Source organism: Leuciscus leuciscus (genome assembly GCF_965113295.1).
Source record: "Leuciscus leuciscus genome assembly, chromosome: 3".
Taxonomy (NCBI): Eukaryota; Metazoa; Chordata; class Actinopteri; order Cypriniformes; family Leuciscidae; genus Leuciscus; species Leuciscus leuciscus.
In genome coordinates, this window is record NC_138727.1 from 31,984,344 (window position 1) to 32,056,432 (window position 72,089).

The 72,089-nt window shown below is 38.4% G+C and overlaps 2 protein-coding genes and 1 long non-coding RNA gene across 3 annotated transcripts; 2 read left to right on the forward strand and 1 right to left on the reverse strand.

The window, feature by feature from the left end:
- Positions 1–19,340: 19,340 nt before the first annotated feature.
- On the forward strand, positions 19,341–53,175 carry pudp (pseudouridine 5'-phosphatase). Its single transcript, XM_082164063.1, has 4 exons — positions 19,341–19,594; positions 19,956–20,174; positions 20,671–20,900; positions 52,951–53,175. Exons 1-4 carry the CDS (start codon positions 19,540–19,542, stop codon positions 53,125–53,127), a joined length of 681 nt encoding a protein of 226 aa, XP_082020189.1. The 5' UTR covers positions 19,341–19,539; the 3' UTR covers positions 53,128–53,175.
- Positions 20,914–33,921, forward strand: LOC309494633 (uncharacterized protein). The gene is made up of 2 exons (XM_082164066.1): positions 20,914–21,435; positions 28,691–33,921. Exon 2 carries the CDS (start codon positions 29,033–29,035, stop codon positions 29,687–29,689), a length of 657 nt encoding a protein of 218 aa, XP_082020192.1. The 5' UTR covers positions 20,914–21,435; positions 28,691–29,032; the 3' UTR covers positions 29,690–33,921.
- A 1,441-nt stretch (positions 53,176–54,616) lies between the features above and the next one.
- LOC309494659 lies at positions 54,617–58,345 on the reverse strand. Its single transcript, XR_014204433.1, has 2 exons — positions 57,102–58,345; positions 54,617–57,008 (listed from the first exon to the last, which is right to left on the reverse strand). It is a non-coding gene; the product is annotated as an uncharacterized lncRNA (long non-coding RNA).
- Between the last annotated feature and the right edge of the window lie 13,744 nt (positions 58,346–72,089).

A 72,089-nucleotide genomic window follows, 5' to 3' on the forward strand; every position in this document is an offset into this window, starting at 1 on the left:
TTCAGTCCTTTCAATATAACAGTCTTCTCTACTGACTGACTCACTCATAAAGACAGTCTTTGCCTCCATCTGATGGCGAAATAATGTAACTTCTGTTTCTGTTCATGGTCAGGGGCTATTTTTTTTTCCAGCGGAAGGAAGGCTTTTAGTGATTTTACTTAATGAAAGTCGCATTGATACATATTTTTGGGCTTTAATATTTGTATTGTGTGGTAACCGCTTTACCGGTTAAAAGGTACTCAAGGCTAGTGTTGTATCGTGACACTAGTGACTAGAGCCGTGACTTATTCACGATACAGCACAGCCTCTCACACCTTATTGCTTACATATTCCAGATCTTATTGTAGAAATGGGCCAATAAGAACACTTAGCCATTTTTTTTCTTTTTTTTCTGTTAACTAATGTGGTGATCAAAATGGTGGCTCCATGTAAAATTAAGTAGCTTGTATTAGGCTACATTATATTATAAATATAATACTCATTTTATATTAGTACAAATTTATTTTTTAAAAGCCGATTGAAATTTACTACTCATAGTACTCAGTTTTGTATGGGTAAACTTATCATTTCTACAGCAAAATACCATGACACTCAATGTATAATTGGAGATCTGGTAGAAATTAGCCAACATTTTGGTGTAAATATTCATGACTCAAAAAAAAAAAAAAAAAAAATGATCTATGCTATTGTAGAAATGGCCCAGTATAAGAACACTTAGCAATGATTAATTTATTCTGTTAACTAACATAGTGATTAACAAAATAAACCAATTATCATTGAGCTGGTCATGTGATTTCAAAATGGTGGCTGGAATCTTCATTTCATATAAGTCCTGATTATAAACATACTAATATTTTTTGGGAACAATTTTTACTGTTGAAAAAAGTGAATGTACCTTATGTATTGTCGCTTGTGTGCTTTCCTCTACTAACATCAGTGGTGTGAGTGCACTTGTTTTCATGTGAGTTCATGTCCTATAACATGCCCTCCGAGATCCCAGCACCTCATACTCCTCCCCAGTGCTGTTTAACATGGCTCACACTCTGCCTCATTCCCTTCCATGTTGTTTAATCGGGAAGAGAGTCTGTAATTAAAAATCAAGAGAAGCCACAGTCGAGAGTCATAATCACCATTATTATCATTAGTGTAGAGAAAGTACTCTTAAATTTCAAGTGCCACAGACCTCCGTCTGTTCAATTAGTTTGAAGGAGTGTGTGTGCATGTACGTGCAGTGTGTGTATTCATGTGTGTTTGCAAATGTTTGGCATGTGTAAGATTTGGAAGACACAGACATGCCTTTTAAAATCCAACCTCATCTTTGTAATCAGTGTGTTTATGGGTTTAAAGGCACACAATGCAGTTTCCGTTTGTCTCAAACAGCGACCCCTAGAGTCGCTGTGGAGTAGGCTACTTGTATTTAAAGTTACTGTTGTAAATACCACTCACGCAGAGCCGTCTCTGCACTCTTCCGATGCGCTTTCTTCGTTTTCTTCGTCGACTCTTCCATGATTCACGTCTGAAATTCATGCTAGTGTCTTCCATAGAGGCTGCTTCATATGTTGTTGATGTAGAAGCCACCTATCAAATCTGCTTTGCTATCGGGATGACTCGCCCTACTACGAGTTACCATCGAAATTATTTCGAAGCTGTTATATTAAGGTACAAATCTTGCATAGTGTGCCTTTAAGTCAGTATACGTGTGTGTACAAACTACGCAAAAACATGAAAATCTTACTGCATCTCCAATTTGTCGCAGTGAGAGATGATTGTTAAATGCACCAGCAGTTTTTAATATGTGTAGGTCACGTGTCATTTGCCCTCTGTGTTCTCTCATACACTGAATTAAGGCCTAACTCCACACATCTTTATGATTTCACTCTCTTCTGGATGTGGTATGAGGCGTATCTGACATGCCTGTGATTTCCCATGTGCCCAATGACTGTTTGTTTCCTGTCACACTTCCATTCTGCTTATCGGCCCATGTGAAATTGTGGCTTCTTGAACAGCTGTATTAAAGCAAGTGTTTATGCGTGTAAAAAATCAGATAATAACTATTTCATTTTCTCAAAATGAAATGCACTGTCAGTGAATGAAACATCAAGTTATAACACATTTAAATTGTAAGTCATTCTTACTTTTATGTTTACCCATATGCCTGGGAAATGTATGTCTTCTGCCAGGGGATATCAGGTAAAATAGGCCAGATAAGGTTTGGAATGTTGTTATTGTTCTTTCAGACAGTCGTGGCACACCTGTAAGGGTGGGTGTGTATACCAAAATATTCATCCAGAAATAGACCTCTATATACAATTAATTAATAATAAATTATAAATGTGTTCAGCATTCTGCATCAAATATTTTTCGGACTTTCTAGACTATTTTAAGTTGTAAAGTGAGCAGGATATATTAAAATGAAGCGCATGGATTCGGCAAACCTAAACCCAGACCAAGGCTGCGTTCCACTCCAAATTTGTATGCCCTTTACTCGCAAACTTCCCTTCATCTCATGGACTCGGATGTGCGCCATTGCTTATGTTGCACAAGTGCCCACTACTGGCGGAACGTGTGCAAAAAGTTTAAATGGAATGCACTAAGCCCTTGATCACTTGGAATTCACAATGGAGCTAATTTATATTGACCCCCCTTTTTTACTTAGGAATTTGTTTCATGCACCATTCTATATGCATACAAGTTGCTGGAGAATATATAAAATTCTATACGGTGTTGGAGAAAAAAATGTATTACAAAAAACAGTGAAAATGATTCTCCTCTCTCATGGGGATCAGTCCCTCGATAGCCATACACATAGGTATTTAGACCTGGTCCCCTTTGTTTACTATGACGATGATAGCTTCTGCATATTTTTCTGGGCGTGTTTGAATCATCAAACCCGTGCACGCCTGCCCGTAGAGGAACCTCAAGGGAACTTCCAGAAATACATGGGTGTTTTTGCAGTGTGGATCCCCCTACACCATCGAGGAGAGTGAGAAGAGAAACAGTGACCCAGCCGCAACCACCAGCCCAGCTACAGACCAGTCCACCGCAGACGCAGAGCCGGAGCCCATCACGATAACAGTGTCAGTGAGCAAAGATCATCTCGGAGCTGAAACCCAAGAAATCCTCTGATCAGGTGTGTGAGCCGACAACAAAGTCTGTTTCTGATGGAATTTTGGAGGAGTTTGAGGCGATGACATGGAGCCCCACCCCCCCAACAGCGGCAGAAGAAGAAGTGTTGATCGACTGAGAGAGAGTGAGTGTTTCCTGCCTGTTTTGTTTCAAAGCACTGAGCGTGTTTCTGCACCCAGCACCAATTTGTTTTTAATTTGTGTTCCAGCCCTGCCTCCCACTCCCGCCTACTCTGCATGGGTTGTTCCTGAAACTTATGTCTGTCCTGTATCATCCAAGAAAACTTTTTGTGAACCCCTGCCTGCACTGCCCAGTCCTTCAGCCCTACCTGCACTGTCACTCTAGCCCTTTGTCTCTACCTAATCTACCCATCGTGGATCCGCCTCAGACTGTTAGCTCGCCAGTCCAGCCCTGGAGTGTTGACCTACTAGCTCTGCCTAGAACCTCCAGACCCATAACTCCACCTCGGCCTGTCGAGCAGTTGGCTCTGCCTTGACTATCAAACTTTAAACTACTTCAAACTACTTTAAACTTCTTCAAACTTTCTGTTTTGTTTTTTTTCTAAACTCATAAACTCGTACACTTATAAACTCTGAACTCTTATGTCTGGTTCAGATGACACGATTTTAGCCCGATTTTGGCACGATCCGTTTGATGTAGGGTGTCGTGGGGATTCGTAAACGTCAACGGGCGTCGGGACGCAAGATTCGATCATTTCATCTCGTATAGTGTGTCATAATGGGCGACAACCCTAACAACCGCCTAGCAACACCATAGCAACCACCCAGAACACCCTAGCAACCACCCAAAATACCTTAGCAACCGCCTAGCAACCGCCCAGAACACCATAGCAACCGCCTAGTAACACTATCAAACATAAAACTACTTCAAACTATACTTTAAACTTCTAACTACTTTAAACTTTACTTTGAACTAATTTAAACTTCAAACTAATCTAAACTAGGGCTGAACGATTAATTGTAATAAAACCGCACGCAATTTGGAAAAGGCGTGCATGTTATTAAATGTTGTTGGACAAGAGGTTCATAAATGCTTTTCATGTTTTGGAAAGATGTTTGACGCGTGTTGTTTTTTCAAATGCACGTTATAAGTGACTCAAACTCAGAGTACTTTCAGATGGAGCAGCGTTTACAGAGCCGTACATCAATGACAAGCTGCCCATAAAAAATTATCGCAGCCTTTGCGATTTTAAAATTGCGATAAGCCATCTCGATTTAAGTGCGATTACATGTAAAGTGCAATTAATCGTTCAGCCCTAATTCAAACTTCAAACTAATTTAAACTTTAATTTAGACTTCAAACTAATTTAAATTTCAAACTACTTTCTGGTCTAAACTTTCTCGACAAACTTTTGAATCTAGTTTTTTGTTGTTTGTTGTTATAATGGCAGTTTGGGAGGGTTTTCACTAATTTAGTTGTTTCCTGTTTTTCTTTTGTTTTTTTTCAGTTAGTTTCTTTGGTTATTCATAGTCTGATTATTATTTGCACCTGATGTTTGTTTGGTTAATTCATTTTAATCCACTGCCTGCTCCGCCCTGGCTGCCTGCACTGCCTGCTCCACCCTGGCCGCCTGCACTGCCGGCACTACCTGCTCCGCCCTGGCCTCCCGTCCTACCGCAGTCTCCAGGGTCCTCTTCCGCTCCATGGGCCCACCTCCGCTCCACCACCCTCCTGGACTGTTATCCTGAGAAGCGTCTGGAATCCGCTCCTTTAGTGGGGGGCTATGTCACGATTCAGTCTCCTTAGGTGTTTTTCATTAGCCACGCCCCCTTGTTATCTTGTTTAGCTTGTCTGTCTGTGTATTTAAGCCCTGTGTCTTGTTTCAGTCTTTGTGAGTTCTTGGCGTTGTATGTTGGCTGTTCCTGTTCCCGAATCTCTGAGTTTGTTATCTTTTAAGTTTATTTAATAAAACCTGCTGCACTTGGATCCTGCTTCTGCATCTGCTTCAGCCGTCTTCGTTACAGAAGAACTCACCACATAATGAATCCAGCAGCGAAAATCATGCGTCTCCGTCAAAGGGATCGACCCATTGAAAGCTTTGTGATTGACTTTTTAGACCTGGCTCACCTGACTGGTATGGACGAGGTATGTCTTATGATCTTTTTTCGTGGAGGACTTTCCGAGCCGCTCAGCTCCGTAAAGCCATTACATAACCCTAGCTGGACTCTTGAGCATTATATTGACCTTGCCCTTTCCTTGAGCGGTTCAACTTTTACTGTGGGTTTGGCGGACTAGGAGCCCCGCAACCCTACAGTACCTGCCAAATCTGAACTTCTTCACGTCACGTCTGCCGAGCCAGAGACTGTTCACGTCACGTCTGCCGAGCCAGAGACTGTTCACGTCACGCCTGCCGAGCCAGAGACTGTTCACGTCACGTCTGCCGAGCCAGAGACTGTTCACGTCACGTCCGCGAGCCAGAGACTATTCACGTCACGTCTGCCGAGCCAGAGACTGTTCACGTCACGTCCGCGAGCCAGAGACTGTTCACGTCACGTCTGCCGAGCCAGAGACTGTTCACGTCACGTCCGCGAGCCAGAGACTGTTCACGTCACGTCTGCCGCTATGTCACGATTCATGTCTGTGTTCCCCTGTCTCATCCAATGTTTAGCAGTTCCCCGTTATGTTGATTAGTCTCCCCAGGTGTTTTTCGTTAGCCACGCCCCCTTGTTATCTTGTTTGCATTGTCTGTGTATTTAAGCCCTGTGTCTTGTTTCAGTCTTTGTGAGTTCTTGGCGTTGTATGTTGTTGCACTGCATTTCTGAGTGTTTTCCCTGGTTTCATGTCTCTTGGTTTTTGGATTTGTTTGCCTGTTCCGTGGATTACTCTTTTGCCTCTGACCCCTGCCTGTTTTGTTTGTTTGTTTGTTTGGACGGCCCACCTGTGTTTTGACCTATTGCCTGTATATTGGATTACATATCTGGATTGCCCCTAAATTAAAGCTGCATTTGGATCTCAACCTTCGTGTCTCGGAGCAGTTCGTAACAATTATGTTCTTTGTCAGTTCTCGCAGTGTGTACAGCATTTGTTCTGTTTCTAGTGTTTTGAGTATGTTGAGTTCTGTTAAAAATATATCCGTTCCCTCTCCTTTACTGAAACTGTTCGTAACATAAATAGCCCTTTGTTATATATATATATATATATATATATATATATATATATATATATATATATATATTTTTTTTTTTTTTTTTTTTTTTTTTTTTTTTTTCAACATAAAATTATAAAATGGGCATGAATGGAAACACAAAGAGCAATCTGGGAAATGTGCTAAACAAATTATATAAATAAAGCAAAATTTGCCTTAATTTTCCCTATGTATACTAGAAATGACACAGTGTTTTTCTTCATTTGAGAGTTCTCTTTTCACCCTCCAGGCTGTATTATGCAGTAAAGGTTGAGTGTAAAAAAAAAAAGGGTTAAAAGGCCTCCACAAGAACAAATATAAATCAATAAATTGTGTGAAATTTTATGTAAGAAGTATTGACACTGCTTTATTAAATATGTTTTGGCACAATCATGGATTTGAATTTTGAGGATTTTTGTTGCCCTGCTCTTGCCAATTAATGAAAAAGAAGACCTTAACCAACCCACATTCTATAATTGAGAATCCTCTCATTCCATTCCAATGTACTCGAAGGGTATCAAAGGGTCTTATGCATTTCAGGCTCTTACTTTGCACAGAGACTAGAGAAGACTCCTGATCAGGTCAAATTTGTAGCAGTGATAAGACACAGACGTTGAAAATCTGAACTAATTTAAAGATTTGGATGAAGTTTTATGAACTGTCTAACCTGTCTTGCCCAGTTTAGCACACTCCATTTTAGAGACTGTGTGTTCACAATGACATTTTCACAGTGTTTGTATACACACTCACATATGGATATCCCCTTCACAAAGGACTCATAGGCTGGCGTTGGCAATGTTCTCTCCTGACTTTGGTTCTTCATATTGATTGTATCTGCTGAATTAGCATTTCACCTCACTTTTTCCTCCACAGAGTGTATGATTGCCAATACCTCTCACAGGTCTAAATACAAACTGAAGTAGCGATACAAATCAGCTACTCAAATTAATGAGCACATTTGCATTATGTAAATAGTTCAGATGTTGATTGCCTTCTGTTTTATGGAAAGGTATGCAAGAGAGATATTCTCTGTGTACTATTGAATCAGAAATGAATTTATTCGTGTAGGCTATGTCTGTTATAAAGACTGGAATAATGATGCTTAAAATGCAGCCTTGTCATCACAGTAATAAATTACATTTAACGCATTAAGATTAAAAAAAAAAATATTACAATAATTTTAATTTAAAATTAAAATATTAATTAAACTAATTAAAAATATTACTGTTTTTACTGTATTTAAATAAAGAGAACAAATGCAGCCTTGGTGAGCATAAAATACTTTTCAAAAACATATTTTTTAATAATTTTCCAAACTTTTGACAGTGTTACAGAACACAGACTCGGAAACAGGGAAATGCAATCACAGGTTATTTATTCGGCAGCACGGAGCATAATGGTGGAAAACAGGTGAGTGAACTGGACAATGAGAGTTATCATTGACTTGAGATGGATGGTAATGGAAAGTATTTGTCTTTTTGTATTTGGTGCAGGAGACAGTGGATGACATACGGGATATCTGATGGAAGCACGAACCTCGCTGGATGGGATGGTAGGTGAGAACACCAGGAAACACAAATGGATGAGACGCTGGAGAAACTCTGAGATGAATGACAGTCCTAGGGGAATAATCACTGGAGTATAACATTAATCTATACACAAACAATATCTATGAACAAGACCAGACCCTGAACTGGTGAGAGGTGTGTGCATAGTGAGCTGGAGTTAAATGGCTTTTTGGAGTTAAACACTTAAATTACATGAAATCATAACTGAGAAGTTACAACATTTTTATATTCTAATAAATATAAATATTTAGTGGATGCAATGCTTTTGAACACTTTTCATGTGGCATGCTGTGTTTTAATGTTTTAACTACAGAGAGGATTGCTTACCATGATAATAGCAGATTGTCTGAGAAAATATTTGCGTGCAAATAATGCACAATAAGGCCTATCTGTTTCCATTAAAAACATAAATCAATTAAAAATATTTGGCCAGTGGACTTTCTCTGAAATATATTTTATACTATTTGTTTCATTAATCAAAAACAAGGAAAGGCTAGGCTACTAAATGATTTTTAGCAATCTAATGTGACGCACATCCGTATCTCATATTTTCCTAATGTCTTGTACCATTAAACATGGTATCAAGTGGATGAATATGCATATGCAAATGATATGCAGATGAGGATATGCATAGTAAAACTAGGCGTTGTAAGCTCCATATATAGTTATTTTGGGTAGGAAACACGGTGGAGACGCATGTGCGCACAATCTTCCACTGACTGGGATTTATGAAGGGAATTTAGCGCAGGTTCTGGCATACACACGGTTTTATAAGTCTGAATATTTTTTGGTGTATGCCATTTTTGGCTTTTGGGCGCACGTACACTTTTAGTAAGGGGTCCGAAAACCAGTCAGTATCTGGTGTGACCACCATTTGCCTCACGCAGTGCAACACATCTCCTTCGCATAGATTTGATCAGGTTGTTGATTGTGGCCTGTGGAATGTTGGTCCACTCCTCTTCAATGGATGTGCGAAGTTGCTGGATATTGGCAGGACCTGGAAAACGCTGTCGTATACGCCGATCCAGAGCATCCCAAACATGCTCAACGGGTGACATGTCTGGTGAGTATGCTGGCCATGCAAGAACTGGGATGTTTTCAGCTTCCAGGAATTGTGTACAGATCCTTGCAACATGGGGCCGTGCATTATCATGCTGCAACATAAGGTGATGGTCGTGGATGAATGGCACAACAATGGGCCTCAGGATCTCGTCATCTCTGTGCATTCAAAATGCCATCAATAAAATGCACCGGTGTTCGTTGTCCATAACATACGCCTGCCCATAACATAACCCCACCGCCACCGTGGGCCACTCAATCCACAACGTTGACATCAGCAAACCGCTCACCCACACGACGCCATACACGCTGTCTGCCATCTGCCCTGTACAGTGAAAACCGGGATTCATCCGTGAAGAGAACACCTCTCCAAAGTGCCAGACGCCATCAAATGTGAGTATTTGCCCACTCAAGTCGGTTACGACGACGAACTGCAGTCAGGTTGAGACCCCGATGAGGACGCGGAGCATGCAGATGAGCTTCCCTGAGACTGTTTCTGACAGTTTGTGCAGAAATTCTTTGGTTATGCAAACCGATTGTTGCAGCAGCTGTCCGGGTGGCTGGTCTCAGACCATATTGGAAGTGAAGATGCTGGATGTGGAGGTCCTGGGCTGGTGTGGTTACACGTGGTCTGCGGTTGTGAGGCCGGTTGGATGTACTGCCAAATTCTCTGAAACGCCTTTGGAGACGGCTTATGGTAGAGAAATGAACATTCAATTCACGGCCAACAGCTCTGGTGGACATTCCTGCAGTCAGCATGCCAATTACATGCTCCCTCAAAACTTGCGACATCTGTGGCATTGTGCTGTGTGATAAAACATTTTAGAGTGGCCTTTTATTGTGGCCAGCCTAAGGCACTGCAATAATCATTCTGTCTAATCAACATCTTGATATGCCACACCTGTGAGGTGGATGAATTATCTCGGCAAAGGAGAAGTGCTCACTAACACAGATTTGTGAACAATATTTGAGAGAAATAGGCCTTTTGTGTACATAGAAAAAGTCTTAGATCTTTGAGTTCAGCTCATGAAAAATGGGGGCAAAAACAAAAGTGTTGCATTTATAATTTTGTTCAGTGTAGTATAGCAAGGTCAAGGTCAGCTCAGGAGGTGTAATCTATGTAAACCAGGTTGGTAAATTCATCAAACCAACCCAAATAATTTGTGCTTAATCTGTTTGCTGTAGACCATAGTCTTTAATTAATCCCTCTCCAAGAACATCCACACCTTCATACATGATTTGACTCACTCCTGATCGCTCTTCAAACATTACACTGAACCGGTCAAACTGACCTGGCAGTTTTAATGAATGGATTTACTCAATTTTTTGACACAGAGGCAGGATGCATTTTGCGAGTTATAAATGTGAGAAGGCTGAGAAAAACTGACTGCTCTGAGATCAGTATAATAGGGGCACAGCCTCTGGTGCTCTAGAAACATAGCATGGCAGAGTCAAGTTTCTATAGGTAATTTGAGAATGTGACAGTTTCAGCTGTAGGAGTAGCAGTTTATAAATAGCATGTGTGCAATTGGTGTCAAAACAATACTACATAATGTGGAATGGTTCTTACAGCAATTTATTTTATTACAGTCAGGTTATGCATATATTGATAATTATTAAGATAAATATCTTAAACAAAGACAACAACTCTGCTTTGTTATTTTACAGATGGCTACTGAATCCTAATGCATACTGGCAATTGTTTATTGAAAACTAACATTGTTATACATATAACATAATAGAACTGAGTGACAGCAATATGACATCAGCTAGTGGTTTATGTTGTAATACACTGGAGACAGCCCATGTTATTTCCAGCTTTAGATACATTCACTTAGCTGCCATGACTGGTCCATAGCATACTCCTTCTGTTAAAGTTTTCAGGTTTCAGGCTATTTCCAATAAATTGCAATAGCAATATCTGTATCTGTTTTGCAAAGGTACTTGCTCTGTGTATATCCATATTCTTTTGAGTGGCCATACACTGTAGTGCCCCTGGAACAGACAAAAGTTAATTGCTACTCTTGACATAATTTGTTGTCAATGGACTGCAGAGAGGAATATGGACAGATGGTCAAGTGCAGGACAGTCCCTGTTAAGTGTTTCAGGATGGCCAACAACATGGACATAAAGTAGACATTTGCTAATTAATTTTAGGCAAGATTCCCAGAGATCGTTATATGATCCATCTATTCTTGTATGTTGTTGGTGTCACGGTTGTAGCAGGCAGGATGCTGAGACGAGGATTCAAGTAATTAAAAAAGAAGTAATTATTTACCAGAACTGAAATATTTTCAGATTTCAAAATCAAAAGGCAAAACTCCAGGAATCAAACCAACCATACATAGACGACGACAGACCAAGACTGAGGAAAAACATTGGGGTTATATACACGGGCAAACAGGATGATTAACAAGACACAGCTGACACATGAACTAATTAAACAGACCGGGGAAAACAGGACTAGACCAAAAATCACAGAAGACAGGGGAAAACGGATCACAGAAACTGAAAACACTGAAACAGATTCAAAAACAGAACTCAAAAACCTCAAAATGTCACAGTTGGATTGATATTAGCACATAACTAGAATACTTTTTCTAAAACAAAACTAGGCCAACAATATTAGTCCAAACTATATATATATTTGAACATTGCAATCTCCACACAGCATATTATGTTGTTTTTAATATTGTTTTTATTACTATAACTTCCTCGTAACACCCTGCAATTTTGTACCTGCTTTTTTTTGCACATATGACTACTCTATTTCTACTATATTTTATCTACTATTTATTTAATGCCCAGTATGTGTAGCTGAGCAGGTTGTATTCTCTATAAATGTAACAAATAAATAAATCTTGAATCTTGAATATGATATTTCTATATTTTTAAAGCAGCAGTTTCAGCAACATGTTAATGAAAAAACTTTGTATTCCTTTATTTCACTAATCCAGTTTGAGCCCCCAAATCTCCACTTGCTCATCTTATTCAAAGGGAAAAACATTGTTGTCTGTTTTCCATATTAGATGACATTAATGTTTTTTGCTCTGTGACTCACATCTGCCTTAACCTCCCATCAGTTCCCCTCATTTGTCTCTCCTGTTAATTTTTCCTACTGTACCAACACAAAACATTAAATTTGATTAACATGAGTCACTACCTGAGAGGTAACTCCCATACAGTGCTTGTTATAATCTTTGTATTTGACTAATGGATGAGGCTATGTCACTTCTGACCTTTACACGCAAATACCCATTAGCAACAAAGACTGATGTGTCAAGCAGAGAGTGTTATAAAAAGTTTACCTTAAAGGTCAATTATTCATATTTCTCACAAGTGTCGAATATGCATGGTATAACAAACAGAACACCAAACTGTGGCAAAGAACAACAGTATATCTCATTCCAGAGGAGTTTATCTAAAAATAGAACTGAGTATAACTGCACAGTCTAGCATGTCTCAGACTGACAGCACAGTTTTTCAACATGATGGAATGCTGTAGATTATGCTGTTTGTTTATCCAAAGACTGATGGCCTTGTAATCATTTAGGGCTATGTCAATATCACACATCATGTCAGTGTAATGTGTATGTTTACCGATATTGATAAGCAGCCAATAAAAAGAAGCTTGAAGGACGTATAATAGCCCACACTATGGGAACAATCTACTGTGCCGTTCCAGAGAAAGAAGTGTAAATGACATGCGAGTGCTAAAAAAATACAAAAATACAAATGAATGTATTATTAACAAATTAACACTCATGTTTTGTGAATATATATTCCATGATATCATAAAATGGTCAAAAATATCTGACATAAAAACATTTTATTATATATATATATATATACAGCGGGGGAAATAAGTATTGAACACGTCATCATTTTTCTCAGTAAATATATTTCCAAAGGTGCTATTGACATGACATGTTCACCAGATGTTGGTAACAACCCAAGTAAGCCATACATACAAAGAAACAAACAAAAATAAGTTCAGAAATTAAGTTATGTGTAATAATGTGAAATGACACAGGGAAAAAGTATTGAACACATGAAGAAAGGGAGGTGCAAGAAGGGATGGAAAGCCAAGACAACTGCTGAAAACTTACAGTAATTAAAAAGCAATCCAGCCCCCTGTCAGTGGAAATTAATAACAGCTGGTTCAGTCCCAAATGATGGCCTACAAAAAGGTCTCATTGCCAAGGTGTCACACAAGACACATCTCATGATGGGTAAAAGCAAAGAGCTGTCTCAAGACCTTTGCAACCTAATTGTTGCAAAACATAATGATGGCATTGGTTATAGGCGCCATTCTAAGCTTCTGAATGGTCCAGTGAGCACTTTTGGGGCCATAATACGGAAGTGGAAAGACAATAATTTCACCATAAATTTGCCTCGACCAGTGCTCCTCACAAGATTTCTGATAGAGGAGTGAAAAGAATAATCAGAAGAGTTGTCCAAGAGCCAACACCAAGTTGTATGGTGTTTTTATGGTAATGTGCACTGCCATTTCTCCTCCAAATATGGTGTGTATTATGGCATCCAAACAGTAAAATTTTGCTCTCATGTGACCACACTATATTCTATATTTCACTGGCTTTTCCAAATGTTGTGCAGAAAACTTAAAATGAGCTTCAACATGCTTTTTTTTCAGTAATGGAGTCTTGCGTGGTGAGCGTGCATACATGCCATGGCGGTGGAGTGCATTACTTACTGTTTTCTTTGAGACAACAGTACCTGCTATCTGCAGGTCTTTTTGAAGCTCTCCACAAGTGAACCTTGGCTCTTGGACAACTCTTCTGATTATTCTTTTCACTCCTCTATCAGAAATCTTGCGAGGAGCACTGGTCGAGGCAAATTTATGGTGAAATTATTGTCTTTCCACTTCCGTATTATGGCCCCAGAAGTGCTCACTGGACCATTCAGAAGCTTAGAATGGCGCCTATAACCAATGCCATCATTATGTTTTGCAACAATTAAGTTGCGAAGGTCTTAAGACAGCTCTTTGCTTTTACCCATCATGAGATGTGTCTTGTGTGACACCTTGGCAATGAGACCTTTTTGTAGGCCATCATTTGGGACTGAACCAGCTGTTATTAATTTCCATTGACAGGGGGCTGGATTGCTTTTTAATTACTGTAAGTTTTCAGCAGTTGTCTTGGCTTTCCATGCCTTTTTGCACCTCCCTTTCTTCATGTGTTCAATACTTTTTCCCTGTGTCATTTCACATTATTACACATAACTTAATTTCTGAACTTATTTTTGTTTGTTTCTTTGTATGTATGGCTTACTTGGGTTGTTACCAACATCTGGTGAAAATTTCATGTCAATAGCACCTTTGGAAATATATTTACTGAGAAAAATGATGACGTGTTCAATACTTATTTCCCCCGCTGTATATATATATACAGGGTTGGGGAGTAACGGAATACATGTAATGGCGTTATGTAATCAGGATACAAAAATCCAGTAACTGTAACCCGTTACAGTTACGTCAAAAAACGTAGTAATCAGATTATAGTTACATTTTGAAAAAAGGGGGAATACTTTCAGGATTACAATGGTTTCATTTAAAACTAAATAAATAAGTATTTTGGCATAATAACACTATATTAAGCGCTGCTTGATTATACAGTAGTTCCTGGTTCTGTTGCCAGTAATGACTCACGTGTGCCACGCGCTGGTGCATGTGCAAATCTGTCTAAAATCTCCTCAGACGCTGAATGAATCACTGCTGCTAGTAGAAACGATGCTGCCTGCGGGTAAAATCGCTTTTAATTCATGGAAATTCCGCTGCTATTTTGTAGAAATTAGGAGAGTAGCTTTTTTAGTACCCAAAATGTCCTTTCTTATTCTTTTCTCACGTAACGGGATGTTCGCTGTCTAGGTAACGTAGGGGAACTCCCACTGCCAACGCCCCGAGTTCAGTCAGGCAAATTAAGAAAGATCACGGCTTTAGTCAACATGTAGGCCTATTTTAAAATAAACTAATATGTAGATTGTGTAAAAATGTTAAATGTTGTGTTTTTATTTTTTTGTTAAAAATTTGTTAAAAATAAAACAAAATAATCTGTAATACTATACATTAGCCACTAGATGTCTGTATAGCCCTTTACATAAATATATATTCCGGCATGTGTGTATATTTTGCAAATATTGTACACTGGACCAAATTTTTAATAAATAAATTTTTTTTTTTATATTTCTTCTTGCTTGACTTTATTTATATACGTGACCTTGAAGTAATCCAAAAGGAATCAGTTAAATTACGTTCATATTATAGTACTTGGATTACGTTACTGAATACTTTTTTTATGAAGTAATTTGTAACAGTAACGGAATACATTTTTAAAGTAACCCTCCCAAGCCTATATATATATATATATATATATATATATATATATATATATATATATATATATATATATATATATTGTATATACTGTGGTACTTTATTTGGTGGACTTAAAAAAAAAAAGAAATAAAATATTCTGTCCAAATAGATAAGTTAGAGAAGAATTCCATTGTTTTAATGTGGATTATTTTCTTTATTACGACATTTACACACTTTTTTTTTTACTTTGTCCTCCAAATATATAAAAAATAATTTTTATTTTTATTTATTCATAGAAGAGGTGCATTCAAGTCATTTTATGTTTGAATTATTTATATTACATTTTAGTGACAAATAAATAGAAAAGTAAATATCAAATAAAAAAATGTGCTGCTCACCCAGTAGTTTCCCCAGGTATATAATATGTAGTAATAGAAAAATAAAATGTGGGTGATTTAATAGTCCTGCCCTACAATAAATACTTGTTTTTAAATAAAAAATCGATGTCAGTGACTGGGTGTGGAATTTTATCTCTTTTATGCGATAGGATCCACCTATAATTGTTAAAGAATATGTGAAAATGTCTTAGACACATTAGAATTTTCACCCCAAAACAATGGTTTTATAAGCCAGTTATTTATATATTTTGCTGTAGTGTGTCAGTAGGAAATATCAGTTTACATTTCCAAACATTCCTTTTGCCATTCATTGTAATAATCCAGTGAGATTATTGACAACAACCGGTATGCTCCACACAGATATCAGATCTCACTATAATCGAGTCCATCTGGGATTACATGAAGAAACTGAAAAATATGAGAGACAGACTAATTCCAGAATAACTGCGGCAACGTCTCCAAGACGCTTGAGGAAACCAACCTGCAAAGCTATGTTGTGAAAAGTTTTAGGCACTTGTCTGAAAATGCTGTAAAGTGAAGATGCTTTAAAAAACAATGTCATAAATAGATTTTATTTATCAATTAACTTTTATTAACCAAATCAAACCAATGTTTGGTGTGACCACACGTAGTGTTAGCGTACACTTGCACATAGTTTTCAGGGAGGAAGTTTTCTTCAAGCATCTTAGAGACGTTGCCACAGTTCTTCTGGATTTAGTCTGTCTCGTTTTTTTTCTGTTTCTCCATGTATCACAGACAGACTCAATGATGGTGAGATCAGATCTTCGTGTGGAGCATACCGGCTGTTTTCAGACTCCTTGATATGCTAACTGATATTTCTTACTGACACACTACAGCAAAAGATATATGGGGGTGAAAATGCTTACATGTTATGTATTACGTGTGTTATGTCATGTGATACGTATGTATTAAAATAAATAAAAATAAAACCCTTAGTCCCGATCACACCTAATGCGTTTTTCAGGTTCGAAAATGCGAGGCGCATAGCACTGCCCTGATCACACAGAAGGAGCAGTGCGCTTTGTTTTTTATGTTGCTAGGCAACCACCGAAACAGCTGTCCTGTCAGTCAAGTAAACGGCAAATCAGCTTTTTATTAACTTTATTTACTTCCTGTTAACATTGTGGTAGTTACGGTTCGTCAAGTTGTTAAGCTCCTGGTAACCTGGAGCACCACAAGTTTACCCTCCATCATCGCACTCTCTGGGCGTTCAAAGCAACTGTAGCTTTCATCATTACAACGGAAGGCCCGCCTCTCCATTCATTCGATTGGACAGTGGGAAAAAACGCGATGACGTCGGGCACTTTTTCCGCTCGGAGTTGCTTTTTTTTCAACTGCAAAAACGCGAGGCGCATAAACAACGCGCAGAATGCTCACTGCCATAGGAAATCAATTGAAAATAGGCGCCTCTCACTGCAAAAAGCACGTCAGATGTGATCGGGGCCTTAGACTGCCATTTCAAAATACAGCCCTCCTGTAGAATAGGGAAAGAACACAATGCACCCCTTTGGATGTGCATTCTCATTCTGTCCATGAAGAGCACACCTTGTCTGGCTGGGCATTTGAAGTGACTGTGACACAACAGGCAGTCAGTACAATAGACAATAGACTACTTTTTGCTACACCCAATTAGATCTGGAATCGATAGCCTCATTAGCTGCCCCATGCTGGAGGAAACCCCACTCCCCAAACATACCTCTGCTCCTAACGAAGCTCTCTCACTTTACATTGCGCTTCCAATTACCTTGTGAAATGTGGATGGAGTGCAGGCCTGGTGTGTGTATCTAGTGTCTGCTTCTGTGATGACCCTCAATGATGCTGTGTGTGGATTTTAGCAAGAGCAAAAACCAGGCTGAAATACAACTAGGCATTTAAATATGTCTAAAAACTCAGAACCTGATTTCACCAAGTGCATCTTTGTTGATCCTGGAACAACATTTCAATCATCTAATCAGGTTTTGCAAACACGAGGAGTCCATGCCAGCTTGAAGAGTGTGCTGCAAAAGCGGAATCGAACACTAAGGAAATTCTTTCTTTATTTTTATAATTAAATTAGGGGAAAAGGCATGTTCACTAGTGATTTTCAAAGAATCCTGATTTTGCTGAGTTATATTATAACATATTTTGTTGATCCTGGACCAACATTCCTGTCTGGAAATTGGATCCTAACCATATCCCTACCTATAAACGTAACCCTACCCATAAGTTATCCCTAAAATCAGAGGGAAATGATAGGTGTATTGCACTGATGTAGAAGCAACTAACCCTGGTTGTAAGCCTACACTTGACTGTAAACTGTCCTTTAAATCTGAGCTTGATTTTCTAAAAAGCATCTTGTTTGCTTCAATAGAAACAAGGAGACTGACCTTTTGCACAAATTAGATTAATATTGCACAGATTTTATTATTTGATTAATGACAATGACATTTTAGATTTTTCTTTTTTTCTTCTTCTTTTCTTTTCTTTTCTTTTCTTTTCTTTTCTTTTCTTTTCTTTTCTTTTCTTTTCTCTTTTAATCAGTGTCACATGGTCTCATCGCCTCTTCAGCTCCACCCTGGTCTCCACCACCTTCCTTCAACTCTGCTGTGGTCTTGGTCCCTGCCTGGCTCCTTCTGCATCCCTCTCCTCTCTGGCTCCTCCCACTGTCATCGCCTCCCTGGCTTGCCGGCATTTCAAGTTTCCTCTAATGTGTCTGTTTAGTTTTTATTGTGTTTGCTCCCGGTTTGCCTTTGTTCTTTGGTCATTAGTTTCTGATTTATCCCGCAACTGTTTCTGTTCTGGTTAATTGTTAACTTTCCTTTCATATAAAAAGAGCATCTGTCACGTTTGGTTGCAGTTATGCGCATGACGCCCGGAGTCTTTAATAATAAGTCTTTAATAATAAATCCAGAGAGAAACTCATGAGAACACAACCATGTAAAACCATAAACAATACCGGAAAAAGAACTAGGGCTAAATGCTCAGGGAAAGTTATTTAATGAGCATAAAAAATAAATAAAAATAAAAAACAAAACAAAAAACAACTATGCAGTTGTTATAGCTGGAGATATTAAGCCATTATTATTTAATGATGTTAATTCCCAGCCTTACACTTTGCTCAAGGTTTCATAAAAAGAAAAAGCCAAATCACCACAAATAACGTAGGAATAAACAATATGACCTACTGATTATAAGATTATAATTCAAATTAGTCAATGTGAACGGCTGTTGTATTGTCACAGGTAGGCTACTTCACACTTCTTATCTGTCTTTATTTTTTACTTGTTTATTTGATTTTTATTTGATAAGAACATTTGTATATAGAAAGTAATAATAAATATAAAGAATTTAAATGCCAAGGATTCATTAAAATATCAAGGCAGCCATACATTTTTATGTCCTAATAGCCTACTCATTATTCTGAAAATAGTGATATCATAAATACAACATCGTTTTCAAATAAATAAATAAATACATAACAATAATAATATAATATGCATATAAATATATATATATATATATATATATATATTTTTTTTCTCTCTAAATACAATTCTATGTAAGCGCTTCCATGTGCGCTTTGAAAAACTACATTTCCCATAAACCTTTGCAACAAGAATGGCGAGTTAAAAAGTTGCCCTGAGTTGTTATTACTCGAAAGTGGATCTTATAAAGAGAAAGGGACTAGATAGAAATATATATATATATATAAATCAAAACACATCAATTTGACTTTCAAATATACCGAGTAAGATTTTAACTGAAGTTCTTCTGAATTTTGAGGTGATGTCGTGTTTTTTTTATTTTATTGTGTAACTTCGATTGTCCAGCAGTTTTCGTGTCTGTGTATCTCCTGGGTCAATGAAGTTTCGTGTGTCCACACAGTAGAGCAAACGTATAGATTAAAACATGTCTTATAAACCAGTAACACACGTGCTTTTTGATATGGACGGATTATTATTAGGTGGGTGAGAATCTTGTTAAAAAAAAAGATTGTTTTAACTAAATCAGCGCTTGTCTTTTTGTTTGCATTGAACAAAATCCGAAAGACAGTACGTATTCATCAAGTATGTTGCTAATAGTTTAAACGATTTTTTATATATTTATGTAATCAAAATGTCCCTTTCAATGTCAGTTGCACGTTTATAATAGTCAACTTACACATTTGATTTGGCAGGTTAACGTTACCACTCTGAAGCAAAGGATAGCGTAGTAATACTCATCAGTTTCTTCATTATAATAAGTCAATAATTGATTGCCCTTTTGTACCGTTCCGTCAACTTGCTCTGCACTATTGCCTGTTTTTATTTGTATATCTCTTGCAGATACAGAGAGGTTGTACTCGGTGTCATACCAGGAGGTCTGTGACAGGTTCAATAAGCAGTATACATGGGAAGTGAAGTCCTCTGTGATGGGGAAAAAGGCTTTGGAGGCTGCCAGGATCATAAGAGACAAAATTGAACTCCCCATAACCCCCGAAGAGCTCCTGGAGGAGACTAGAAAAATCCAGGAGCGATTATTCCACACAGCCTCTCTGTTGCCAGGTAATTTTTATGTAAGATTGGAACTGAAAGTTGATTTTGAAACAAAAGGTGACAGAGAGATGCATCATCTATTTTAGAGCATATTTTCCTCAAGTCACTTAGAATAAAATAAGCTGGTACAAGGTCAGGTCACACGGCTTGGTTATTAATTTTGAGGTGTGTTCATACTTGTAGTTCGATTCTCTTGGCTCCTTTTTTGGTTCACACTGTCATTTTTAATACCGAACCTAAAGATAAAAAAAAAAGAAAAAGAAAAGCTTTTATGATGTATTGTGTGACGGAACTTACCAAAGATGCCTTTGGTCTGTTTTGCGTTCATATTTCAGTTGAACCGCACCAGAGTTTTTTTATTTGGTGCGAATCAGGGTTTGGATAGCAGCTTTCACACTTATTCAAATGAACCACACCAGCAGAGCAACCACAGTTTGTTCTTATCTAACCAATCCTGCCAAGTGTGAACACACCATAAGTGACAATTTTCTGATGTTTTTTTCAGGTGTAGCAAAGATTGTCAATCATCTCCACAAGCATGGCATTCCTATTGCTGTTGGCACGAGCTCAGCAGGTCTGACCTTTGAGATGAAGACTAGTCGTCATAAAGAGTTCTTCAGCCTCTTCAGTCACATTGTCCTTGGAGATGATCCTGAAGTAAAAAATGGCAAGCCACACCCTGACATTTTTGTGGTGTGTGCCAAAAGATTCTCTCCCCCTGCCAACCCTGAACAGGTAGGAGTGAAACTACACTGACACTATTCTATTCTATTCTATTCTATTCTATTCTATTCTATTCTTGTTTGTTGGCTGTCACCTCTTTTTGATCAAGTACAAACAGTGGCGGCTATTGAAAAGGTAATTCCTTAGCAAAAGTGGATTTGTACATGAAGAGCATACCTAAACAGTTTGCTGGCATTCTGAAGTATGATGATATGCGTAATTAAAGTTTCAGGCTTCCCAACAATAGAACACATTTTCTGCCAATATTAAAATGAAAAGGCAAACGTGAAAAATAAACTGCAAATAGAGTTTTTACAAAGATTTGTTTTAATGCTCGTGCAATAATAGTGACACAATTCAGATTAAAATGTAATGTTTATTTTTTATTTTATTTCACAGTTATCGTTTTCATTTTCATTTTCATTTTCAAAGTCAACCTGAATGCAAATTATAGTGGGCGAACACCACAAGCCAGACTGTCCAAGCGTCAAACCCATTTATCAGCCTGAGTCACGGGCATCTTCAGTTGCCAGATAAACTGTTCAGCGTAAGTAGGCCATGTCACTAACTTAGACTTAGACCACAATCGATAAGGTTCATTCATTTATTAGCCTATTTTGTGATGTTAACCCCTTGACCCCTTTTCTTTGATGAAAAAGTTACATTATTTGAAACAGATATTATGCATTACTGTTCAAAAGTTTGGGGTCAGTAAGATTTTCTTTTTGAAAGAAATGAATACCTTTATTGTTTAAATTAAGTGGATAATGCTCCTTCCTTCATCTTTTAATTTGTCCTGCAAGTCAGCAACTAATTCCATATAAGATTTTAAAGTTTAAACCCAACTGTGAGATGAGAGAATAAGCAAACCATTGAACCTCCATTTGTTTCTCTTCTTGGTCAGACATGCACATATGACCTAAAATCAAAATCTTGAGTAATTGAACATTTTACCTCGATTACGATTAATGAACAATTACTTTTTGTTTTGTTTTTTGCCCTTATAGTTCATTGACAAGGTTTTGTACTGTAAATATGCACAGCTATTAAAGGTGGGATATTCTTTCTAATGAAAGAGTGCATTACTTATCTTTGTGATTTAAAAATAATTGAAGGAACAAACTTTGATGTTGGCTTGCGAAAAACTGTAACCTTGAACTGGGCCTCGAACTCAGGTCGCCTTGTGCAGAGCTACTGCAAATGTCATAGCGCTGCTCACAGTGCTATTGCCCCGACAGAACAGCTAATTTTAAGCAGTTATTTTGTCTATGGGTCATAACATTTCTTGATTTCTGCTCAGATACAGATAAATTAGTACAGTACATTTATTTGAATGCATTAATGAGAGAGCGATTGCCAAAGCGATTGCTTTGAATTAGTCATACCATCTCTTTATTAATTGTGAAGTTGTGGGTTGTAGTTACTTCAAAAGTAGAAAAATATACCGGTACTTTAACTGTTGAGTTTCTAAGCTACTTTAGTGATAAATTTGTCAAGTCACATATAGTGCTTTTTACAATACAGATTGTTTCAAAGCAGCTTTACAGAGAGTTCAATTACATGACAGCGTTGACAATAAGTTTCTGCGCTCCTGAATGTTTCTCTGTGCGTGATCTTCACGTGATGTGCGAGCTACTGTCTGTATGAATGTGTGTTTGCCACACTAGTTCAATATAATGATACACATCCAATGGTCTAAATCGCTTGAATGTTCAAACTGGCAAGCCTCAAAACACCTACAACTGACAAACTTTAGTGTGGATGCAAGCGAAAGTAATCTGGCTTCAGGGCTCGCTTGCTGTCTGTATGTGTGTAGCAGCGCATAAGAATGGCGATTAACTTACCTGTACAATTACCTGTGTAAAACATGCAATTACCCTAGCAATACATAGCATTCAGATTATATAAACAAAGATAACTGCTCCTTAATCTATCCGTGTGCCTGCAAACTGCACTTGATGTGCGAGCTACTGTGAGATGACTCTGTGTTTGAGTTCTGCTCCATATTGCTTCCATGCCACTGACCTGTCACATGATGGAGTCACATGAATAGGCGGTAGTATGTTTTTAAGGGAAAGTATATAAAAAACAACGGAATAACTGACATGGAACAGTTACATCAGTTAGAGGTTCTGCATTTAGTTTTCGATTACTTTTCGATTAATCGTTCAGTCCGACATGTATACCAAAGTGCTGGAAATTTGTGAACTACAAAACCGAATGTTTGAGTTCTCTATGTCTTACATGCCTTGTAGATGGTAGTATTAAAATGCAAATGATAGTGTCTTTAATTCATTCGGAAATCTGTATAATGAACAGTTTAAAGCCGCTTGTCTGTTTGTGGCAAGCTGCTCATTTTTGTTCTTTATTTACCTCACATGACGCTTGCTGACAAAGTCTAGGAAATAATAAAACACAAATGGGGATTAACTAGATGCATGTTTCATTTTATTCTGCCATGAAACCCCTCCCTTTAAAATGGTACAAATAAGCATTGAAAGGTGCCAGGATGAAGATACAGGACTATTAATTGACTTGTTTCTTTTGTCCTTGAGGGACTAATATTTGCCTCTTCAGGAAGGAGTTTTTTATTTTTATTTTGTTCTTGGATCAACTTCCTCCTGCACTATAAAGCCCTTAATAAGAGAGTGAATGAGGACCTGAGTTCAAAATGGAAAACACAGAGGGCGTACTAGAAGACCCATCTGCCTGTTTATGTATGCTGCTGAAGTATTCAGTATATGTTTTTCTCTGTGATATTTTTTATAAAAACACAAAAGGACAATTTTTTTAATACAAAATTTGCCAACTATTCAGCAATTTAAACAGCTTTAATATGAGTCTCAATTCTCATATCACTTCACCACCCCAACCACCAATCCTCACAAAATATTAAACACTACAGAAAGTGAATGGGCAATAACATAAACATCAAAAGTAATTGTTATCAAAAAAAAATCACATTTTGTAATTTTTTTTTTTTTTTTTTTTTTTTTTTTTTGTATCTGGCTGCTTTTTGTTGTTTGGTTTGGATTCTTTATTGAATAACTTAAAAAATACATCGAATAATACATAGCTAGGCCTACACCATTGTTTTACTCTGTCATACTACTTTCCATGGTTTTCCAGATATAATTTGTTCACAATTCATGAATTTTCTATGGTGCCCTGCCCTGGCTATTTGAGATGGACACCCAGGTGGATGTGAGTTTGGAAAATACTGATTTAGTACTGAACTTCACATACCATTGTTAGGGGTATAATGATTAATTTGTTGTTGATGCATTGATGAAAAACGTACCGGTTATAGGGCTGGGTGATATGGCCAAAAAAACATATCTCTGTTTTTTTTGTTAAATGGTAACATATCTCGGTACTTTCTAGGTTTTTCTGTTTGGATAAAGAAAATCTGTATTTATAAAGAAATTAAAAAAAATTCACACCCTGCCCAATGATATCATACAAACAATGTTGATATTGAAGTATATGGAAACAAATAATGAATGTAATGTAGGCTATGGAATATATTATGTGCAAAAAGGTGGTTAAAATCACATTACATTCTAACATTGTAACATTACAATCTAAAAACAAAAATAATGCTTTTGTTTTTAAATTGACTAAAGGCTAAACTAAAAAATGAAAATAAAAACAAAAGCACAAACTAATTATATTAGCCTGCATTTGATTACCCCATTATAAATAGTCACTTTCATAAAATATTTATATGTTTACAATTCCACTTCCACATATGGCACATTTACTGTCTTCAACAACAAATATTTTAGCAATATGTATATTTGAGTCAGAATTATTATTCTATTCTATTGTGCTCCGTCTTTTTGGCACCACGCGCCAAAAAGCGGCGGCGCTCATTCACGGAAGCTTGAATTTTAGCGGAGATTCACTTGCAGAAGGCTCGTCCTCTCCTGACAGTGAAATGGACATATTTGTTTGACTCTCTAACATTTACAGATGGAGAATATACCTGTGAAATGTAAGTGAAGCACTGAGGAAGCACCACATCTCAAACGCATTCAACAGTGCAAGTATTTATCTGTCAGTCAGATACAATAATCTGTCTGAGTATCTGACTGGGCAAGCTGCTTTAAACTTGTTAACTATCTTACCAGTTATTTTGAAGCCCTTAATATAAGCTTGTGTCATGTATAGGACAAATTGTACTATGTACTTTCACTGCAGCAGCTCACACTGCGTCCTCGGCTATTTTTCAGATGTGCTCGTATCAAACTACTGTATCGATATAAACGGTATTGCCTCATTCCATATCGTTTAAAACAAAAAAAATCAATATATTGTACAACTCGATATACCGCCCAGCCCTACTCGGTTACCAACGTAACCTCGGTTCCCTGAGAGTAGGGAACGAGTATTGCGTAGCTAAACGCAGTGAGGAAACTCCTTTCCTCAAGAATATTGAAGCCTATATTTAAAATGCAGTGCAGCTGCACAGCAAGCACCGTCAGAGCAACTAGCTCACCGATGGGCTGTGCTGCAGCAACTGCACATCCTATGGTGAAGTGGCTCTGACGCTCAAACCAATGAGACCCGGGTGCGTCAGAGCCCGCCACAATGGGCGTGGCTTATAACTATAAAAGCCCACCATTTGCCATAAAATCAGGTTAAATCGACTGAAGCAAAAGACACCTTGACATATTGGAATAGTGTGGCAGGCTACGCAATACTCGTTCCCTACTCTCAGGGAACCGAGGTTACATTAGTAACCAAGTACGTTCCCTTTCGAGAATGGTCAATTCGTATTGCGTAGCTATAAGCAGTGGGGACGCAATGTAAAAAGCCACACTATGGCAACTGACTCTGCTGTGAACTGGTGCCTATGGCATAAGCCAGAGATTCACAGTACAACATGAGCTACTAGTAAATGTTCCCAAAAAGGGAAAAAAAAACTCAAACGGGGACCAGACCTGAGTAGGGGCCTTATGATATAACACTTACTACAGAACACATTGTGCTTATGACAGTAATTGTGTAAGACTGAAAAAAGGCCAGACTACTGTCAGACCAGTCTGGTTAAACGGAGAGAACCCGAGCTTGTAAGCAGGGTACCTACAAATTATCAAATCTGAAAAACGTGGAGGGCGAGGACCACCCGGCCGATGCACATATGTCTTCAATTGGTACACCACTAGACCAGGCCCACAAAGAGGCCGTTCCCCTTGTGGTGTGTGCTCGGGTGCTCAGGTGCCTATGGGACATTCCTGACCCAGAGAGGCATAAGCCAGAGAGATGGCGTCCACTATCCATCTGGATAATCTCTGCTTTGTGACCGGTAAACCCTTGGTGCGGCCACCGAAGCACACAACTAGCTGTTCTGACTGCCTGAACTGTGCAGAATGCTCTAGGTAGATTTTGAGAGCTCTGCCTGGACAGAGGAAATTGACCTCCCCGTCGTTTCCCAAGGGGGGGGGAGAGCTGATAACGTGATAACCACCTTGGGTATTGCTGGGGGAACTTTCTCTATGGCCCCTTTTGCTAGTAAGCTTATCAATTTGGTGCGAAGCACGTGAGCCACGTCGCTTCTCACCGAAGTCTCGATGACCTCCTGAAAACGTGGGGGTCTGCGATCGAATTGGAGCAAGTAGCCTCGCTTTATAGTGTTTAAAACCCAGTTCGACACTTCGGGGATGGCCTGCCTGGGCCCGTGTGGCTAGGGATTGAATGAAAATTGGTGGTGGGCCGCCTAACATGGGGGACCTGATACCTGTGTGTTGTGTTTTGTGCACACATTCATATCGGGGCTGGCTTACCAGGCCTCGGCCCGAATGGATAGAGATAGAGTTACACCTGGGGATGGGCCGCCTAGTGAAGGGGGACCCAGTTACCCGGGTGTTGTGTGCTTGAAACATACTCTTTTTGTGCTTTATTTGGGTCACTGTAAAAACAGTGTTTGTTTGCAGGGTCGCGTGCAGCGCAACAAGGAGTAGTAGCAAAAAAACGAAATACTTTACTTTTCAAAATGGCCACTACTGTAATGGGCACTACTTAATGTAAGATATTGAATGTAATCAGTATGAAGAGTGGAATCAGGTGTACTAAGTTTAATTTTTCTAAATCAAATGGTTCAAAAGTTATAACCTTTAGAAATTAAATTTTTAAACTGGTGGTGGCACTATAGAGTTGGTCCTAGAGACTCCAAAATTGGTCCAGTTTCATGACTCTACAGTTGTGCCAAATTTCATCATTTTCCCACTTACGGTTCATAGGGCTGCCATTGACTCCCATTTGGGAAAAATAATAATAAAGTAAACTAACAGATACAATAGGGGCTATCCCCTTCGGGGCTTGGCCCCTAATTAATTAATACTAATTAAACCCAATGTAACGCTACTATTGAAATTGATTTCTAGACATCGTAATGTTATTTACATTTTTTTCCTAAAATTGTTATTGTACATATATCTGATTTAGCATTTTATTAGCAACCTCCTTGTGTTTCCTCATATTTAAACTCTTGTGAAACTAGAGGTCACCCTGTTGTGCTAAAACAAGGTAAATATTAATGGGAATATACTTTAGAGATATTTTACTCGTCAAAAAATTCTAGGGGTGCCAATAATTGTGGCCAACGTGTATTGGAGAAAAACATTTATTTCATATAAAAGTAAATTTAATTTATTTACCCCCCCCAAATTTTTTGAATGATAGATCAAAAGGATAAACAATGCAGATTTATTTTTTACAGTCATTTTTGATCATGGATTTCATGTGATTTCTAATTGTAATGGTGATATTATGATAACTAAGTTTCACCCGACAAAGTTTGCATGTGACATGCAATGCAATGCAAATGGTTGATTAATTTGATCAAATTTGATTCAATTTTGTAAGATCATTGTAACGCAGTTCGTTGTTGTGGGAAGAAGGAGGCGGGAACCGGCTAACATTCATACTTTGATAATAAAATAAACAAATACAAAACGAAAGTAAAAGACAGCAGCCCCTCACGGATGACTGCTGTCACATATAATAAAACAATCAAAACACAAGTCCAGGTCAGGTCCTCTCTCGTTCTCCACTGTCTTTGCTCCTCCTTTTATGCTTCTGCTCCTCCGTGAGAGATACGAGACCGGTGCGTCGCGCAGGTGTCACTCATCAGTAATCACGCCACTGGCCTCGCGCCATTCTCTCAAGGCCCTCGGCCTTGTCCTGCTCGCCACTATCCTTTTGACCAAAGTAATTCCAAACTTTGCTGCGCCTAGAGGCAGGCGATGACATTCTTAGGATTTATCATGGATTCACGGCATTTTACAAAGCAACATGTAGCAAAATTCTAATAGTATTTTTATTTGTCTAATAATTATTACATATCTATTAACTATTCATAAACACCCCTAATTTGTTCACCCTCATATTGTTCTTAACCTCTGTGGCTTACTTTCTTCTGTGGAATAAAAAGATGTTTCGAATTATTATTAATATTTTTTTCTTTGTTGTCTACACAATGGCATCCGACGTAGTTTAGGAAACATTCTTCAGAATAGGAGATAATGAAATAGATCTGAGGAAATTATGACAGTGTTTTAATTTATAGATGAACTATGCCTTTAATGATGAAAGGCCTATAGACTGTTTCAAATATCTGCACTACATCTCCCATCATCCTCATTGGCTCCCACCTGCACGTCATTCCATAATCATACACAACTGCACCTCATCATCACCCTCATCACTGCCACTCTTTATACATACACTTCACCACAGCTCATTGTCTGGTCTTGTTTGTATGAAGAGGACGATCTCCCTGTCTCCATTCTCTCCAGTGTTTCTCCTCCAGCGTCTCCGTGTCTATCGTGATCCCTGTGTTCTATGTCCACATCTTCCATCCAGTCTTCTACCGAACTTCACACCTGTAAGTAGAACCATTCTATTCATCACCAGCACTCCGCTCTCCAAAGTATCATTGCACTTACCACTTACCTGAATTCAGTTCATCCGCTCAGTTGACATGATACAGACTGACAGCAATATGGGCATCCTCCTCGTTCCCCTAGACTCTGCCAATCTGCTTCTTTCCATCTCCCAGGACCACTGCCTGATCGAGGCATACACAGAGAAGTTCCTCGACCTCGTTCACCAGGTGTCCATCTTTTGGATTGGTCTGGATGAACATCCTGTGGTTGAGTGGATTGTCCTACACCCTGGAAGAAGCAGATTCAGATTCCCTTTCCATCCCCGCCGCCGTTGCAGAGCCTAGTCCCAAGATGGCCGCTGCTGTTCTAGAGCCCTCTGCCAAGATGGCCGCCACCACGCCAGAGCCCTCTGCCAAGATGGCCGCCACCGCACCTGAGCCCTCGTCTGAGATGGCCACCGCTCTTGAGCCTCCAGCTAAGATGGCCGCCACCCAGCCTGAATCTCCAGTCTCCGTTCTCATCCCGAGTCCTGAGGTGACTCCAGTCTCTGTCCTCGTCCTGAGCCCAGAAGTGACTCCAGTTTCCGTCCTCATCCAGAGTCTAGTGGGGTCTCCAGTCTCTGTCCCTGTCCAGAGTCCATTCCAGCGACGCCTGGAGCTCTCCAATAAAAAATTTTGGGGGGGAGGCATATACCCATACTGCCGGCTCTGCCCTGGTCTCCCGAGCTGCCGGCTCCGCCCTGGCCGCCTGAACCAGCACTGCCCTGGAGGCTTCCTGCACCTCGTCAGCCTCAGGCAACCCCTGGGATGTTACACGACGCAAGGCTGCCAGGAGGGGGGGCTTCTGTCACAGATCTGCACTACATCTCCCATCACCCTCCTTGGCTCCCACCTGCACGTCATTCCATAATCACACACACCTGCACCTCATCACTTCCACTATTTATACACACACTTCACCACAGCTCATTGTCCGGTCTCGTTTGTATGAAGAGGACTATCTCCCTGTCTCCAGCGATCCTTCTCCACTCCAGCCTCTTGTCTCCATTCTCTCCAGTGTTTCTCCTCCAGCGTCTCCGTGTCTACTGTGATCCATCCAGTCTTCCACCGAACTCCACTCCTGTAAGGAGAACCATTCTATTCATCACCAGCACTCCGCTCTCCAAAGTATCATTGCACTTACCACTTACCTGTATTCAGTTCATCCGCTCAGTTGTTGTCTCAATAAACTCCCTGTTAACGTCAAACTTCTTCTCTTGAGTTTGACTCCGTAACAGGCTGCTGGCATTCCAGCATTAATGGGTTTATTTACTCTAGCACAAATTACCTGAGAACTCAAGTATGCTTAAGTGACACCAGTGATTGATCATAAAAACAATGATCAGTCATTATCATGCATGACGTAACTTTGAACCTAATTCAAAGTTCAGTAATAGGGAACTGCTATAAGCAAATGTGTCAAAGGGAAGTTCATTTTTAGCTTTGTTTGTGATTGGTTATGGAGTAATTATTTCTTGTGAAAATAAATTCTTCATGCCTTAAAATAGCTTGACTAACTCTACACCCTTGTTTCATTTCGTATACACCGATATATGAATATGCAAATTAGCCCCGCCTCCACTCAATCACACGAGCTCAGAGATCCACTTGGTCAACTTTACTGAAGTAAACACTGCACAATGCTATTGCTCTTTACAACATCGGGCATGTTGTGAATTCTTTCCCTTTAAGTATTAAGTTGGCTACGTGTGTGAAGTTTTAAGTTGCGTTGTATGCAAATAACGTAGTGCAGCGTTTTCAGCACGTATGGACTAAGTGTAATTGCCTATTCAATAAGCTACTCCAGTTGAGCGATCATATCATGTGCACACTCCTTCTATGTATATTGTTAATAACACAGATTGTCACACTGTATCCCAACTGCGCTAAGTTAGACCATGTTTGTAATGTAGTTGATGTTTAGCTATTTTTCTAAGTGTAATTTGATCCTGCTGCACAGTGTAGAGTGGCACATTCTGGTTAGGTCACTAAACAAGATGTTGTCTCTAAAAGCAGTTCATCTCCCAGGGAGTTTGAATCCTGAAGCGAACCATCTTGTGAGGCACAGGCTGAGGTCTGGAGGTTGCACCCTTGAGTTGTCAACTTGTTTCTTGACTTGTTTGCATACAGTGAGATGACACAGTATCCCCTCTCATTTGCTCTGTCTCCCTCAGTGCCTCTGGAAATAGGTGCTTTGGCACAGGTGTGGTCTAAGGCCAGTATATGCCGTTCTACAGGTGAGCTTACTTCTGGCTATTCTTTGGAGAGTTTGAGGGGGGAAGGTCTCGCTTGTGGTTTTCGGATCTGGTCTCTCTTCTGGAGAAACCTCACTGAAGAATCTCAGCCATGGCAGACCATCTCTCTCAGGTTCGGGGTTTGTGATAGCACCCCTGTCCAGGGATTTGGAGACTCTGAACCTCTGAAACTTGAACGGGCACTTTGATAGATACAGGCTTTTCATTGATTGCTGAGACCATCCCAAGTTCTCCTCTATGAAGCATCTCAATGCTTTGAAGTGGTGCTTATGTTCTGGTGTAGACAACGCAGAGATGATCTTGGTTTTGCAGGCTTTTTCTGTGAGCCCTTGATGTTTGGATTGTGCTCCTAGTCCTTAGACTGTAAAAGATGGATGACGCCCCTTCACTCTCTTCCATTGGTGAAAAGTGAAGTCACCAAAGTCCTAATATGGCACTGGCATCTTGCGCTGATTTTGGACCTGATTCTGCACAGTAGTGAACACGGGACCCGAGTCTGCGCAGTAGTGAGCATGAAGTGGTCCCGCCCACACTCTTGCAGAAACAGTTAATACAAAGTTTACTGCAGAGCAACTCATCGTGTCAGTGAAATAAACAGTAGTGGACATGTAGAAATTAAAGTTGAAGCTCCAGTCTCCTCCCGAAAATCCTCAAAAAAGTCAGTTGGTGCCTCAGTGACTACTTCGTTTAGAGAAGCTGTCAATCACAGCTCAATCATGACGTCACATTCCCGTTTTTATACCATCAAATAACTAACTTAGACCAAACTTATGAAAAAAAATTAAAACTTACATCAGCGTGATAAAAACTACCTAAAATGACAGAAAACATCAAAAAAAAAAAAAAAGTGATTACATTTTTTACATTTTTAATCTCCAGGCTAAGAAAACCATGCCCAGAGAACGACTCGTTTTCGCAAATGACAAGGAGTAGTTAAATAACATTTGTGGCGCTAACACTGGATCGCGCAACTTAAATATGCATTTGAAGAGTACAAAATGTTGTTCAGTGCCAGGTTGTGTAAAAACACAGTCGCTGCATAACCTTCTTTCTGACGTTGGATTTGCAGAGAGACTGTAATTAAAAAAAATATGTTGTGCCTTCTATATTGGATCCGACAGGAACGGTGCAACACACTTATGTGAGTAAAAAAAAGTCACTATTGTTAAAGATCTTTTGATATTGATACGTGTCTAACCAAAATCACCAGTGTCCAGTGATGTCTGATATGTAATGTTTCATGTACAGTCAGATGTTTTTGCCTCAAAATCATTTATTGCTGTTTATGTGTCAGTAAATCAAACCAGTGACTAAATGGTCAACTTCACATTGTTTCTCTTAGTAGGATTAAAATAATATGTTATTTAAACTGTGAATAAATTATACATAGAAAGTGATAAAATAACTCATACTTTACAATCCCTGAAGCTGTCAATCACACAGCGTGAGTTTATCAGTGACTGAGTTCTTGACTCTCGCCAAGACTCCCATAATAAATCAACAAATCTCTTATCACAAATCTCTACATCATGTTTGTACTGTTAGCTATGATGAAAGCATTTTTGAGTGCAGAAATCGAGATGCAATGACAAGATCACTGCATTCATCAACATGTCTGTGATCGGCTACAATGCTAATCTTTGCAACCTTTTATTAGCCTGGCAAGCCAGACCCACATCAAGATGTTAGGTCTGGAAACTCACCATTGGCAGGGCTCAATCCGAGGGGCGGGATAAACGGTTGTCTTTCAAATTTCCTCTGCACGAGCACTACAACCAACCAGAGCGTTTTCCCACCAGCGGAGCTAGTTGATAGATTAAACTTTTGCCGTATCTGGTCGGCAAAACTACGAATACATCTTCCTTTTTTAAGAATGACTTCAGTGCTATTCTTTGTTCTTTTCTCAACAAAGACTCCAAGTCCCCCAGAGTCGCGGCCAAAGCCGATTCGAAAGACCGCTGTTTGCCAGCAGCAGCAATTCTTTGTCTTCAGGGAATTCATGCGGAACCGTCACAACGCTGTCATCATTATGTTAAGCCCGCCCACCGATCCTATACACGATGTGATTGGCCTGACTAGAGTTCGGTTTTTCCAGCTCGAAAGTCAACGGAGAGTTGCTAGACTACCCTGGCTGGCTGCAAATTACATTTTGCTGCCGCTAGGGTGCGTCTAGATTTCTAGGCCAACCTTTCATGCCACGATCTAAATATTATGCTATAGATCTAAATATAATGCAATAATCAACACTTTTCATGACTAGTTAACCTTGAGAGCTGTAATAATAAAAAATAAAAAAACTTGCTAAAGGTTTTCGTGAGAGTTCCAAATGCAATATTTAACTATTTCATAAACAAAGATGTAAGCCAATCATAATAGTGGGCGTTTACACTGTGTCTCACAGCAGACACGCCCCTTCAAACAGAGCGTTTAAATCAGAGGGCTAAAATCAAGATAGGAAAATTGCCTTTTATTTCTAAATTATGACATTTTTTTATAAAAAAATCATACTAACATTATAAGTGCACTCCAGAAATAATTTAAAATAATAAAATAATGCAGTTCATGACCCCTTTAAAACCGCCATCTCTCCCGGTAAGATATGAAAGTGCCGCTAAGAGGGAATCTACAGAGTGATCAAGGGAGTAACAAATGATGCTGCATCACATGCCTGCCTTGAAGTGAACTGTGAGTTCCAACTTTGTGAGCTCTGTTTGTGTGCGTAAATTAAAGAAAGAGAGGAGTGGAACAATGAAACAGCAGTGGAAGAAGATGGGCATTCAGAATAAGAAAGGATCCAAGAGACTGAGAAAAGGACATAGAAAAAGTGAAGGAGAGTGACCATTCATGATCATGCACCATGCATTCTTATCCTTTTCAAAATGGTTGCAGAAAAAAAAAGAGAAATATATATATATATGCAGAAGCATCTGTTTCTTTCTTTTTTTGTCTCTTTTTCCATATCCCTATGATAACTTTATATTAAAGAGATCATTCATCATTTATTCACACTCATGTAATTCCAAATGCGTATCATTTTCTTTAAACTGTTGATCACGAAAGATGCATATGAATATATGCATAGCCTCTGTGCTGGTAATTTATGCAATGCTTACATTTGGTTCAATAAATAATAGTTTGTCATTCTTGTTTTTCTTGTCAAAGATACATTGAGGTGTCGCAGTACACTGTTACATTTAATAAATATTGATATCATGTTAATACTACAGATAATATTGTAAATAATCAAGCTCCAGTAACTGGTTCACACTCCAATATAGTAGGCGGTGGTATTGCACCTTAACACTGGTTGCCACCTATAATAAAGTGAAAAAAAAAAAAAGAAAAAAAAATGCAGTGTGTTGCTACAACTGCTACACAATATTTTGTCGGGGAACATGGCAGGCGAAAGCTAGACACTATCTACACCACAAAAGTTAACCCAATATAAATCATATATGTATGTGTGTGTATGAAACTTGGGAGCCCCTGGTTACCATTCATTTTAACTATATAGGAAAGAGCAGCATGAACATTCTGCCAAGCTCACATCAGTTTTGAGCGAAATGAGGCTGAGTAAATCATGACAGGATTACATTTTTTTGGATGAACTACCCATTTCACTTTTTTTATTATGCATTTAAAAGACAACTGATTAATTATGTGCCATGTATTTTCACACTATATGAGATGTCCTTGGGGCAAAATGAAAAAGCTCTAGAAGAAATGCCAGAGTGGCACCTCTTTGTTAAGGCAGTTGCTAGTGATAATGTAGCTGTCGTTTTAGGAGGTCAGCGGTTCAGGAGTTGCTCTTGAATTATCTTTCAACCTTTAAAACCTCTGAAAAGACATTGAAATTCAAATAACTAGCATCATTACTTTGTGCTATCATCTCACGTGGAAGCTTGCAAAGGTGAATACCCTCTGAAAGATGCTGCTGATTTAAAACATTATATCTGTGATCAAAGCTCAAGGGCGTAGTAGGTAACAAAAGTTACCAGAACCAAACCAACGTGATTCATGTTATTTCAGAACACTGACATCTGAGAAAAGGTCTGTGTATCAATGAGAAAAATATTCCAAGCAGGGATGTCTGTCTGTGATTGCAGACTGTTCATCAGCCTGCACCAGAATACTTTCAATAATATATGTGGGTTCCTGCTCTTCAAAGGGAACCTCAGATCAAAAATTAATCCCTCTCCATTGTGCATGTATTGGCCTTGGACATGGTCAATATATAGTTTCCCTTTAATAAAAAAAAAAATTTAAAAAAAGTGCGTTTTGCTTTGGTGTTTAGATTTTTTTTTCCTTCTTTTCAGTATCGAACTCGGTAAGTCTCGAGCACATGGAAACACATGTATTTCCCGTGGCAAGAAGATCAGGCCCAAAGATCACCACATGATAAGGGCCATTAATCAGCTGAACCTTTTTAAGTTCATGCTAGCTAAGAGTAGATTAGCATTAGAGGGTGACTTTAAAGACGTCTTTCTGATCTCCATCCATTGCATGCACGTGGTGATGTGAGGAAGGCCAGCATGACATGAATACTGAGTAGTCTTTCCAGAGGCATGGAAGCCCTCTCACGCATGTGACTAATGTATGTATGCCCAGTCATCTGTCTCAATTGTGACCAAAGGCAAGGAAGTGGACCACCTCTTTCTAGAAGGGTCAGGCATTTTGCATCCCTCAGTGCTGAGCAGTGCACTTAAGGGAGTGGAGCTTTATAAAAGGTGGGTTCAGTCCTATGGCTTAGACTAATGATAGTCTTAATAAAGCCCTGTATAATTGGCCCTATTTTCTTTGGCAACATTTAGCCTACATAAGTTGCACTCTTGCATAAAACGGTTAAACAGGTTCAGTAGACCACTCAAAGGGGTTTAATTACAAGGCACAACATTTCCAAGTGGAAACTGTCTAAGAGGTATAGTAGGTACCGAGACAGAAACATTCACACAAGTGCGATAAAGTGTTACAAACGTGAGACATGTTTGCATTAAAAAAATTAGAGAAAAAATTGGGAGTTGTAAAAACCTTTTTGAAACCTTAATTAATGCAATGATTGTATGATGGTCTCAAAGACAAGGCAGTTTAAAGTGTTTCATGTCAAGACTGTATGATAATTTGTAGCCAAGATGGTCGCAATGATTCGCAATGAGCAAAATGATTTACTCTGATTCAAACAATACATGACTGAGCTACACCTATTTGAAGTCGATAGTCAGCGAAGTAAATTTTGAGAAAAATCTAAAATTCAACTTTTTTTTCTTTTTTTCAATTGTTTGATTAACATTAGCTGCGTTTACATGGACACTTATAATCGGATTGACGGCTCAATCGGACTAAAAAACCTTCATGTAAACACCTTAATCAATCCGATTGAGCTCGATCCGAATGAAATTTCGATCGGATTGAAAGGGGTGGTTTATCCCTTTTGTAATCCGATCGAGAGGACATGTAAACCATACCTGCAAACTTGTCGCTTTTCGGCGACAATCGCCGTTTTCTTGGTCAATTGGGTCATTTACGTGAATCGCGTAGAACCGGAGAGTTTTTTTTTGTGTGGGGGGGGGGGTATTGTTTCTCACAGTAAACTGCCATGCAGGCTAGAATTGCGAAACATTATTGGATAATTCTTATAATTTACATTTCTCTGGGCCAATCGGAATCTTAGCACTTTTTCTCTTGGCCAATCGGAATCTTAGCACTTGCGTCATAATCTTGAAGCACACACACCATGACACACACAGCGTCAACAACAGCTGAGCTCGCCATTTGCCTGGCTACCGTGCGAGTCTAATGGAAACTCACGCATGAATTTTCCTGCATTGAACTTGTTTTAGCGCCCGCCAAAGTGAATTTTTGTCCCGCCAAAGTCTTATTTGATCGGTGAGTAATGTAGATGAACGGCTGCGTTTGTGACAGGGCGCATGTTTTAACTAAAAGAACGACCAGAGAGAGAGAGAGCCGGTCGAATTATACTGCTGGGTGTGAATTGTGCTAAATAAGTTTCCTTATCTTCTCTGAAAAGCGTTCCGGACATTCAGGTGACATAAAACAACACTTTAATTAAACGAAATAAAACTATACAGTGATGAAATGTTTTCTATGTTGACAACTTGACACAAATCTTGGATGTCCATGTCCTAACTGCTGGGATAATCACACAACGCGCACGTCACGTCCAATTCGCGAACTAATAATGACTCCTTTGAACCGATTCATTTTAATGAATCGTTAAAACAACTGATCTTTCCAACAGTGAACTCAGGAGACGTCTGAATCGGTGTATAACTAATCAGTAACACTTTACAATAAGGTTCTATTTATTACATACATTATATAAAAAGTACAGTTTGCTAACTCAAGCTTAAACTTTAAAATAAATAAAACCACTTTTTTTTAAAAGCATTTTAAACATTTTTCCACACAGTGCTATCAAGAATCGATAAGAGAATCGTTAAAGAATTGGATCGATAATCAGAATCGTCAGTGGCATTATTATTGATAAAATCTTATCAAATCCCATCCCTATGTGAAGACAGTAAAATTATAATCAAACATTATAGAACATACATGTTTTTTAATATTTTTTTTTTAATAGTAAAAAGATAACATGAGGTCTTATTGTGTCACTGTCAGTCTTGTTACATCAGTGCAAAACTAGGGTATGCAGATGAATTATTATTATTATACATCATTCATCAGCATGCATTGATTAATCCCATGGCATGTATAAAAAAAACATATATTTTTTAATATGTTTGGTACATATTAAAAAATGTGACCCCCCCCTCCGAAACTGCGCATGTGCAATGACGTTAAATAGCGTAATGACGTATGATGCGCGGAACGAGCTGTTCTTCCTGTTGAATAAAGTGTCATATAAATAAGTGTCTCGTCATTCTAAAATTCTCATTTCACTCAGCGTCTGTGAATTGAAGCAGGAGAACGTCCCACCAGTCCTTGTTTTGGATTCTCATCCACAGACGACTGGTTTTGGCCGTGGGGAGGGGCATTTTTACTGCGTGATAAATATAAGCAGCACGGCAAAATGGTTAATATGCTCATTGTCTCCAAAACATGACCAGAGACGGATTAATACTACGTCTGCTGTTTAAAACAAATAAAGAACCAATAGAGGAGAATAGTTATGCGCGAACAGCGGGAAACTGTATATTTGTGCAGTGTGCGCATGTCAAAAATTTGAAAATCTATTCCAATTTGAAACTTGTGACATATAAATGCGCACATCAACCCGATTACTTTATTTATCGTTCATGTAAACACCGTGTTCGGATTTATCAATTGTATTGATTTCATTCCGATTGAACCAAAAGGTGTCCATGTAAACATAGCTATTGAGGCAGACAGCATATAAATTAAAATCCCCTGTGGTGAAAATCATGTTTTTAATGTTGTTTATATGTCTATGTGGTGTTTTTAATATGCTTTAAGACAAACCATGTCAACACCATTGCTCAGTATTTTTTTTCCTTAAAACTGCAGTAAAAAAAAAGACACAGTTTGAACAAGGTTTGAAATCGCCGATGTTTCTTGCGTCACAACCAATCACATCAATGTGCTAGTGGGCTTTAGCATATCATCATCACTATGCTCTGAAGCAGGGAGTTCTCAAGAGAAGCCTGTTTTTTTTCCCTGTTGATATGAAAAATCAGGTACATTTAGCAATTTAGCGGGTGAATGATGTATATGATGTATATAATGATGTTATGATGAACTATATGCCTTTCTCCACTGAAGTTGTTCAAAATGTTTTTAAGGCTATATCGGGATAGTGTGCTGTCTGAGAGGCGTCTTTGTGCTCACTGCACACGCTTCGGATGTGTCAGTCAGCGTGAGTAAGGTCGTTTTGTTCACATCAGCATGAGTTTGAAAATCACATTTCATTGGTTTAGACCCATGCCAGTGAGAATTCACTATGAATATTCACAAAGTTGGAATGCTGCGCTTTACAACAATACCAAACATGTGCTGAGGGAAAGTGCCATTCTTCGAAAAGCGAGCAGAGAAAAACGGCAATTTTTCATGGATTATTAAAACAAAGGACAGATTTAGGAAGGTACTCCTCTCAGAAAACATACAAATAAAGATATTTGTAGATGCCTATAGTTCGTGAGTAGCCCATGCACATTACGACTCATTTGGTCAATGTGTCGGAAGCAAGACTTTTATTTTGACTTTTACCTGACCACACAGCACTCCCATTCTCCATCAGTCTTATTAGGTTACTGTTCTGTCTACTACGTTATTAGATGTTAAACAAAGAAAGTGAATGGTATATGAAAAAGCATTTGCTGTTATATTATTAGTAATAGAAATGCAAACACTTTAATACTTTATAATACTATGTAAAATAATATAATGCTCCCACACTCCATAACCCCCACCCCCACCCCCACCCCCACCCTCGATGAAAAACACACCTACGTCTGTTATTTTTGTTGATTGGAAACTTGCAAGTACAAATACTGTACATTACCGTACAAATACTGTACATTACCAACCAAATATAAACACATCTTTATTTACCTTTTTCCATGATCATTTGATAACTGGGCTAAGAAAAGTGACATATACATACATGCAACAAATGCCCCTTAATACATTTTAACATGCTCATTACTCAATATATTTAATTATACTTGGTGTTACTTTTTTAGAGTAGGCCTACTGTTTTTCTCTCTGTGCGATGGTGCCCTTGATGAATTCATTACAAAAGTGATCTGTGTCTCGTGAAGAGAAAAACACAGACTGCAAATAAATTACCAACATAGGCAGAGTGTGTGTAAGAGGTAAGGCTTAGCCTTTCATTGGCCACGGACTTTAGTCTAGCGTAGAATGATTTTCACTCTAACCACTGACTGCTGTTGCTGCTTTTTGCTTTTAGAGGGAAATACTTTCTCCATAACAGTAGCATATTGGCGAAACAGATTTGCAAACAATCCAGTGTTTATCTGTGTTTTTGCTCTGAATAACGCCATGTTTCTATTTGCAACGTGTTTTGCAGCATTGAGCAATGTAGCCAGTCACCACCATATCTGTTCAATTGAACGCAATGGCTAGTCAGAGTAGGGTTCCCATGGGTCCTTGAAATCCTTGAAAGTTTTTGAAAATAAACATGGATACAAGTCCTTGAAAGTGCATGAATTTATTTTTTGTGCAATTGTTTTCTGTAAAAAATTCCATATTATTCCCTCCGGTCCGCTAATGTGTTAGGCCTATTTCGTCAACACTTTGTGACCTATGCATACTAGCTTGCTTGATTTACGTTAATTACACATATTTACGCGTTACGTTAAGTTTTTCCCGTGTGAGATACTTTGTCTTGTACGTTGCCATGATGTTCACGCACGCAAAACTGTAACAATGTATCTTACAAGGTAACACAATGTAAGCTTGCTCTCACTTGAAATGTGTCCCCACATTAAGTCCTTGAATTTGAGGGTATTGGACCTGTAAAGTCCTTGAAAGGTCCTTGGATTTGAAGTTAACCAAGGTGTGGGAACCCTGTCAGAGATTTTCAAGTTAGCACTGTTTTGAGGGGTGAGTGTATTCTGAGTTCTGCACGTGACAAAGTGACGTCACTTTGCACAGGCCCCTCCCCCGACTGTTGACGGACACTGCCATTTCAGCATAGACCCACCCTGAGTGAGCTGAACACAGTCCGCCGTGGTTTCGACGCTGGAGCAGGTGTAGACAAGAATGTCTCCTAAGCGATTGAGGTATTTTGTTGTTGGATGTAAGAATGAACATAGCAGTCGTCATTTACTCCCAACATCTGAGCCACTGAAGATGCAGTGGATTACTTTTGTTTTTGAAGGGAATGAGTCCCCCCAATCTACCTAAATGTGTTTGTTTGCGCAACTCATTTTACATCAGACTGCTTTGTGAATGAGGGTCAGTACAAATCAGGCTTTACTAAAACGTTGTTACTCAAGAAAAAACAAAAACAATTGCACTTTTTTTTTTCTTGTAGGAGCCAATGGCTCCTTATTTGATTACATTATTTTGTCTAGAGCTCTGGCTGGAGGGACAGGCTCTATTGTGTCCTTCGCCAAGAATATCTGCACACTGGACAGGAACGTCTTTGCCTGCCACTGTGGCAAAAAAGATGCCACTGAACTTGGGCGGGTGCCTGGTGAACAGAATCGCATAGACGAGTCAGACTGTTCTGAAGAGTCAGTGCGACGGGTTGCGGAGCATTAACCACGCTTCCAAGCTCTGTGCAAGTGGCATCAGTGCGACTATCGTTCTTGACATCGTCGGCAACGAGGAGCGTTGGACGGCACTTCGGGAAGTATCACGTCTCCACCCTGTGGTCGAGCCTGTGGGCGCTCTGAAACACTTACCTTTCTCTGTGTACCCAGATTGGAACCGGTCTGTGACAGGTGAGAAAGCTACACGTCCTCATGACGCATCAACTGACTTGAGTGGGGGTTTGTGTATCGCTGCTGAACTTGAGGAGGTGGCACACTCACCGCCAACATGTTCAGACTGTGAACTGTGTGACCTAGAGAAGAGCGAAGCTGTTCCTTTCCCCTTTTTGGTACTGTCTAGAGAAGAGGCAGACGTCAAAATCAAAGAAACAAAGTATTCTCCTCCAAGCCCTCCATAGGGGGAAGGAGCGGACAAGATACCTTCTCCTGGAAAAGTACAGCTCCCACTATCTGTTTCGCCCGTTTCCAGGGCGCTTCAAAAGCCGGTTCTCGGCTTTCGCTCTTCTGTGGGAAGCTCGACTCTGCAGCCTCGCTATGGACTCAGACTACAGCAGAGTTGGTGTGGCTGCCCCAGGCGGATACCTTATGCGATGAGCAGACAAAGCATGGGAACTCTGCGGCCTTTAGGTGGAATCAGCCATCAAATTAGGATATTTTACTTTAATTTGATGTTTTTTGTTTGGCAGTCGTTGCTTCCAGTAATTTTTTTTTATATATATATATATATTTTTATAATAATTCAGGAAGTACCTCTAAAATAACAGTGCTTTTCTGTAAAACATTTAATGTACATTTTTGTAAAAGTTTTTTGCACTTCATTTAAATTAGGATTTTTTACTTTAATTGTATGGTTTTGTTTGGCAGCCGTTGCTGCCAGTCATTTGACATTGTTTTTTAATTTTTTTTAAACTTATTTTACACTGTGGCAGAAAATCATGCTTAGTTTAGAAATCACAATTTTATTTCGACGACAAATCCTTTACAATCACACAAATTTGTCTCTGTTGCAAAATCATGGCCAAAATTGTACAGTGTTAGTTTAAGGTAAATTAAGATTGAAACATTTTGATTTGATCAGTCTCGCTAATTGACTGATCAGTTGTAGGATTACTAGTCGGCCATCGTGATCCATCTCTAATTAGAACAAATTTGCATGAAAAGTGTGTCTTACTTTTCAATTTTGGTAAATTCAATTTTACAATTATTGAGCTAAGAATGAAAACAAATGTGTATTGTATTGTACACATTGCAAATTGTATTGTTTACAGATAAATCTTAAGTCTTAAGACTTGCTGAAGTCAGTAATATTGCATTTGTGTGTGTGTGTGTGTGTGTGTGTGTGTGCGCGCATGTTTATTTGCTTATGTCTGTGTGTCAGACTGATACTGGGATTTTCCTTAACCAAGCAGTGCTTCACAATCCCTCTTAGCACTTTATCAAACCACAGCTTTGTGCAGAGAGTAGACAGTGCCGAGTTCAAGACCTCATGAAAAGTGTGAGTGGGCTGAAGAAGTGGTGTGTGCGAGTTTATTGAGGTGCTTTGCTGTATCGATCACCCACCCAAGTCCCTCTGAAGAACATGCCAACTGGGTGTTGAGAAATGCAGTTTAAGATTAAGCCAAATATATCATCTGACGACGGGCCCCAGTCGTTTGCTGAATCTCTTGAAATATGTAGAGATATGTCTATGGAGAAATTAAGTTAGTGCTTTTTGAATAGACGTTGTCATCAAGCACAGAACTTGTGAAAGCCTATTTAAACTGTCGTCTATAAAAAACAAAAATGCTGACCAAGATGCCTTTCCGACCTCTGAGGGTTCTATTAAAAATGATTTTTCATATTTGGTAGAACAGGCCATTTGAGTCCAAGGCAGTGATGGGTGAAGATTGCATTTATCCAATGATGTTTGCGTTTTACAGTGAAAAAGTAGCCATGGTGTTTTGGTCGTCTTGGACCAAATAAAGTGCTCTGTGTCAAGCGTGGGTGTTATCAGTCAGCTTTCTCTCCATTACACGTCATCTCTGTTCGGGCCAGCCACAGGCCCACTGATCATTTAGAAGATGCTGTCAGCAATTTGTCAAAGTCTCATCAGACCTTTAACAACCTTATTTACTGGTACATATGTTCACAAGTCACGTGGCATTTGTACAGTCATCAGGCTCACATGCTCAGCCACTTGATAAGAACATGCTTCTCTCTCCTTTTGTCATCTCTGCCTTGTCATGTCTGAGGTTTGGCTCTATATCAGAGCAGATGGACTTCGGCTAATGACCACAGCCTTATGAAACTAGCGTTGAGCCATTAAATGTTGTTTACTTGTCATATGCATTGTTTAGCATGACACTTGGGCATACTACAGTACAACCCCAACCTCACCCTATCCTAGAATTGAATGTAGTAAAATTTTCCTTGATGGACCGACTGACCGTGAAAAACCTCTTCGCTAAGAAAAAGCTACACCCGCAAGGGCAGGGTATTGATACACATTGGCTAATTCTTAGATTCTGATTCACATGCTCTTGATTTAATTACAATTTTGCACTTATCAGTCCATTAAAATATTCCATACATCTATTAAAATGTTCCATCCATACGTCAATCCATTTAAATATTTTCTATTACATCCATACAAAATTCCATCAGTACATGTACACTACTGTTCCATCCATATTCCATCCATTCTGTCCACCCATTAAACAATTCATATTATGAAATAAATGTTTTTCTCTAAAACACGTTGGCCACAATTATTGGAACCCCTAGAAATTACTATGAGTAAAATATCTCTGAAGTATATTTAATAAGTGAATATTAAGTGACAAGCCATTAAGCCTAATTATGGTGTACCATACTCAGAATTTGTGCTCTGCATTTCACCCATCCAAGTGCGCACACACACAGCAGTGAGTATTGAACATGCACACATCATGAACACACACCTGGAGCGTTGGGCAACCATTTCTTGCTGCGGCTCTGTACATTCACTCCCCCCACCTACATTTCCTGCCGGCCACATTCCACATTCCCCTTAATATTTTTTTTTTTTTTAGCAGACCAGGGTGACTAAGAACATGAAATTACCCAGCCATGATTTCCTGTTTCACAATAATATAAATATGAGGAAACACAAAGGCCAAAATCCATCACAATAGGTAAAACCAATGAATACAATTCTGATGTGCTGCAAAATATTGTTGAGCTTCACAAAAAGTGGCTATAAGAAAATAGCCAAAGCACTGAAAATTTACACTATCAGGGCAATAATTAAGAAGTTCCAGGAAGTCCACAGGAAATGTTACAAATCTGCTTGGAAGAGGATGTGTTTCTATATTGTCTTAATGCATGGTGAGGAGTATAGTTTGAGTGGCCAATGACTCTCCAAGGATCACAGCTGGAGAACTGCAGAAAATAATGGAATCTTGAGGTCAGAAAGTCTAATAATAATATATAGTACAGCATATTCAGTTGCCAGACACTACTGGAACTTCAACAGGACATGGTTCTATGGTCACAGATAAAAAAAAAAAAAAAAAAAAGACTTTTGCCAGCAAACCCACAAGATGTGTTTAGTGCACACAGGGATAAAAAATAAATTAAAAAAAAACATGTGTACGGTTAAATTTACTGCTGGATCTTTAATGTTGTGGGCCTATTTTTCTGCTGGAGGTCCTGGACAACTTGTTCAGCTACATGGCACCATGGATTCTATCAAATACCAACAGATAAAAAAATCAAAACATGATGGCCTCTGTTAGAGCCATGGTTGGATCTTCCATCAGGACAATGATCCAAAACAAACATCAAAATCAACACAAAAATGGGTCACTGAGCACAAAAAATCAAGGTTCTTCCATGGCCATTCCAGTCCCCTGGCCTGAATCCTTTAGAAAACTGAAGAGGTGTATCAACATAGGCTTGGGGATTTGAAGGAACTGGCGTGATTCTGTATGGAAGAATGGTTTCTGATCTCTTGTCAGGTGTTCTCCAAACTCAAAAAAGGAGAAGACAAAGAACTGTTATCTTGGCAAAAGGAGGTTGCAAAAAAATTTAATAAAAGGGTGCTATCGATTGTGGCCAATGTCTAAAAAATGTATTAAGTAAAAAGGATTAACAGTGCAGATTTTTGACAAGCTTGTTTATATGTACCAAGGGTGCCAACAATTCTGACCACGACTGTATTCCTTCATGGTTGCATCATGCCATGCGCATATGAGCTGTGTTGTGCTTCATAGGCATACTTCCCTCTGTGGGATCTCATAATAATAAGTAATTTAATAAGACATTTTATAGTCTGTCAGTTTAATTTAAGTCTGTGTGTGTGGTAGCTTGTGAGCTTGAGAAACACATCAGTTATGTGTCTTCCCTTTATAACGCGTGATGTTAGTCACTGTGATGTTGCTTAGCTGAGATGGTCATCTGGCCCCTGACATTTCCTAGAGCGCTGGACTGTAGATGGACTCTGTGTCAGGTCATCTTTGCATCATCCTAGAATTCATGTCTCGTCATTAAGTGTGGCACGTTTGCGTATGCGTGCAAGACATTTTTGGCCATCCTGTAGAAGGGCCAAATATGATCTCTTATGTCACCCTTGCCAGTTGTTCATAACCCATGCTTTTTATTTGAAATTAGTAAACATCAAGCCTACCTGCTACAATATCTCAGTTTACTACATCATTACATTTTTTTGTTTTGTAGGAGGTAACTATTATTAGCAATAGCTTTGTTGTGAAAGGACCGCTCACAGTCCTTCCCCATCAATGTCCATTACTGTTATAACTCTTTGTGATGGTGAGTACAACGTCAGCTCACATTAAAAACAATGAGATGTGAGTTGGCTGGCATCTGCTGAGAGAGATCCAAAAGTCCATAGTCCACCAGGTTTTTATAATTTATTGCCTTGGACATTTTAGTTTTTTTTTTTTTTTTTTTTTTTGTATGTAATTGGACCTGGGTTGAAGCCCTGATTTCTGTTTTGTGCTTCTACGTTCATGTTGCTGTTCTCAATCTCACAATCAAAAAGACAAAACACACAAAAAAAAAAAAGGCATTTTTACATAAATGTTAAAAAACTCCCCAGTTCTTGTGTTGACCATTAATTTTTGTAAAATGTAGATGCCCCTCAGCCACCTGCCCACAAAAAAAAACTCATCAGTTCTGTACAAATCACGTATTTGCATATGTTTTTATTCAAAACGGTAAGTTTGTCGCACTGATATTATTTTTACCTGCAAAAACCTTTTTACCTACAGCTTTATTATGCAAGGTAAAATTATTTTTATAGTTTTTTGTGGGTGTGTGTTGTTTTTGTTTTTAGAAGTTTTTATTTTGATATTGAACTGCTTATATGGATATAGATGTACACACACAGTAACTGTTCTCATACATAACTTGCGGTTGAGTACGTGAGTTATCCAAACCAGGAAGGAAGTACCGCAACTGAGCGATTCAGCCAAGGCTCAGATTGATGACTCCTGTGATCAGGAAAGTCTGTTTCGCTAATCAGTTTGACTGAATCATTAAAAAGAACAGCACAAATCAAGCAATGTATTTGGCAGTTGGACTGCACATTTTTGAGAACAGTGTATTAAAATGTTTTGTTGACTAGTTAAAGTTAATACATATTACATAATAAAAATAGCTATATGTTTTTGCCGCGCAGCTCTGCTCCTGAATTGCTCTTCCGCAAATGCTAATTGACAGATTTGTGGAGGTGTATGATGGATGATTTATGACGGAAAGGGTATATCATGGAGGGTGTGTCACTCTTTCAGTTCTATCTTTATTTTCAAGAATTTTATTTCTCATCCAATTGCTTATTTGCACAAAGTCTAAGTTTGGCTTACATTTGATTTATATATTTGAGTTTTTTTATTTTTTATTCTTCTTATGTTAATGTAATACATTTCAAATAAAATTGGTAACAAAAAAAATCTACGTTCTAACATTCCACATGCTCTGAGGTGAGAAGCAAATCCGACTGTAAAACGCTGATTCACTCTCTTAATTAGAGGTGTTTGAGACAGTCGTCTCACCCTCTCATCCCCAGCTGTCTGCTCAAGTGACGTGTGAATCTTAAGCCTTCTCATACACTAGCTATGACTAATTACTGAATCTCTCTTGTGTTAGATGTCCTGGACCATTTCTAATCCAACAAGATGCTCACTTCAAATTGCTGACAGCGAAAAATCCAGCATTTGTGCTACGCTTAGCTTTTGTCCTGTAGGTTTTTTTTTGCCTTTTTTTTTCTTTTTCTTTTTTTCCCTTTGTTCACTAAAAATGCGTGCCTTAGTAATTATGGGTCATTTGCTGGGCTCTTTGCGTAATTAGAAGTAATTGTGCCCCGGTACAAGGGAATTAGCTAAGCTTTACTCTCCAAAGTAAGCCCCATGCTTCCGCTGGTCTTTGTGAGGCACTTTCACTCATCATACAACTGGCTTAGTGACATCAGTCAATTAGGGCCATTCATGGGATCTCAAGTGCCTTTTTGTTATTTGTTATTTGATGAGTGGACAAAAATGTGGAGTCTCTGTTCTTGAGAGTTAATTATATGTACTGGGTGGCTCTTATGCAAACATTCTGACTCTCTGATGACTTTATGACTCTAGATAGTACAGGGTGTCCGCGCGGTAGTAAAAGTAGTAAAAATAATCTACCAAAATTAAGGCCCTTGAAAGGTAGTAAAAGGTAACAAACGCAATTTGACTTGGTAGTAAATTTTTCATCACCACCTCAATATATGAGTTTCCATTTTTTGGCTTAATATTTGTGTCTCCATATATTTTAACTTCATCTAGCATAATAAAAAAATATATATACGGTGCTAACAGGACCTGACGGGCTCGACATTAACGCTTGTCCGGGACAAGTGGATTTTTTGAAGGGACAAGTAAAAGAGAATTTTACTTGCCCGACCGGACAAGTAGCCTAATTAAACGTCAATAACAAAACATTTATAAATAACTAGGGAATCACTAAAATGAGAGAATGATTCTGATTGTATTTATATTTATTGTAAGTTGCGATCGATAGTGGATGTATTAGGCTACTGACGGTAACAAGGTTGCGCTGTTGAGGCTCGCGCAGCCTCTCGAGGAGAAATCCAAACAAATGTAAACTCAGTTTAAACTCAGTTAACAACATAACGTTACTGCCAGTGCCAAAATTCAAAATGTGTTTTAATATTTTTAACATATGATACAGTTTAGCAACCTCACACGACGAGTGCTGTTTTCTTGAGTACCATCACGACTGAAAATGTGACATTGCTTTTGATACAACAGTTCAATAAACAGTTCAAATTAAGTTACTTACATTTTAGACACAATATTGACTGTTTTTGTTCTGTTTCAGCAGCAAAAATAGTTCCAAACAAAGATCACAGCAGAACCGTAACGCATCTCACAGCAACACTTAACCGTATTTCATTACTGAATGATTCAGCGTTTTGAACGAATTGGCTGAGTCAAAGATTCAATGTCCCATTCATAAACATGTCTCATTCTTGAATGAATCAGTTGTTTGAACGAATCGTTTGAATGAATGACTCAATGACTCGCTCATTAAGACGGTCGCCTGACGCCTCCTACTGGCGGTTTACTTTCATGTTTAAAAGTATAATTCTTTCCAACGTTTCTTATTTGTATATTCAAAAATATTTTAAACGATCTCATATTCATAACATTATTTAATGCAGTTGTACATTTTCAGTGTAAATGATTTAATTTGATCAGCCCTTCCTAGGGTAACAACAGCCCTATATTATCTTATTAGGCTATTCCAATTTAATCTATTGATAAAATTTAAAACTAAAGATGAAGCATACATTGAATAAAGTTTGGGGGGTGAGGGGGGTGGCCCTTCAAAGGTGCAGATATGACAATATGCAGATTTAAATATATCAGAGCTGATTTAACACAGATATATTTCTTCAGAATAAATTATATTTACAGCACACACACACCAAAAACATTCCGGACAAGCAACTTTTTTACTCGGACAAGTGAATGACAGATTTACTTGTCCAGAGGACAAGCACATGAAAAGGCTTAATGTCGAGCCCTGTGAGTCAGAGTTGATAGCAATGACAAAGTGCCAAGGTTATTATTCGCCTTATTAGGGCGAAGGGCTATGGTTAGGATAACTCAAGCGCTAGGGTTAAGATAAGGACAACTGAAACTCAACTCGACACTACAAAAAAAACATAATTGACAATGACAATAGGCCTACTTAATGATAACAATTAAACATTAGTGTACCTAATATGTATGATGGGTGTGACAGTGTCACACTTATACCTTATAGTAAGTAGTAAGTGGTGCTTTACATACCCCGCCCACCCCACCACACCCCCAAAAAAAGGGCTGCTGCTTGATGTCGTGATGGTAGTAAAAAATATTGTGGAGGTGGTAAAAAAGGTAGTAAAAGGTAGTAAATTCATCTCTATGATTCCTGCATATACCCTGTAGTAGGGATGCACCGAAATTTCAGGTGGTGAAAATGGCATTTTAGTTTTTTGGTCGAAAAAGAAAAACGTCTGAAAATATATGCTGCCCCTCCCCTCAGTGTTCAGCGCTCATGTTTCACTCTCTCTCTAGCCATCATCACAGTGAGACGCTCAGTTGCTCACAGCCCATGCAAATGTCGGCTCATTGGAAAAGTCTGCTCAAATAACGCGCAGACATAACATTTATATGTGTATACTTGTTTCTGTTTGCAATAGCCCTACTGTGCTGTAACATGGTGTGGTATAGACCTTATGTAGCTCCGCCCCTTTTCAGGGCTGCACTCGTTGTCTTTTGTCTTCCGGTCTGTATTTTCACAGCAATCTTGCGTATTTATGAATGAACGGCTCGTTTTAAAATCTTCCTGGTCGACTGACATTTGTTAAGACATCTGCTTTAAACATTACAGTCCTCATGATAACTTTCGTTAACTTTACATTAAGTAAATCCACTTCAAAAGCGAATTACTCCTGGACAGCAATCACAAGAGCGACCGCAAAAACGGAAGTTAAAAAACAATATTCTAAAGATGGCTACGCCGTTGTTTCTCTGGCGCTTAAGGTTTATAGCTGTGCTGGGCAACACTGTTAATGATGCTTCCCCCTTGTTCACTGATCCAATTTTTGTCCAATTTTAGCGTTACCTTCAATAAAAGTGTGATTTTATTTGATTGGCTTGTATTTTTTATTCAGTATCATTAAAATTATTTTATTTAATTTTAAAAAGTCTAATATTAAAAGCATCTTTGGTTTCGGTTTTTGGCCAAGTGCATCCAGTATTTTCGGTTTCGGCCCAACATTTTCATTAAGGTGCATCCCTACTACATAGACCAACGTGTGAGATAACATGCTTACTTGGTTGATTGCATGGAAGCACATGTCCCCCCTTGTTTCAAAATCTACTGAGAGCATGTAAAAGGATAATACATATTTTGTGTTTAGCACATGAAGGAGAGGGTGTGGGGAGTGGAGGAGAGAGAAGCATGAAGAGAGAAGTTAGCTAGAGGAGAGATGTCCTAGACACGACTAACATTATACTTATATTCTCTTGAATTTTGATATGGCCGACATACGACCAAAGAGACGACGTTCCGATGAACAAATAGCAAAGAAGAGGGAAAAAGGAGAAGAAACGCGCAAAGTCCCAAATTTACATCGGAAAAGCACGGAAGGGAGGGGGAGGGATGAGGAAGGAGGGAGGGTCGAGCTAGCCTCCGTTTTGTTTGAGAATACTTCGAATGTCAACGAGAAGTGACGTCACCCAACATCGCTTAGAGCAGGGGTTTTCAACCGGTGGTCCGCGACCCCCTGGTGGTCCGCGGCGGCATTGCATGTGGTCCGTGACATGCATTCCAGCCTACGTAATTTCACTATTAAATAATTAATTTTTCCAAACATTTCCAGAATATTTGCACATTGGTGTGAATACTAAATTTAATGAAAATATCTAAAATAATATAGAGGAGTTGAGATTCAAACTGACACAGGATAGGCTAGCTTTGCACCTATCAGGTCTATGCTTTGCTAACGTGTGTTTTGCGTCCCCAACGTCATATACAGGTACGTACACATTCATCTTGCGCGCGAAATAGACCAGCATCTCGGAGTTAAAGGGTTAGTTCACCCAAAAATGAAAATTCTGTCAGTAATTACTCACCCTCATGTTGTTCCAACCCCGTAAGACCTTCGTTCATCTTCGGAACACAAATTAAGATATTTTTGATTAAATCTGAGAGCTATCTCACTCCTCCATAGGCTTCTAAGGGACTGAAACTTGCTGGCCCAGAAAAGTTATTAAAGAGATCGTTAATATAGTCCAAGCGACTACAGTGGCTCAATCTTAAGTTTATAAAGCGACGAAAATACTTTTTGTGCGCAAAAAAACACAAAAATAACGACTTTATTCCACTATTCATTTCCTTCTCTCTGGGCCTCGAGTTATTTCACGTAGTGTTTTAACGCAGCGCGTCTGTGTTGCACGTCACCACGTAGGCTCACTATTGGCCAACGCTGGTCATGTGTGTCATGCGTGTGTTAGTCAGAATGGTGGTCCCTGGCACAGAACCAGTTGAAAACCCCTGGCTAAGAGCACCTTTAATTGGTCTCAATATTTTAAAGGTCACCTGTTGGTCTAGTGGTAACATAAGATTTTTGCTTTTTATGCAGCTGTACATCAAGTGCATGTATATCAGCAGCAAGAACACATTTGTCTGCATTCTGTTTAATGATTTCATGAAGACCAATAGCAAGCCAGCAAAAGCAATAGAGAATTGTAGTGTCCATCTGACAGAGCCGTCTGTGTGATCCATGACTGATAACAACCATAAGGACTGCTCAACAAAACTATAACATATTCCAGCATCATTAGAATATCCATTACCAACACGAAAACTCCTGCTCAAGTATACGTGATACATTACTGTTTTAAGCTGTGTCATATGGTGGTGTTTATAAATTGTCAGTGGTAAATGGTCCCTATGACAGAGTGGAAGGAGGATGGTTTGTGTGACATTGTGGGCTGATATTTGGCTACTTCCTGCCCACGATGTGGTTCATTGAACTTGATTTTGTTGTGGTTTCGTTGAACTTGGATGCTATGAATGAATGACTGAGAGGACCAAAGGGAGAGATCTAGATCAAGAGAGATTGCCTGACATTTAAACTTCTGAAATGCACTTGACAGCAGCTGTCAAACTCTTTAACAAATCACTGAAGCTTTTTTTTCAAACCTTAACCCTGATACCTCCTTTGCCCTGTATAAAGTTGTCTGTATAAGAATAAGAAAATAATTTTAAACTGATGATTGGTTGAAAATATGGCTCCGTAATATCCTACTAAGTATTAGGAGAAGATGAGGGAACATAACAATGTTCATTTACTTTTAAATTGTAACATATTTAGATATAAGTGTAGAATAAGTTTAGGATGATGATGCATTTGCCAGTGTTTTATAAAGGGAAATCCTTTATAAGGATAAATACCCTACCCTACCATAGGGTACTATTGCATTTCGAGTATTGGATTTTTCCATCTTCTGCTTTTAGATCTTCAATCTACACAGTTATTCAGTATTCTGAGTTCAAATCTCTCTGAACATTTGTGTGTTTTAATTGATTAGTCTGTTCTGGTTCTGCCTTCACAGTGTCTGGTTTTTGAAGACGCTCCAAATGGAGTAAAGGCGGGTCTGGCAGCTGGAATGCAGGTGGTGATGATCCCAGATGATAACCTGGACCGCAGCCTCACCCAGGAGGCCACCTTGCTGCTCAGAAGCATGGAAGAGTTCAGACCAGAACTCTTTGGTCTTCCAGCCTACCCATAAGGACAGTAATCACTGCAGTGATTTAAATTCCACTACATCCTGTCAATATTTTTTTTTATTTTTTTTTAAATGGAATCAGGCTGCAGTGTAGCCTCTACAATCAAAACCAGGAGAAACTAATCTCTGCCATTATTTCTGTCAGTCATGTATTTGCTGTTCAGGGACAAAACAGAATGCTGATTGTTTTGTGTTTTTGTTGTTGTTGTTGTTTAAGCCAATCTTATTCCTTTGACCACTTGAATGACACAGAGGCAAATTTTGGTTATGCTGCTCAATTAGCCTCTGTTGAACCATTAAGGCCATATTGACATTTTGCATTTCAACCAATTACAAGGTGTCATTTTTCTTTCTTTCTTTCTTTCTTTCTTTCTTTCTTTCTTTCTTTCTTTCTTTCTTTCTTTCTTTCTTTCTTTCTTTCTTTCTTTTTCTAATTCAAATGCAGTTGGTACTGTTTCGAGTGTCTCTGTGTATAAATCTCAAATTCGATGCAAGCTCACAACTTTCCTGTCATGGTTTAAATTTACTGTAAGTGACGGTTTAACAATCCCACTCGACCAGTCGTGTTTTCTATTAGCGTTACCTTTCCTCCTTGCAAAGGTCTATTAAAATACCAAAGAGATTTTTTGAGTTTGAACCATGTGGCGTAATCCAATAAAGGGGATGCGAGACCGCAGTCGTCTTTCATCTTTCTTCCAATGTCCGCCCTCACAGAGCTGGAGTTAGCATGTTCACTCACTTTACTTCAGCGCTGTCCAACATCAAGCCTGTCTTCTTTCAGCCTTCCCCTCTGGTAAGAGGAAAAGGGGTTTTGCCAGCCTCCACATATGCCATGTCCTTTCATCCGTAAAGATGGGTTAATCTGGAAAGCTTTTCCTTCTTTAGGTCTTTTACATGTCATTTCACACCTGAAGGATCTAGGGCTCAGGGTGTGAGCGTCTGGGGCATTTGTTAGTCTACGTACTACTGCACCAGTGTTAAAAACAATTTTTTTTTTTTTTTTTTTTGTTGTTGTTAAAGAGCAATATTTTCTCAGGCGAAATTGATTTTCATGGGCATTTTTACCTCTATAAAAGTAAAGGCTATAAAGTTTTTTTTTGTTTGTTTGTTGTTGTTTACATATAAAACATAACACATTATATAGAATACAAATAAAAGTATTTCCCATTTGTCAAATTCTTCAGTTGAATGCAAAAATAAAACCTGTCATCCATTTGTTCAATATTTCAACTGAAATTTAAATAGATTATCAATCAAAACAATAAACACTACCAGAATGCATTTTAAATAATTTCCTGTTACCTGTGTGAGATTATACAGGTCTCTACTCTTCAAACAGATAATTAAAAAGGCCTAAAACCGAATATCACTAAATATACCAAATGTTAGTAGGCAGATAATATATGGGACACTTTTGCCCCCTAATTTCTGACCCTGGTACACACACATTTTTGTGTGTGTATTGGAAACACTTTTGTTTGCAGTGCATTCATTTAAATGCGTTGCCATGGAGAATATTTGTATGGTGTTTCAATAATTCCATTATGTTGCTGATTGTTTGATTGATTGGATGAGATTTGAAGCAGGCCTTGTAGTGCCAATTGTGAGCACACTGTGTGTGGATACGTGTCTGTCTAATACAGACTGTGCACCTCCATTGTAATGAAGCATACAGTACTTGAATGAAGCTCACGTTGTGCATTTTTTTTTTCTCTATGTTTTGTAAAGGTCTAGCTGAACAAATTAAACGACTTGTTTTCATTGATCCCTTGAGATTTCAATAGCATATGACTCCTGCACAATGGAGTATGACATGCAACTAATAAATCTGAGCTAAAAGAAGAAATGAACATATACTGTAGCATTTTCTTTCTCAGTTATTGCATTTATTATTTTAATGAGACCATCTTAAAAACACATTTTAAAGTATTAAAATGGGCTTTTCTAAATTTAAGGCTTTAAATTATTACTTTTGATTAAATATTACAATACAGTCCATTTGACCAATTAATTCAAAATCACTGTGTCAGTAAGTGTGCACAAATGCCCCTGCTTGGCATTTTACGTTGGTAAATATGACCGTTTAATGATATATTTGTAGACATATATCAACAAGATTAAATGCTATTCTTAAAGGGATAGTTCACTCAAAAATGAAAATTGTGTCATCACTTACTCAACCTCGTGTTGTTCTAAACCTGTATGGGTTTCTCTGTTCTGTTGAACACAATAGAAGATATTTTGAAGAATGTCGGTAACCAAACAGTTGCTGGACCCCATTGACTTCCATAGTATATTTTTTTCCCACTATGGAAGTCAGTGGGGTCCAGCAACTGTTTGGTTACCGACATTCTTCAAAATATCTTCTATTGTGTTCAACAGAACAGAGAAACCCATACAGGTTTAGAACAACACGAGGTTGAGTAAGTGATGACACAATTTTCATTTTTGAGTGACCTATCCCTTTAAATAAATCATTTATTAAAAAATAAACAATTTCAACTCGATTGTTACTGTATTTTGATCCAAATTATGGATACAATTCATTTGGGCAAAAGCAAATTATCTTCAGAAGACAAATCAGTATTTTATTTAAATTTTTCACTTTATGTTCCAGCCCTTTACTATTCATACAGTTCAGTTGATCACCGGCCTCATTTATAAAATGTTGCGTAGAAATCATCTTACATGTCTCAAATGTGAGACATGTAGGAAGGTTTACGTCCTACATTTGTCAAATGTGCGTACATGTGAGTTAACGCATGTGCGCGGTCAAAAAACTCTAAATTTATAAATCGCAAATGATTTTGATATTGTATGCAGCTGAGTGGTTTCAGATCTCCGCCTTGTAAACGGCGCCTAATTAATGTAATTAACATATATAAAGAGTGCCAGTCAACTTACAAATAATTTACTTTATAATGGCGAGTGGCAAGAATTGCTTAGATTTCCAAATTCCTGCAGTACTCCGACTCTCTGCCACAAGGAAAAGTGCACAAGTCTGCTTAGACCCTGACATGGCCATAATCACTTTTCCACTGTTTGTATAAATATGAACATTGGCGTAGATTTTAGCTACACACACTCTTAAGCTCAAATCTGTGCGTACACACATTTTATAAATGAAGGCCCCACATTACAGTGCTTGAAGCTGTTTCCCTCACAATAATTTTTTCTTTCTTATTATTTCTTACTTTGCAAATGTAAGATTGATCTTAAATTCTCATTTAATTTGCATTAAAATGTCCTAAAAATTATGTCTTCCCTTAAACATTCATGATATACCTTGCGTTCAACTGTGATTAGAAAAAAAAAAAGCACTGCAAATGCATAAACACTGCAACAACCTGCATATGCAGTGTTTCTTCATGTGCAGTTACTGGACCTTGCAGGCTTTAAAATGCCGGCCTCATTTATCAAATGTTGCGTAGAAACTGTCTTACATGGGAATACTTACATTTACATCTACATTTATTCATTTAGCAGGTGCTTTTATTTGAAAAGACATCATGAGAAACATTGCAAGCGACAAACATACATTTATGCAAGTGTCTTGTGCAAGTGTTTTGGTATCTCAGATTAAATTGTTTATATGAAAACCACATGACTCTATATGATGGCAGTGCTGAACCAATTCATGGGTTTCATCAGGTCCCTTTCCACAGGTGTATAAAATCAAGCACCTAGATTATGAATGCAGACTGCATTGTGCTTGATTAATACACCTGTGGAAAGGGACCTGATGAAACCCATGAATACAAACCAGGACGGAAGCACCTGGGACTGAAAAAGCACTCGGGAGTGCCCTCCCCAATGCATAGACCTTGTGTGGAATGATTCCCATGTAATTTTGCATAATATAAGAACATACTTTAAATTATAGGCTAGTGTTTTTCCTATGGTCAAACCGTTTGTATTTGTATTTATTAACAGGCCCCTCACACTCCTCACAAAACTTCATCATTTAATTGACCTACAAAGTCAGTGCTTCGAGGAGTTCATTTTATGTCTGACTGGAACTTGAAATGAAAACCCCCCAAAAAATCAAAATATTCACATTACGTAATAACATAAATCCATAGTGCCACTGTGCACTGGTGTAGAAGCTGTTGCATTTGTCTATGCACAGCATAGCAGACGGAGAGGGGGAGATGCCTTAAGCTGGCCATCGGCCATATCCTCAGTTTATGTAAAAATGAGCCACATCTGCCTGACCGGAGCACTGGAAAATCCATCCTGGGAATACTTTGATTGGTCAGGAATATGGCTGTCACCTGACCGCCTGTAGGCAGAGTATAATATTCAGGTCTGTAGGGAGGTCAGTCTGCATTATTTGAGACTGGTTTAAATGGCCAGGGAAACAAGGGGTCAAAGCAAAATGACAGAGTTGGAGAGAGAGAGAGACAGAAAATACATGATTAGTAAAGATATGGAAAAGGAAAGCTGAAAGAGAAGATGGCAAAAGCAAAATGATAAGGAAAGGAAGGAGGGAATGGAGCTGGAAAGAGGGAATGGAGCTGGAAAGAATGCTGGAGAGGTGACAGTGATATATAGGAAAAAGAGCAGGGAGCAGAAACCAGGAGAGATGGCTCTTTTCACACGTTCTCTTCATCTATTCACTGCAATGCCAGCGGGGCAGAGTGCATGGCTACATTCATCCTCAATGTCAGTCTTTGTCAGGATTTTATCAACACTCAGGGAACCGGCTCTTACGTAGACCAGCAGAACATGCTCTTCCAAGAGATTCTTGGTATAGATGACCTCATAGCAAACATAAAAGCCTTTTGTATCCTCTTAGAGACTGTCAAGCCCTATTGGACAATAAACTTTACAATAAATAAAACGGATAAGACTGACAGTCCTTGATGATCTGTTACTGCCATTCAGAAATTACACTATGGCCCAGTTTCACAGGCAGGGCTTAGATTAAGCCAGGATTAGTGCATAGCTCAATTGGGGCATTTAAGTAGCTTTTATAAATGTGCCTTAGAAAGAAAAAAAGAATAATAATCCTCAGACAAAACAATGGCACTGACATATTTTAAGGCATGTCAGTGCAAGTTGCTTTCAATTAAAACAGCTCAAACATGCATTTTAGTCTGGGATAGCTTAAACTTTGTCTGTGAAACCAGGGGTATATGTTCTACTATGAAATAAATCTATAGGGGCTATTGAGATTTAAAGGCCTCTCAGTGTACTACATTAATTGAAATGTATTTCATATGTGTGACCCTGGATCACAAAACCAGTCTTAAGTAGCACGGGTATATTTGTGGCAATAGCCAACAAAACATTGTATGGGTAAAAATTATCGATTTTTCTTTTATGCCAAAAATCATAAGGATATTAAGTAAAGATCATGATCCATGAAGATATTTAGTAAATTTCCCACCTTAAATATATAAAAAAAATATTTTTGTGAGTGGATGCAGCACAATCGCCTATAGAAATGGACAACTTTAAAGGCGATTTTCTCAATATTTAGATTTTTCTGCACCCTCAGTTTCCAGATTTTAAAATAGTTGTATCTACGCCAAATATTGTCATATCCTAACAAACCTAATATCAATGGAAATATTATGTATTCAGCTTTCAGATGATGTATAAATCTCAATTTAAAAAAAAATACACATAAGACTGATTTTGTGGTCCAGGGTCACATGTGATGTTTCTCATTTAGCATGGGGGTTAATTATAGTTATATGAACTCCATGCTAAGTATCCAAAAATAGTGTTATTATGCCAGTATATGACTTGAAGAAAATAGTCAGTTTAGAAAATTATACATATAAGGAAATTGAATTTAAAATTATCAAATTTTAATATATCAACAAAAATAGTGTATGATAAATACTAATGGTATAACACAATATGTATCTTATTTTAATATATTATAATAATAATTACATTTTGTTTTGTTTTGAAACAGAGAACATGTTCAAATGTTTGTTTCCAGGTTTAAATTAGACTTCGAATCCAAGATTTTCAATGTGGTCTCCAACCCACTTCGAATAATCATCCAGAACGAATGATGACATATACTTACACAAGCCTCCTATCTCTCATAAACAGACTTGTATATGAAATATTGCAAGCAAAAACTTGAGATCACCAAGATCAGATTGCAACAATTCTCAACTGATCATATATTTTGTCCCACAACATTGTGTCACAAAGCATCATGCAATATGGAAGGAAAGAAAATGCTCACAGACTTTGGATGATTTGCCTTTACTTAAAAAAAAAAAAAAAAAAAAAAAATATTGCTTTGCAATTTTTCTGGAAGTGAAAAGCAACCAGAGAAATCAGACATGAGGTTGCAGCATCCTTTATTCATACAGGCTTGATGAGAGAATGAATTCTATTATAAATTCTATTACAACTGCAGGTGGTGAAGCAGAAATGATGGGGAAGAGATAAAAAAGACACATTTAGATATGCAGGAAGATTTCAGCAACAATCCTGCTGCCTAAGATTGAACTATTGTTTCTAGCGAATTAGTTATTTCTCCTACGAGGAGAAAGCAGAATCTCTATAAAGGTTAAAATCAGTATTTTATGAAGTTATTTTTGCTTATTGAGAGCTGAATAATACAATCTTAAGTTAGTTTTACACAAAAAAGGGTGATCACTGTTATTTGATATTTAGAGGTGTTGCTGTTTCTTTAGCATCACATTGCTTGTAGGCATGTGTCACAACACAAGTTTGATGCCATTTAATGTCCTTGAGGTTTGTGCTTCTAAAACTATTAAGTATAGGCTTATAGAATTTGCCATATGAATGAGAAACATGTATGTGGTTGGTATAAGCAGTTACTTACTCTCCATTTCTTTCGCACACAGTTTTTCTGTCTCTGTCTCTCTTCCACTACACGACATAAAACCTAAATAACTTTCTCTCCATCACCAGAAAGCCTGTCTAAGAGATGACACTTTTTCTTGCTCAGCCAGCAAAAGAGCTGGTGGTGCTCTTAAAAATACAGATGTATATTTGGGTCTGCAAGCCTGCCTTCCTTTCTCTTACTGTACATGTGAGCAGGTCAGAACTGCTCTGCTGGTTTGTGCTTCATATTAATCACTTCTTGTTGATAGTTGTTTGATAACGTAGTCAAGCCAAAGGCTACTCATATAAATTATCATTATGTGTCCGACATTGCAGAAAGCGATAAAACACATCACCATTGGGATACATTGACTTGTAGACGACCCTGTATAAATCGATCTTCCTTTTCTTCTGAATCAGTTCCTGGTTCAAACATGTATGGCTGAATTAAATAAATATTTCTATTTGCCATCATGTAGCATTTACTACAGTTAAGTAAGTGGATCAGGTAGTCCCGGGCTGGTGTGTTTGAGTGAAGGCGGGGCTAATTTGCATATTCATGGTACATGTATTAAATGAAGCAAGACTGCATTTACATTTAAGCTATTTTAAGGCATGAAGAAGTTATTCACAGGAAAGAAAGAAAAAAAAAAACACCAATGTATTTAAACTTTTAAATATGTCATTCTGCAGGGGGCTTTAATTGTATAAAGAAAAACTTTTTTTTATATATGACAAAATGATTTCACATAGTTCATATAATGCATTATTTTACTACAATTTATTCATTTAATCAAGACTTATCTTTAAATTAACCAATTCACTTCAACATTCCTCTAGAAACATATATGCTTATCCTATTACTTTTAATATATAAATATATTATGATCAATATGATTTTTTATGTAAACTCTTATGCTTACCAAGGCTGCATTTTTTTTATAAAAATACAGTAAAAACAGTAGTATTGTAAAATATTATTACACATTTTAAACACTGTTTTCCGTTTTTATTTTATTTTATTCCTGTGATGCAAAGCTGAATTTTCAGCATCATTACAGTCTTAAAGCTACACTGTGTAATTTTTTTAAGTTGATTCTCAGCAAAAAACACTTTGTTCTTTCAAAATATGTGCTCATTCATGTGTACTACATTACTTCCATCAACTAATGAAGTATTCTTGTAAGATTAGAATCTGCCATTCAGAATACATACGAGTGAGTCGCTCGAATGGCAGCAGCCATGTTGTGCCTCCATCTTGAAAATACATTAGCCAAAGAGGGACATACCTGGAAATTCAAGCTTCGCCTTTCGGGCTTTTACACTAAGTGGCACCGTGACGAATGTGAGGGGGAGATTACTTGCGACTGCCGGCAGATTTGAAATTCTGTTGAAGATGGAGGATCACGCCTATTCTCGAGGACATGTAACAGAGTCGCCAAGGAAGCAAAAGAGAGAATTCAAATGACAACGCGACAGGCAAATCAACAAGACCAAAGTCAATATTGGAGTGGCTTTTCCAAGATGGAAAGAGGATTTTTAAAGGGATGCCAAAGTTGCCTGCTTTCTTCTCGACAGGTTATTCAGCCTATTTGTGTAAATCCGAAGTTTTATAGTTGCTTGGCTAACTATAGCATGGTTGTGCATAATGCTAGAACGACGTCTAGGATACTTTTCCTCGCGTCAGTGATGAAAAAGGATTGTTTACCTTGTAACATAAATCTGTGTGCTGTGACAGATCACAGGCGATTAATAGTTTTACTGGCGCCATTTGTAGGCTATATCAAAGGGCACTGTAAATTTTAGTTATTTTTCATTGCTTTTACTTTGTAACACTCATGGACGAAGTCGAACTGGAAGCCATGTTAATCTTGGAATAATACGGCCACTGTATGAGTTAAAACGCCCTCAGAATGGGAGGGACAAGAAAGTAATATCCAGTTGGAAGTCATATACAATTTCACCGCTAGATGGGAGAAAATCTTACACAGTGTAGCTTTAAGTGTCACATGATCCTTCAGAAATCATTCTGATATGCTCATTTGATGCTCAAGATTCATTTAAAATATCTTCAGTTGAAAACAGTTGTGCTGCCTATGTGTGTGTGTATATATATACAGCGGGGGAAATAAGTATTGAACACGTCATCATTTTTCTCAGTAAATATATTTCCAAAGGTGCTATTGACATGAAATTTTCACCAGATGTTGGTAACAACCCAAATAAGCCATACATACAAAGAAACAAACAAACATAAGTTCTGAAATTAAGTTATGTGTAATAATGTGAAATGACACAGGGAAAAAGTATTGAACACATGAAGAAAGGGAGGTGCAAGAAGGCATGGAAAGCCAAGACAACTGCTGAAAACTTACAGTAATTAAAAAGCAATCCAGCCCCCTGTCAGTGGAAATTAATAACAGCTGGTTCAGTCCCAAATGATGGCCTACAAAAAGGTCTCATTGCCAAGGTGTCACACAAGACTCATCTCATGATGGGTAAAAGCAAAGAGCTGTCTTAAGACCTTCGCAACTTAATTGTTGCAAAACATAATGATGGCATTGGTTATAGGCGCCATTCTAAGCTTCTGAATGGTCCAGTGAGCACTTTTGGGGCCATAATACGGAAGTGGAAAGACAATCATTTCACCATAAATTTGCCTCGACCAGTGCTCCTCGCAAGATTTCTGATAGAGGAGTGAAAAGAATAATCAGAAGAGTTGTCCAAGAGCCAAGGATCACTTGTGGAGAGCTTCAAAAAGACCTGCAGATAGCAGGTACTGTTGTCTCAAAGAAAACAGTAAGTAATGCACTCCACCGCCATGGCCTGTATGCACGCTCACCACGCAAGACTCCATTACTGAAAAAAAAGCATGTTGAAGCTCATTTAAAGTTTTCTGCACAACATTTGGAAAAGCCAGTGAAATACTGGGAGAATATAGTGTGGTCACATGAGAGCAAAATTGAACTGTTTGGATGCCATAATACACACCATATTTGGAGGAGAAATGGCAGTGCACATTACCCTAAAAACACCATACAACTTGCTGTTGGCTCTTGGACAACTTGTTCTTTTCACTGCTCTATCAGAAATCTTGCGAGGAGCACTGGTCGAGGCAAATTTATGGTGAAATTATTGTCTTTCCACTTCCGTATTATGGCCCCAAAAGTGCTCACTGGACCATTCAGAAGCTTAGAATGGCGCCTATAACCAATGCCATCATTATGTTTTGCAACAATTAAGTTGCGAAGGTCTTAAGACAGCTCTTTGCTTTTACCCATCATGAGATGAGTCTTGTGTGACACCTTGGCAATGAGACCTTTTTGTAGGCCATCATTTGGGACTGAACCAGCTGTTATTAATTTCCACTGACAGGGGGCTGGATTGCTTTTTAATTACTGTACGTTTTCAGCAGTTGTCTTTGCTTTCCATGCCTTTTTGCGCCTCCCTTTCTTCATGTGTTCAATACTTTTTCCCTGTGTCATTTCACATTATTACACATAACTTAATTTCTGAACTTATTTTTGTTTGTTTCTTTGTATGTATGGCTTACTTGGGTTGTTACCAACATCTGGTGAAAATTTCATGTCAATAGCACCTTTGGAAATATATTTACTGAGAAAAATGATGACGTGTTCAATACTTATTTCCCCCACTGTATATATATATATATATATATATATATATATATATATATATATATATATATATATATATTATAAACGGATTAGATCTTTTTTTCAGGATTCTTTGATGAATAGAAAGTTTGAAAGAACAGCATTTATTTGAAACAGAAAACATTATGAAAGTCTTTACTCTCATTTTTAGTAAATTTAATGCACCCTTGCTGAACAAAATTATTCTTTTCTTTTTTTTTTTTAAATCTACTAACACCAAACTTTTGAACAGTAGTGTACATTTGTCCTTTCTCAGCACATTTGCACAATATTTGGACAATATTTATATTAAATTTGACTTAAAAAATATTTTATTCAACAAAAACATCTGAAGGAATTGAATAATTTCTGAAGAAAAAAACAAAACATATAATAATAAGTACACCCTTAGACTTAGCTGGAATTGACCCTTTGGCAGAAATAACTTCTTGTAGGCATTTCTTATAATTGTCACAGTCTCAGTAAGAGAAATGTTTGCCCATTCCTCCATATTTTAAATTTCTTTTTTTTCCCAGCAGTGTTCATTCTCCAGTAAAATGATGCCCAATTAGTTCAGTATTTTCCCTTGTGACTATTCAAACATGATCCCTTCCTCTCCATCCACGTTTGTTCTCCTCGTCCCGCTGCCTCCTGGCTCAGGAGGGGGTAGGGGTGGGTCGATGGCTTTGTTGCTGTTGGGTCTTGTTGCCTGCTGAGATATCAATAGATTGTCGACCATGAGAGTGTTGTTGAACAGGGTTGGCAAACTGTCTAGGCTTTTAAAACAATGGTCCTTCTTGCTGACAGCCATTTTACAAGTTTGTGTGTGCATGTTTTTCTATCCCTCTGTGTGTGTGTGTGTGTGTGTGTGTGTGTGGTGTGTGTGCAACCTGCTGTTATCAAACGGATATTGAGCTGAGCCTATTCATGTGATTCTCTTATTTATACTTTTCAGCTAATAGCACTGATAAAGCACATTGGTATCTTGGATTGGAATCAATTTTCTTTTTCTGTCATCAAAGCCACGGTACACATTGTGTTTCTCAAAGGGAATATCTTGATGAAGGGGATTTGATTTTCATGCAGAAAATGTTATTTGAAAATCCTTGTCTTAAAGACACTTAAAAATTATGATTGTGTATATGTGAGCAAGGGTGATGTCAAGGCTAATCAGTGGGGGTGTTTACAACGGGGTGTGTTATGAATGTATATCAGCACTCATGCTTGAGAAATGAATTTAAACTAGCCTGTTAATCAATGTCATGAAAAAGAGAGCAGGAAACGGATGTGGTGGAACCGATGATGGACGAACACACAGACACGCACACCTGCACACAGTCAAATAATTAATTGATGCCATTCAGGGTTCAAAAGCATACCGTTTTTAGCTTTCACACTAAGTTATTGTACCAGCAAACATTATGTATAGCCTGATTAAAGTTTATTTCAGACAACAATTTAAGGGAGAATTTGTTTTAGAGAGCTTTTCTGTCAATCACACATATGCACACAGACATCAACAACGCATAATGCTAAACTGATTCAGAATTTCTGGAAACATTTGCATCTCTGTTTACAAATATTTCACACATGGCCAATCAAGACCAATGCTACAATTACACCCCATTTGGATGAGGTGTTGGCCATGTGAATGCTTTGAATCGACTGGAATAAATGAGTAAAAGGTTAAAACTGACAATTTCTCCTCACTAAAGGCCCTTTCACACCGGATGCGTAACGAAAAAGCGAAACGAAAAAGCGAATAGTTCGCATCAAAACCATTCACATCAGCCGCGACGCGAATTTGCGACGTCTGTGACGTTCAGAGAGCTTCAACATTCCCAAACTTTCGCGCGAATCGCGCCGACAGCTGAGAAAACATGGACACTTCAGGGTCATTCCTGGGATTCGGTAATATTTCAACTTGGACTTTTTTCATTTTTGAACTACACATGATTACATTTCTAAATACCCCACATTATTAGGCACATATCAAACCTTCAAAAAATCATATTTTCCCATCTCAGGCATTAAAGACTTCTTATTATTTTCATTTTTTTTCAGATTTGTACACCTTTTATTCTCAACCCCGTAACGGACAAAATTGAATTAGTTTAAACAGGATTTTACACAAAACTTGTTATAAAACAAACATCTACATACTGCTCATGTGTCCCTCGTACCAATTCAATGACTTCAAATGTAACATTTATGATAATTTTCACATTTGTATGTGATGGAAGTTACAAATATCCAAATTGTCTGTCCGTGGTCTCTTTATTTTAGTAAGAACATTTTTAATTTAGATGTTTCACTAAAACCACAATTTTACTGTGTTAGCCCTTAACATGTCGGGTGGTAATCAGCAAGAAATGCTTTAATTTTTAATTGTCTTCCTTATTTTATTTTCCAAAAATATTAATGTGACAGGGTTGAGAATACTGTGATGGGGTTGAATACTGTAACAGGGTTGAAAGGACACATTGGCCTACTTTTAATTTGTATTTGTTTAATACGGAAATCCCTCTTTGAGACTCAAACAAAACACTATTTTATTTTAGGCAACCATGTAATAAAGACATAGTCATATTTCGTTTTTTTCGTTTTTACTTTATTATCTGAACTGCAGTGAGAATTTAAACAAAGAAAACTACTGCAGACAGTACGGTCGTTAGTAACTTTCAAATATTTTTGGAAACAAAAAACAAAAATAGATTACCAAACAGAACCTTTTATCAAATGGGCACAATAGGTAAATTCACTAGTGTCTAAAACATTCCTCTGTGCTGGAACATAAAACAAAACTGCAGCAGATAAAAGTTCATAATAACATAAGTAACAATCAGTGGGTCATTTACAAAAGAAAATGCCATGTTAACACAAAAAACTCAACATAAGCAGGACTCTTGCACGCACTCAACAATTCCAACATTTTAAAATAGTTACTTTATGAACATTTGCATAAAATACCTGAACAAATGTAAAGAAAAAAAGGGTCTAATCCATATTTATTCATAGAGGCACCACAGTGTGTGTGTGTGTGTGTGTGTGTGTGTGTGTGTGTGTGTGTGTGTGTGTGTGTGTGTGTGTGTGTGTGTGTGTGTGTGTGTGTGTGTGTGTCTGTCTGTGTGTGTGTCTGTGTCTGTCTGTGTGTCTGTGTCTGTGTCTGTCTCTGTGTCTGTGTCTTTGTCTCTGTGTCTGTGTCTCTGTGTCTGTCTCTGTGTCTGTGTGTGTGTCTCTGTGTCTCTGTCTCTGTGTCTTTGTCTCTGTGTCTGTGTGTGTCTGTGTCTCTGTGTCTGTCTCTGTGTATGTGTCTCTGTGTCTGTGTGTCTCTGTGTCTGTGTGTCTGTGTGTCTCTGTGTCTGTGTCTGTGTCTCTGTGTCTGTGTGTCTCTGTGTCTGTGTCTGTGTCTCTGTGTCTGTGTGTCTGTGTGTCTGTGTCTCTGTGTCTGTGTCTGTGTGTCTCTGTGTCTGTGTCTCTGTGTCTGTGGGTCTGTCTCTGTGTCTGTGTCTGTGTCTGTGTCTCTGTGTCTCTGTCTCTTTGTCTCTGTGTCTGTGTGTGTCTGTGTCTCTGTGTCTGTCTCTGTGTGTGTGTCTCTGTGTCTCTGTCTCTGTCTCTGTGTCTGTGTGTGTCTGTGTGTCTGTGGGTCTGTGTCTCTGTGTCTGTGTCTCTGTGTCTGTGTCTCTGTGTCTCTGTGTCTGTCTCTGTGTCTGTGTGTCTCTGTGTCTGTGTGTCTGTGTCTCTGTGTCTGTGTGTCTGTCTCTGTGTCTGTGTCTCTGTGTCTGTGTCTCTGTGTCTGTGTGTCTGTGTCTCTGTGTCTGTGTCTCTGTGTCTCTGTGTCTGTGTCTCTGTGTCTCTGTGTCTTTGTCTCTGTGTCTGTGTCTCTGTGTCTGTCTCTGTGTCTGTGTGTGTGTCTCTGTGTCTCTGTCTCTGTGTCTGTCTCTGTGTGTGTGTCTCTGTGTCTCTGTCTCTGTGTCTTTGTCTCTGTGTCTGTGTGTGTCTGTGTGTCTGTGGGTCTGTGTCTCTGTGTCTGTGTCTCTGTGTCTGTGTCTCTGTGTCTGTGTCTCTGTGTCTCTGTGTCTCTGTGTCTGTCTCTGTGTCTGTGTGTCTCTGTGTCTGTGTGTCTGTGTCTGTGTGTCTGTGTCTCTGTGTCTGTGTGTCTCTGTGTCTGTGTCTCTGTGTCTCTGTGTCTGTGGGTCTGTGTCTCTGTGTCTTTGTCTCTGTGTCTGTGTGTGTGTCTCTGTCTCTGTGTCTTTGTCTCTGTGTCTGTGTGTGTCTGTGTGTCTGTGGGTCTGTGTCTCTGTGTCTGTGTCTGTGTCTGTGTGTCTGTGTCTCTGTGTCTGTGTCTCTGTGTCTGTGTGTCTCTGTGTCTGTGTGTCTGTGTCTCTGTGTCTGTGTGTCTGTGTGTCTGTGTCTGTGTCTCTGTGTCTGTGTCTGTGTCTCTTTGTCTGTGTGTCTGTGTCTCTGTGTCTGTGTGTCTGTGTCTCTTTGTCTGTGTGTCTGTGTCTGTGTGTCTGTGTCTGTGTCTCTGTCTCTGTGTCTGTGTCTGTGTCTGTGTCTGTGTCTCTGTGTCTCTGTGTCTGTGTCTCTGTGTCTGTGTCTCTGTGTCTGTGTCTGTGTCTCTGTGTCTGTGTCTGTGTGTCTGTGTATGTGTATGTGTGTCTGTGTCTCTGTGTCTGTGTCTCTGTGTCTTTGTCTCTGTGTATGTGTCTCTGTGTCTGTGTGTCTGTGTCTCTGTGTCTGTGTTTCTGTGTGTGTCTGTGTCTGTGTCTCTGTGTCTGTGTGTGTCTGTGTGTCTGTGTCTCTGTGTCTGTGTCTCTGTGTCTGTGTTTCTGTCTGTGTCTCTGTGTCTGTGTCTGTGTGTGTCTGTGTTTCTGTGTCTGTGTGTCTCTGTGTCTGTGTGTCTGTGTCTCTGTGTCTGTGTGTCTGTGTGTCTGTCTCTGTGTCTGTGTCTCTTTGTCTGTGTGTCTGTGTCTCTGTGTCTGTGTCTCTTTGTCTGTGTGTCTGTGTCTCTGTGTCTGTGTGTCTGTGTCTGTGTCTGTGTCTGTGTGTCTGTGTCTGTGTCTGTGTCTCTGTGTCTCTGTGTCTGTGTCTCTGTGTCTGTGTCTGTGTGTCTGTGTATGTGTGTCTGTGTCTCTGTGTCTGTGTCTCTGTGTCTTTGTCTCTGTGTATGTGTCTGTGTGTCTGTGTCTCTGTGTCTGTGTTTCTGTGTGTGTCTGTGTCTGTGTCTGTGTGTCTGTGTCTCTGTGTCTGTGTGTGTCTGTGTGTCTGTGTCTCTGTGTCTGTGTCTCTGTGTCTGTGTTTCTGTCTGTGTCTCTGTGTCTGTGTCTGTGTGTGTCTGTGTTTCTGTGTCTCTGTGGGTCTGTGTCTCTGTGTCTGTGTGTGTCTGTGTCTCTGTGTCTGTGTGTGTGTGTCTGTGTGTCTGTGTCTCTGTGTTTGTCTCTGTGTCTGTGTGTCTGTGTGTGGCTGAGGCACTTTTTTCAGGCTTTTATCTTGAGAGTCTGGCCCAAACCTCCTTCAGAACCTCTACATGGCGAGATGTCACATGTTGTGGAGCTGGAATCATCTCAATGACTGTTGAAGTTTAAGTGGACACATTACATCAAATATTTTATCTATAACAAAAATATGAGTTATGATTTTGGTAATAATATATTTACTGAAATAAAAAATAATAATAAAATGTTTAAATTGAAATCATTGATTAAATTAAGTGAATAACTCAACCCTGTCACAAAGTTTACAACCCCGAAACAATGACATATGTGACGGGGTTGAGTGTGATGGGGTTGAGTTTTTTTGCTCAAAATGGCCACTGCTCTTAATGTGGTGTAGAAGAGTGGGCCACATGGCAGCCAATGAAATAAGTATATTTTAGATTTTTATGGATTAAAATAAAATTTTGAAAAGTCATAATTTTCCATCTTAATTGTATGTGATGGAGTTGAGTTGTTAAGCTTGACAGTACCCTCCCTGACTATAATACACCTCAAAAAAATAATAAAAAGTGTGATATCACTCATCTTCTTCTGCACCATGCTGTTGAAGAGAGCTGAATGATGCAACTTCCTGTGAATTATGTCACATATGGGTGGAGTCTATATTATTATGGGCGGAGAATGGTTGGCGTGACGGGGTTGAGTTCAGACTGAGGGACGTAACTTTATAAGTTGTTTTTTATCAAATATCTTGAATTTTTTTTAAATGTTTCTTTTCAAAAGCAAAGAACACAAATAAATACTTGCATTATTGCCGAAAATTATAGACACTGTGCACATTTTATTAATTATTTTCCAAGTACAAATTCAGCGAAGAACCTCAGGGACATGACAAAATGCTTGCTTTAAGACAGAAATAAGATTTTTTTTAATGATAAAAATTATTTAAATGCAATAATTATTTGTATTCATTATAAAGGACATAACAAAGTATTGTGAAAAGCTTTTAACATTTCATTTTGGTGAACCACCACTTTTTAAAATCTAGGGGACTGAAATATTACCGAATCCCAGGAATGACCCTTCATCATCATCATCATCATCCAGTCATAGTCATAGCATCCAGTGAAGACGAGCTTTTCATTTTATTTAGAAGACAGAAAAGAAGGTTTTGGGTGCACCCAATCTTACAGAACAGAGAGTCTGAAGGGGAGTATGTTTATGTGCACAGTTTTTTTTTGGTTTTTTTTGCGTCTTCAACTAAACACAGTGCGTTTTGTAATGTAACTACACATTACATGTTACACACGAAGTAAGTAAGTTAAAAATCATTCGACTAGAAACTGTAGATATCACACAAAGAATGTATAGTATACTAAAAGCAGCCCTAAATAGTCTCACTACATTTTGTTAACTTACGTGTTCAAAGTAAACACGGTCTCTGTCTCTATCTTTGACGATAATAGTGTTAGCTTTGTATCCCAAATGTAGTTTGGCCTGCTAGCCTACACAGCACAGGACTAGCCTATATGACTAAAACTATCACACAACAAACTCACAGTCAAGATAACCGAGTTGGTTGGCAATACTACGCCACACATTGTCTTTCAAATCGTTGTCCTTGTAGTATGTGATTGGCTGAAGCATTCTGTCGCCGCAAAAGTAAAAAAAAAATCGACATCGGAGCGAATAAAATAAAAGTAGTTTTTTTCGCCGCTGCGCATTCGCGTTCGGTGTGGAAGCACTCATTACACAAACAGCTGATCGAAAAATAAAACCATCGCGCGAATGATTCGTGCGTCAAAATCGCGTCCAGTGTGAAAGGGCCTTAAGAGAGGATGTAACCAATTTATTATTATAAATCTTTATTGAAAAAAAAAAAAAAAAAACGCTACAGGTTATAGAGAGAAATCTATAGTCTAAAGGAGGCATTGAGTTGAGTCACTGTCCGAGGTGCTGAAACAGCACATTGTGAATGATGGTCCTCTGGCTCTGTCCAAATGCTGCATGAACATTGCAGTCCACCAAATGGCCATTGGAGCCTTGGTCTGTGTAGTTTCAGTTGTTGTATCTAGGGCTGTCACAATATCGGATTTTCACTACATGATCATCATGGCCAAAATAATGAACAATAACGATATTAATGTAATATCTATAAATAAATTAAATTAATGTTATCTGTCAAATTTGTCTTAAACTCATACGAGTGTAAGGAAATGGAGAAAGAGTTTGTATAACTGTACAAAAGCATAAAAAAAAACTACTGTCAATCAGCACTTCCTGCAGACTTATAGATCCCCGTCTTTTTTTATAAAATGCAAAAAACATTCACACTGGTGAGCTAGCTTTTCTGCTGGTATCTTTTTTCATGTGCGGGTAGAGTATCTCGCTTTTGTATTTTTGTGCGGCACTAGCTACACACTGGCTGCATCTGAAATCACATACTTCCCTAATATAAAGCCATGAGGCCACGGGAGAGGAATGGCAGTGAAGCGACACAACTGACACTGGTAGGTCACATGTTAATCACAACATGGTGAATGTAGTGCGTCCGTTTTTAGTGGACACGAAGTAATTACTTATTCAAAATAAATACCAACTCAAGAGAGTATGTGATTTCGGATGCAGCCATTGTGTTTTCCTCTTCTTTTTTATCATGGGTGGTAGTCAACATTAAGGTGCAATACTGCCACCTACTGTGTTGGAGTGTCAACCACCTTGATTTTACGTTATTACCTTGTGTGTAGTAATAACATGTTATCAATGATTTTTTTTTTTTTTTTATGATTTTTATTTATTTATTATATTATCATCTATAACGGTATACTGCAATACCCCTATACATTAAATGCTGTTAGAAACTGTTTCTACGGGCAGAGATCACTGTGATATATAGTTTGAAAAAATAAATAGTCACACTGAGAAATATACAGTAAATTTGCAAGTATGAGACATAAAGTCTCATTATGAGATATAATGCCACATTATAGAGATACTTGATCCCTTTGTGAGTGATAAAGTTACATTATTTTGCAAGATATAAAAGTCA

Excerpts from the sequence above, each read along its gene's own strand:
- LOC309494633 (XM_082164066.1), top strand. The coding sequence starts at position 29,033 with ATGAACATCCTGTGGTTGAGTGGATTGTCCTACACCCTGGAAGAAGCA.
- pudp (XM_082164063.1), top strand. The coding sequence starts at position 19,540 with ATGTCTTATAAACCAGTAACACACGTGCTTTTTGATATGGACGGATTA. Across the intron at positions 20,175-20,670 it reads CACAGCCTCTCTGTTGCCAG|GTGTAGCAAAGATTGTCAAT; the intron begins GTAATTTTTATG and ends TGTTTTTTTCAG. Across the intron at positions 20,901-52,950 it reads CCCCTGCCAACCCTGAACAG|TGTCTGGTTTTTGAAGACGC; the intron begins GTAGGAGTGAAA and ends CTGCCTTCACAG.